Below are 60,948 nucleotides of genomic sequence, written 5' to 3'. Positions count from 1 at the left end.
CACCAGAGAGAGGCAGGGAGACACGCAGCGCGAGAACCGGTCCTGCCTTCATCTATTTTTACCTCCTCTGTCAGGCAAAGAGCCTCTGCACCCCATCATCATCCCTCCGTCCATCTCCTCCTTTTTAATTAACCCTCCTCTTCCTCTCCCCATCTCCCTTCTGAGTCATCTCCCTCCCCTCCTCCCTCTGACACACACTCGCACATATATATCACCCCCTCCTTCTCTCCTCTTCTCTTCCTCCTCCCCTCCTGTTTCTCTCTCTCTCATCGCTCTGCCTCTCCAGTATTTTCTCAGTCGCCGTAAAAGGCAGAACTCACTCACTCACACACACACACACACACACACACCGGCATCAGGTAAAGGCAGGAAATCCTCTCTTCCTCTTTGCATCTTTGTGTTCCTGCATCATTGTAATTGCGTGTCTTTTCTGTGTGCTGCATAGCGGATACAGAAGGTTGTGCACGAGAATGAAATGCTTCAGTTTTAGGTCTTACTGCATGTGTGTGTGAGAGGTCGTAGTCCAACTGTGTATGTGTGTGTGTGTGTAAGACCGGAAGTCATGCATGTGTGTGCATGTACTGAAAGATGTGTGTAAGCGTCAGTTTTAGATGTGTGTCTAAATGTTGCATTGTTGTGGCTTTCAAAAATGTGTGTGTGCGTATACAGGAGGAAGGAAATGATGTGTATTTGTCTGTGTGTGTTTTGGCAACATGCACATAATCTGTGTGAACAACCTCTTGCAAGAACGCATTGGTTTGATGTCTTGTGGCAGCTTGTGTGTGTGTGTGTGTGTGAGAGAGCTGCAGTTTTAGATACTAATTTGTGGTTTATTTATGTGTGTCATGGCTTTTTGTGTGTGTGAGCTGGTTTGTGAGAGGGGGAGGAGGGTTAAAGCTTTCAACTGTCATTATGAAGTGTAAGTGTGTGTGTGTGTGTGTTTGCTAGATGTGTTATGACAAACTATCTAACAGAAAATGTGTGTGTTTGTTTGCTGCCTGCATTTCCTTTGGTTTCTTGTAAAATGGCTGTCAAGTGTATTGCGTGTGTATTTGGTCATGTGAGTCTTGGCTGTAGGAATGCTATGTGTGTGTGTGTGTGTGTGTGTGTGTGTGTGTTTGTGTGTGTGTGTTTGTGTGTGTGTGTATGATCCTGCAGTCAATTACGTTTGAGTCCTCGGTACATCAACCGTGTATGTGTTTGATTGAGAGGCACAAATAGGTGTGTGTGTGTGTGTGTGTGTGTGTGTGTGTGTGTGTGTGTGTGTGTGTGTGTGTGTTAGTGCTTTTGCAGCAGGTACATTTATGAGTGGGGGTTGACAGAAGCAACAAATATTAATCAATAAATAAAGTACAGCAGTGAAAATTGATATGACATGAGATACAATGAGATGGTATTAAAACAACAATATTTCATAACTTGTCCTACATTCAGCTTTTACAGCAGGAATCATTATTTAATCATTCCAGGAACGCGTCCTCAAGGGAAAAGTAACAAACAATAACTGAAAAAAGGAAAGTTAAGGGTTTTGAAAGTCTTTACAGACTAGTGAAATGAATATGGGCGACCTGGTGGTGCATGCTGGCTTAAATGGCCTTAGGTGTGGATGTGAGGTGTCCGTGTGTGATGGACTGGTGATCTGGGTGTGTCTCACCTCTTACTGCATGAAAGCTGGGATAAGTTCCAGCTACGCTTTGTCAGTAAACTACAGAAATGGATGGATGAAGTATATATGATTAAAAAAATAGTGAGATATAGATTTTAATTGATTTGAAGCAGCGATAGATGTTTATTTTTTGCTGTTTGCATGTCACATTTCAAGCAAAAAGGATGAATGCATCATGCATTTGTCTTACTTTGTGGCTAGCTTCTCTCTTTATTGCAGCTGGTTTGTTGTTTTTCATCCTTTAACCAGCGAACATCTCAGAATGAAAGAAGCTCTATCTCGTGCATTTGAGCTTCCAGCATGAGCACCGTCCTGATGAGTTTATGGTCCCATCTTAAGTCGATAGTTTTAAGGCTGATTGAATACAACATGAGGCCTGTTTTGTATATTTCAGTAACAATTAGAGCCAAGGAGGACTGAGGGTAAGCTTTACTGTGTGACCGACTAGTTGCTAGCCTACGCAGTGTCCATCGATTTCACAGTCAGCTCCATGACAGCTAGTTTTAAAAAGCTGACATGGCTCAGCTTCGGGCTTCACAGCGGGACTTCAGAAACCAGTGGGAGATGCCATGGTTGCTTTGGAAATCTTATATTTACTGTATGTACATATAATGGCTTCGAGGCCTTTGTGGGATTGCACTTTGAAGTCTGTGACTTCCTGAGTTGAGTCTCCAGGTTCAGAGGTTTATGATTCTTGAGCATGTCACACTGGGAAATAGCCACTATGACGTTCTGCCAGTTTTACTTATATATCCAATAAGATCACAGGTCAAGTGAGAAGTAGCGTCATTTCCTCAGACTTCTATAGAGCCAGACATCTTTTTTTGAAACCACAGGATTTACCGCCTTCTGTGCTGACTCCACTTTCCAGAAAGAAAAGCTACGTCAGTCTTTGTCTACAGTCTAAGCACCATCAGCTGTTCCTCTCAAAGAGCCAAGGGTTAGGAGTAGCACATCAGTCAGTTTATCAATTTGGCACATTTACAAAAATGTTGTTTAATATGTTTTGTAATTTTAGACTGAATGAATAAAAGTGCATCCATCTATCTCAAAGGTATAGCATCTGTTTACACACTATAGTGACTCAACTTCCCTTGAGGGAGAAGAGGCATGATTCTGTAACATGAATCATTAACACTTCGTTTGCTTATGGTCGGAGTGGATCTGAGATTGTGAATCGAAGTCATATTGCACGATGATCTTTGTGTCTCAGGAAGACTATTTGTTACTGAAAATTTTAATCAGAATCAGCATACTTTATTAATCCCGAAGGAAATTAGGGAGTGTATCTCAAATTTCAGGATGGATGGATTCTTTATCATTGCACATATACAGCTGTATGAATAAATATTAAAGAGACTTTTATTTTTGTTTTTAAAAAATATGTTGAATCAATCTGAATGCAAGAATCCGTCTCCAGCTTTCCTTGGTGGGGTGATTTCCTGCTAAAATGTGTTTGTGTGATTCTACAGTCAATCTTTACTGTGTGTGTTTTCTGTCTGATGCTTTTTAATATGGCAGCACTGAAAAAACCCCAACATGTCTCTGATTTCTTGGAAAATGGCTGTACAGAGCGTGTGTGTGTTGGCAGCAGGAGTCAAATGCGTGTGCGTTTGTGTTTGATCCGACGCTTGATTGTGTTGTGGTCTGGTGTAACAGCAGCGCGTGTTCGGTTTCTGCATCTCCGGCTGCCTGCTGTGACGCGTGGGCGGACGTTAAGTGTGCGCGAGTACCTGCGACAATCGCCAGCTGAAGCTACATGTGTGTAAACGTCGACACATTATCAGCATTACATACAGTATGTGTGAGACTGCTTCACTTCCCAAGTGTGTGCCATAATCAGCCTTCTGTTCCCTGCCTTCCTCCTCCTCCTCCCCTTCATCCCTCCATCTCCCCTCTGTTCTCCAGCCAAACACAGTCATTTAATTATTTATCTTTCCCTCTTTTCTCCTCTTTTTATCTCTCTCTATCGCTCTCTCGCCCTCCCTCATTTCCACTCACTCTCCATTTTGTCCTTCATCACTCCCTCCCTCTCTCCTTCCTCCTGGCCATTCCCTATGTCTCTCTCTCTTTCAGTTTGCATATATTTAAAGCCACATTTTAGCACTTGTTCCTCTGTCTTTGCCTTTTTCTCTCCTTCTACGGCTGCTTTCATTTGTTTTGTTTACGTGTTATTTATGAAAATAAATGAACTGAAAGTGTTAAAAATAGACTGTAAATAATCAGGGCTTTCACTCACAGGAATAAATACTGACCTTTGCATCTGTTTGCTCTTTGCTGTATATAAAAGATGGCAGCATGAATTGCATCACCCAGTAATTTGTGCACTCCTGTTTGAAGCTTTTAGTTGGACATTTTGTCGCCTTGTGTTTTGGTGCCAGAATGAGTGATCCTAATTGGTTGAGAGCTACATAATTAGCTAATGCTAGCTAGCTTGGTTTGCAACCATAGACTATACATAAAAAAGATGTCTTGAAGTTCATTTAGAAATATGTTTACTATTAGTCCAGAAGGGAGATGAACCAGGGGATGTTTTCAGTGTGACTGACAAGGCATTAACCAGTAGGTGAGCAGCATGCACAGCCAGATGTTGTCCAGTTCCAAACCAGCTGAGACTTCATAGTGGGACTTCTTTAGTTACTGGGTGATGTCATGGTCACTACATTCATCTATTTATATAAAGTCTATGCCCGCGGTCCCCAACCATTTTTTGCACCACAGACAATATTTTCACAGACCGGCCTTTAAGGTGTCGCAGATAAATACAGCAAAATAAAATAAAATGACCAAGACAAAAACTGTGGTATTTTGTAAATATAATAATAAACATGAATTGACCGTGTAATTGTGTAACTTTATTAGCAGCGTCCTTAACATCCTCCTCTCTGCCCCTTAATGCTCTCTGGTCGCTATGGTAAAAACCCTGGAAACCATAAATTTCAAACCCGAGCCTCAACTCTCGCTGCCCGGTATAGACTCAACCGGTACCAGTCCGTGGCCCGGATGTTGGGCACCGCTGGTCTGTGCCATGAGTCAGTTCATGAGTCATATAAAACAGCTAGAGACCAAAATCATTGTAAACATGTTTATTTCTGCTGTAGAGATGAACAAGTTGAACACTGTAACATTGGAGTCCATGGGGAATGTCTCTGTTTGGAACCAGCCTCCAGTGGTCATCAGGGGACCTGCAGTTTTTGGCACTTAAGCGTTGCCTTTATTTCTCAGCCTTGATGGGTGCCATTTGATTAAAGTACAGTCTACACGGGCACATAGAGTAGGAGGGAAGGAAACAGATGGTAACGTTTGCCACATTAGCCATGCACCGTGCAATAACTAATGCTCCTGCGAAGTGGGAAAAGCCATCAAAGTCCTCAGCTCCTCAGCTGCTAGCAGTGCAGGAAGAACATTAGTTACGTTAGGTTTTGGATTGTGGAGCATTTTGAGCACCATTAAATTAGATCATTGTTCATTTATGCAGTCTGAGGGCTTTCAAATGGGAATTTGTTTCTTTTAGTGCTTCAAAATGTGGAATATCTTAGGTACAGAAAGTGGTTGTTTTAAATATTTTGTGAGTTTATGAAGAATTTGAGGGTAAAATGGGTAGGTGGTGTTATTTTTATAGGCTGTATTCTTCCTCTCGCTCATTTCTCTCCTTCTCTTCTGATGATTTTCATCACATCTGTCTTGCTCTTTTTCCTTTGATCCTTTTGTCCCTCCAGCCACATGCAGAGACACACAGAGTTGATGTTTTTCTATTTCTTTCCTTTCCTTGTGTGCCCTCATCTCACTCTCCCTTCTCCTCGTTCACTTCCTCTCTGGCACGCCCTCTTTTGGTGCTGGTACATTTTCTGCTGAGCTCTGCAGTCTCTGGTAGGTGTGGTGTGTTCATGGGTTCCATCCCTCTCTGCTGCTGCTGCTGCTGCTGCTGCTGTAGAGCTTACGTAATACACAGCAACGTGCCCAAACAGCACCGGGCGAGATGGAGAGAGAACAAGAGCGAGGAGAGAAAAGAGGGATGGAAATGAGGGTAATGAGATAATCCCATTAAGGTAGTGACAGATCAGGAAGCAAGAACATGTGTGTGGATATGAGATTGCTGCATGCAGTTAGTAGTGATATTAATGCACAACTTACATTCAAATGTCTTTATATTAAAAGAATGCATCGCCTCAGACTATGAAACATAAACATAATTAGGTTTCTCGATGCATTAAGACACAAGTCTCTTTTCATTTGCAGGCTGTAGGAGGCACTGAAATATTTTTTCTCTGCATAAATGAGTGAAACCATGACTGGGAGGCCACACAGCAGATGACGCAAGACCTATATATCTGCAAGGCCCTTGAACAGTCCTGACACAATAATGCTATAATTAAATCTCCAGGCAGTCACTCGGTCGCCTTAGGAAAGCAAGTTTTACCTCGTGAAACTAAAACAGTTTAGATGAAAACTGGGGATTGTGGGGTTTCTGAGGAGGTATCTCATGCGCTGCTGCTCCAGCCCAGGGAGGAACTGTTTGGAAAAGTCTGCAGTACGGCAGGGTGGGGCTCCAAACAGCACCAAAACTTTAAAAAAATAAATAATTAAACCACCCACACATCCAGAGTGAGCTGACGCTTCAGTATGCTGGTGGCACCTTACAGTATCTGCTTTCTCTTCTGCTGAGCACCATTTATACACTTTACTCATTATGCTGACACTTTTATCTCCTGTGACTTACGAGTGTAAGAACTGAATAAGCATAAATTTTCATAAATGCCACAATAAACCAATGGTGAGGGGAAAATGGGTGGAAATAATGTCCCTGAGCTGCGCAGAGGAATCGTGATAGAGCAGTGCTGAGCGAAGGAGTCAGAGGACAAGAGGAGTGATGTGACTTTGCATTGGGTTAAAAGGAACACACAAGGGAAATGGTGTACCTGGTGGAAGAGAAAGAAGGTGACACCTGGAATTAAAAAAAGAAACAAACGCTGCCTGATGTTTGCAGGAAAGATTCACATAAGCAAAAAGGGTTTGCATTCAGGATGTGAGTCAGATAAATACCGGGGGAAATAACAGAGGAAGAAGAAAGATAGCACAAGGACATAAATTATATAGAGAAATAGAAAAAAGTGACAGAAATCACTTTTTAAAATGTGCTCCCACAGGAACACCGGCAGGTTAACTCGACAATAAAACGAATGAAGATAGGCCAAGGAGACCGTCTTTATTGATTTCACCTGGCTCGTTTTTCTGTTTATGTTTCTACAGTTGGGAGATTTGGTCTCATATTACATGTTAAGTATATTAAATCTCAGACTTTAGTTTATAACCTGTTAAAAAAAGTTAACCAATGAGTTCAGAGCATGTTGTGTAGATGAACTCATAATTAAAACAATCATTAGTTGCCACCATCATTTCATACAATTATTTTCCACCATGCTTAACAGCAGGACTCTGTTTCTTTGGTTGTTTGGAATCCTTAACATCAGCATTTTAAACACCTCCATGTTTTTCTTCTGGAACCAGCAGTGACCGTAGTTGGACTAAAGGGTGACCTGCTAACTGATCAACTAAGTCTAATTACATCCAAGTACCAGTCCTATAAAACACAACAATCAGACACATGTGGAGCACAAACCTTTTCAGACAGGATTCATCCGCAGTTAGAGGCTGCCTGTGTTTGCGCTGGTCGATGAAAGTGGCCGTGATCCTAACAGTGATGGCTTTAAAAGCATTTATCGTACTAGGCTCTAATCATATTATTTTTCATGTCTGCGCATGTCTGTTTGACAGGTTGCTGTAGTTTTACAATTTCACTGGCAGCTGGAAGCCGGTAAGCTACTGTAAACCTTTTACAGTAAAGCTCCTGTGAAGACTGCAAATTTCATTGTCTTTGCATCATTTCCAGTGACGTTACTCTAAATGGCATTTACAGAAAAACCTTCCCTTGCTGTAAATGTAATGGAATTGGAGTAGTGAAGACTTACTTTAATGAGACAATATTTTCCCACAATTCTTTGCCATTTATGATTTACATTCAAATTACTGCCTGTAGCTATGGCAGTGTCATAGTATTCAATCAGCAGAAATGAGCTACAGTGAGACTTTTGGAGCCAACTTTTTGGGGAAGTACAATTTTTTTAATTTGCATTTTTCAACCCCAACTTTTTTGAAAAGTACTCTCATCCCAGATCATACTCTCTGAAACATATTTAAATCTTAATATGACCACAATTTACACAACAATCATCACATTGTGTTAAATAAGACTGTGATATGAGTGTGATATGAGATACAGGGTGACTCAAGATTTCCAGAGAAAGTTGCTCTCTGCTGGTCTTTAGGTCTGGAAGCTTCTTCCATATTTCAGAGATAGAAAATTAAAGTGACATACCCTCTGTTGTGCATTCATACAACGTGGAGCTGACTTATCATTATTGGGATTCAATTGAACTTCTAAAACAATGTTGCCACATCTTATCTATACGTCTGTAACCAAAAAAGATGTATTGTACAGAGATATGAGGATGAGCTCTTCCTCCGAGCCTCCATATTTCTGTCAGTGCATCTGAAGAGGACAGCCTCGGCGCCAGGTTTCTGCAAGCTAGCTGGGAGCCAGATTTAGCTCACAGATCAATAAAGTATTCATACAGTATGGAGGGATGAGGACGGCATAAAAAGCCCCTTTTTGATGTATCACTGCAGTTACAACGCTGAGTGCCTGGACTGTCAATGAGAAGGAAGAGGGGAAACACCACCGCAGGAGAATAGAATTAATGAAAGCTTCAAATGCTCTTGAGGTTATGGCAATAATGTCACAGTGGTACAGAAATTAAAAATTCAACATCAAAGTGATGGAATACATTTTTAATCTTGTGCTGTGGAGTTCAGTCTCTCTGGCTGAGAAACAGAATTTGAAAGCTTTAAGTTAGTTAAGGGTACACGAGAGATTGAAAGGCCAGTGAAAGAGGCTCTCTTGGTTCTTCGTGAGCCATCTTTGACTTTTGTGTTTTTAAAAGCTGATATTTAAATCATCTTAATCGTATTCTAACGTTTGCTCGACTAAAGGAAACCTCCTTCCCTCATGGTTTGCACAAAAAGTCACAAAACTCTCGCCTCCATCTAGATCAGAGTGCAGCAGCTCGGCTTCTTTCTGGTTTTAGCAGATGGTATCACATCACCACAATCCTGGCTTCTCTCCACTGGCTCGAAAATGGGTTTGAAAATTGAAAAGATGGAATTAACATAAAAAACAAAGCGAACCATGAGGTGTAAAAGTAATACTGACAGCTGATAAAGGAGGGTTAATGCTTCCTTTATTAGCTCATTTAGCAGAGGATACACTAGACCATCCTTTATGAAAGGAAAGGAGATAATGTCACCCCGCAGTCGATGGTTACAGAAGTATAAATAACTTAATCACACCAAACAACATGAATGACAAGCAGTGCACATCATGTAAATGTTAATTATAAGTGTGCTTGCCATTGTCTGCCATAAGCTGCTGATATGTTTTGAACCTCAACAACAGGCTGTTAAACCCACAGCTGATCTCTGAGCATCACAGTGTGGTGATAAAATCTGCTTTTCTATTTAGTGTTACTTTAGTTGTTGCTTCATTGCCAGATTTTTAAACATCATGACAACAAGCATCAATCATCAGTGTGAAGGTTGACCTCTAAATTCAGATTCAAGTAAAAGCACTAAAAAAGCAAATAAACAAACCAACAAAACAAACATTTCAACCTATTAAAAGTTAAATACCAAGAGAGTTTGTGTCTTGTTGCACATAGCATCTGTACCAGTATAACATACTGTATAGGCACATTCTGAGCGATAGTCCAGTCACTGCTTCTGTATCTAATGCACATAACCACTTTTAACATGCATGGATTTAGAAACAGCATTAGCGTTCACGTGCTTTTTTTCTTCATGTTTTAATTCTTGCATTTAAACAGAACAAAGGTCCAGAAACAACCAGAAGAAAAGTGTTGGCTGCAGTGGCCTATTTCGAAGAATACCATGTAGTCAAGCTGTGTTTTTTCTTTAAGTGTCAGGTTGCCCACAGAGGAGCATCCTTCCTGCATTAGCACTGAAAGATTTTCCGAGATCTCTCTCCTGGGATACAAGAAGCAGCAGTAAACAGCAGCGGTAGAAGCCTAAAAAAGCTTTGCCAAGGTCAGACTGATGGCTAAAACCCCTGCTCAAAACCTTTTCTCTAGTTTCTTTATTGAAAGAGATCAAAGTTTTCAAAGTATATTAACTTAAATAGATCAGTGATCGGAAGGGCTACGAAGGCAACATCATTTTTACTTCGATCTCTTTTATGTATTAATGTATACATGTGTTTAATTGTTGGGGGTCTTACTGTCTGAACTGCATTTATACAAACACAGTCATTAAGTATTCATTATATATCATGATGCAGAAAAATACACAAACTCAAAGATTACTGTAATAAAGGAAAGAAGTAATACCGTACGCAGTCGCACCAGTGTTCGTTTGATTACATTTTCCACTTTATATATTTTTCTTGGACTCTAATAAATTAGCTTTGCATGATTCCTCGATCAAAATAATCCTTTTTGATTTAAAGTGGACCTCAGTGCATCCTTTAATTTCATTCCAGTTTAGCTCCTCACCTTTAAACAAGCTCTCCTCTGATTGGCTGCCCCTCATAAACAGAAAGTTTGAACAGACTGTGGGTGGCGCTTCTCTGCTTAAGCTACATGACAAATATATCACCTTCTAATGTAACATCTGCCATAAATTCATGATGTGAGGAATAAACTGATACTAAAACATTTCAAACAGGATCAAGCCCAGTGATTATAGCACCTATTCTCAGAGTTGTACTATTTAGCAAATGTTTTGAAAGGCATGTTGCATTTGTTGGGAGCTTTCTCTGTAGTAAATTAACAGATTGTTGGTGCCGTGGAGAATATTCCTGGCTGCAGGAGGCTGTGTGCAGGAGTAAAATAACAGAGCTTTCAAAGTAACAAAGGAAACTGTGAGCCAGTGAAACAGAGAGGGAGAAATCGGCGTGAAGAAAGAAAAAATAAGATCTATCAGGCTTTGATTCACAGTACTTGTTTGTATGATCAATGCCTCGCTAGTTTTGTTGACAATGAGAAAAATATAGCACATCACCACGAAACCAGAATAAATCAGCAGATTCCAGTCTGGATAAAAGCAGCGACGAACTGATGCATTATTTAAAACTCCTCTCTCTCCTACTGAAGTTTTTCTTTTTGCTGCTTCCAGAAACAGAAAAGTAACTGCAGTGTGTGTGTGTGTGTGTGTGTGTGTGTGTGTGTGTGTGTGTGAGAGAGAGAGAGAGAGAGAGACAATGCACTCCTCTGTAGTGAGCTTTGATTTCTGCATTGATGTTGCTCGCCGTCTCCCCTGGCAGGCTGCCGTGTGTTTGTGTTCACTGTAAAAATAGATCTTTTCATCCAGGAGCTGAAGTTCTCTGTGTTTCATCTCCTTGGTGCAGTTAAGGTGAAGTTATAAGTTAAAAACAGTTAACGGTGGGCTGTTTTTCTTGTCTGTGTCTTTCAGGATGTCGATCGTCAGCATAGTTGCCAGGGAGATCTTGGACTCCCGTGGAAACCCCACTGTTGAAGTGGACCTCCGCACAGAAAAAGGTGACCGCTAAAGAGCCTGTCTGAAAATGTCACAGGAAGAAAATAACACAATCTTTACCACCAGGAAAGCAGCTCACACTTACCATGCCAGAAAGCTAAAAAATAAAAATAAAAATGCAGAGCTTGGTAGTTTGAAGCAGCTGTTTGGGACATCAAATCCCCTTCAGCTGGCCTGTAAAATGAAGCTGAGCAACTGCAGGGATTATTAAGAAATGACACAAGGCATAGGGAAAGCAGTCTGAGATGAAGACTTGTCTAATCTCTATCATATCAAAACCTTAATTCTTTCTCTCTTAATTCGTTTTCCAGGTCTGTTCAGGGCTGCGGTGCCCAGCGGAGCATCCACGGGGATCTATGAGGCTCTGGAGCTCCGAGATGGAGACAAGAGCCGCTACAAGGGCAAAGGTATGAAGATGCATCAGCTGAGCTTGCACAGACCGTTACATTCGATGAGAACTTAAAGCTGCATTCAGTATTTATGACCACAAGAGGGCGAACAATGAAGAGATCACTGACTAACAGAAACAGAGTGCTGTTTTCAGTGACTAGTGCTGCATTTATATGATACCAACACACTTCACATTTTATAAAAACCCTACAAAACAAAATAAAAACATAATAGACATAATATAGATTTTTATAAAAGCTTTATATACCCAACAAAAGTAAAAATACTTAAGAAGAAATAAGCCAGATGTGTTGACAATGACAAAAATATAGAACATTCAGAGACCTTTAAAGTATAAATTACAGTTTTCTAGAAGCTTTCTTTAATTCAGTGTTTGTGACGCTGTTAAAACCTTTGTCCTGTCGACGTATTCCTCTCACAAATAGTTTTGCAGTGTAGATGTTTGGACATCTTATTTTTATTCATAATATGACGCTAAAATGCCACAAAAGTCTTGATAAAGTCCAGCATTTTAAATTTGTCTAACAAATCATTTTTACTGCTGGCGAACACTGAAAGACACTTCAGTGACTATAAAACAGCCATTAAGGCTGCGGTGCTCACCTAACCCTCAAACAAATGAATCCACAGTAAATCTCACCCTAGAGTTGCTGCAAAAGCAATCAGTGCTGATATGAAAATATTTCCAAGTAATTTGGAAGAACACTAATAGATAAAACTGTGCTCTGTTTTCACTACAATTTAACATTATTTGTTATTGATAATTCACGTGTTCACCTCACGTTTTTGTGATGCTGTGCGTCTGATTTCCTTCTTTGTCACTTTAGGTGTTTTGAAGGCAGTTGGGCACATCAACGATACTCTGGCTCCAGCCCTTTTAGCCTCTGTAAGTCCTCACATCACTTATTATACTATAGAGGATTAACGTCAATCTTAAACCTATTTTTTGTTATGTACTCAGTTTAATATAGTACTTTCTTAATCGAACTGACCGCTCAAAATAATTTTCAGCTACAAGCACTCTGTGATTCCTGTGAGCTGAAACAACAGCTGCAAACATCTGCATTAAAGCAAGGATTTCTGCTTTTTTCCCATTATGATGGGAGTGAAAGGGGATATCTTTCATATGGTCATCTCACACACAGATGCCCCACCCACATCCTGTTCTGAGCAGCAGCCAATCAGACAAAAGTTGGCTTAAAAGAAGGAAGAAAATAGCCAAAACATCCAAAACAGCTTGATTATCATGATTATTGTGACCTTTTGATCACACTAAGCTGCTTTAGTTGGAAATAATGGAGCTGGAAATAAATATAATAGGTTCCCTTTAAAGGGAAATTTAATTACCATTATGAATGTCTTCTAATTAATCATTGTGTTGGGAGCTGTGCATTAAAAACTGCACACGTGTTTGTGTGTCTCCACATTTTATAGCCTTAATTAATTAGCTGTTTGAGTTATTGAGGCTGAAAATGTTAAGACTTAAAATGTGAATAATTGTCTTGGAACAAACAATTGTCATCAGACGACAGCTGATGGATTACCATACTGACTATTTAGTAACTCCAGAAGTGGATTTTATATGTGGTAAATGTTCCCAATATGTCATACTGGTGGGATGTTACACTTTTTAAATAACAAAGCATGGTAGTTTAGCCTACATAATGAGTGTTTGTCTTATTATGGAAAAACGATCTCATGTCTTTTACATTTACTGCAACTAAATGTATGTATGTAACACGTATGACTGTAGACTATATGTGAATATCACCACTTATTGTTCTGCTTTTGTCTGCAGGGCATCAGCGTGGTGGAGCAGGAGCAGCTGGACAACATGATGATCGAGATGGACGGCACAGAAAACAAATGTGAGTTGAAACCCGACAGGAGCAAATCAAGATGACTAACAGCACATCATCAGAGTCTAGCAGCCAGCTGGAAATCTCCCCGTTTCTGCAGCTCAGCATCCATTCGTGTGAAGTCACACACATTTTGAAAAATGCTTTGCGCAGAGCGCTTTGCAGAGCGACGAGGGGCATAAATACAGATTGAGCAAAGAGATTTGTGTTCCAAACAAGCTTTGGCACGATCAATGCAAACTCACATCTTTAATAAATAAATGCAGTGCTCATTTATTATAATTTAAAATCATGTTCAGGCAGCAGTGTAATCAGCCCTCAAAGTAATGTCGTTTGGGAGAAATTAATCTCCGCCAGCATGGAAACCTGTCAGACTGAACTGCAGCTGAATGTATCGGCTTTCAACGACAAACATGCTTATACCCAAAGAGCCGTGGCATTTCACTTTGCTTTAGTTTTTACAGCTACACAAATTTAAACTCATTTTTTAAATCTATGGTTAAAAAATAGTGAGATAATCTTTTTAAATTAAAGCAAAAGATAAAAGAATTTAAAGCAACAACATATCGAGGAATAAATTGTGTTTTTCAAAAGAATAACAAAATGTAAGGTAGCATGAAAAAAATGTCAGTAAATAGAATCTGATTTGAATTATGGAATCTATATCAGAAATGCTAAAGTTTGAGTTTAAAGGTTTAACTTTTAACTCTTTAAAAATCATGTAAATTTGAATGGATCCAATACTCACTACAAAATGTTGCAGCTACAGTTGTAAGGTGACAGATACTTCTGGATGTAGGCTTAATCCAGGAAAAATCCAGGAAAATGGCTGTAAATGGAATCCTACCTGCCAAACTTGGTCATGCCAAATACGATCTACATTTAACATTATTTATTTAAAGTTTACTGAAGAAAACAGCATTAATCATCATAAAACCCCCACATCTACCTGTGTGTCAAAGAGGCCACGCTCCTATAATGTAGCCAGGTTGTAAACATGCTTTTTCTGCTATAAAATTGGACCTTTAACAGGAACCGACTCCTTAAAATAGTTTTTCAGGGTAAGTGAACTGAGACACTAGACACTGTGGATGCTAACACCCATCACTTTCTCTCTTATGACCTTTCAAACAGCCACGTTTGGGGCCAACGCCATCCTGGGAGTGTCTCTAGCCATCTGTAAGGCTGGCGCAGCAGAGAAAGAAGTCCCCCTGTACCGCCACATAGCCGACCTGGCTGGAAACACAGAGCTGGTGCTGCCGGTTCCTGTAAGCATTTAAATCACTGTAGAACACCTACAGTGCTGTGGAAACATTCACACGGCACCTTGTTGTTCAGTATGTCACTGAAGGATTATTAGAACTCCATGTAATGTAACATTTCATATATTTAATGCTTCTGTTTACACCACATTTAAATACTTCTGCACACTGGCAAGACGTTTCTACTAAAAGTCTTTTTGATTAGCTGCTATAGAAACACAGAAAGTGATGAATTCGAGGACCTTTAATCGTTTTTAAAGCCTTCTTTCTGCCTTTTTGTTTCCTTTCCTCTTCTTTTCTCTTCTCTTCAGGCCTTTAATGTGATAAACGGAGGATCTCATGCAGGAAACAAACTGGCCATGCAGGAGTTCATGGTGCTGCCAGTTGGGGCTGAATCTTTCAAGTAGGAATTCACCTTTAAAAGCATTGACTGTTCATAAAAGTCTGATTTCTCAGCTGCTAGATTTATTTGATTTAATGCATTTCTCGTTAAATCATCCTGCTTTGTTGTTTTTGAAACCACAGCTGGTGTTGCTCCTTGCCTCCTTGTTCTTGCATCCTGTCACAGTCATTAACAGGTATCTCTTCTGTCTCTCAGGGAGGCGCTAAGGATAGGATCAGAGCTCTACCACACACTGAAAGGAGTCATTCAGGAGAAATACGGCCAAGACGCCATCAACGTTGGAGACGAGGGAGGATTTGCTCCCAACATCCTGGAGAACAGTGAGGGTGAGGAACAGATATTTGAATAATTAACAATATGTTTGGGTCTGTTTGCAGCAGCTTTTAAGCCACCTTCTTTAACTGGAGTGGGAATCAGTAGATAGATCTGGGAAAGCTTTGATTATGGAAAATTTCTGTAAACATGATCTTTACTTGACTTCCATTGGTAAACAAAACAAAATCTAAAATGGAATATTTACTGACATGTAAGTTTAATATTACTTAATAGGTTCAGTCATCAGAAATGCTTTAGATGTTTTCCACCTCTCAGTACTGCCTGTCTGCAGCCTGAGAAGCTAACTCATACAGAAGACACGTTTGAGCCTAATCTGGCCTACTTTCAGCACTTACAGCTCAGTTATAGTACTCACACAGTTGTGGCCAAATATGGACCAAACATACCTGAGATGTGGCCCATATATAAATTGGACCTGAGTCAACGCTGTCAGTCAAAGCTAAATGTGGCCCTTCCACGTGGACCACATTTGGGGCAAACATGCCTGCCTACCCGAGAAGCCTGGGGGCAAAAGATTCACTCCATTCCTTATTTTATATCCCCCCCCTTGTCTCTTTCTTTGTTCTTCAGCTCTGGATCTGCTGCAGACAGCCATTGAGAAGGCTGGCTTCACAGAAAAGGTAGTAGTCGGGATGGACGTTGCCGCCTCGGAGTTTTACCGTGAGGGGAAGTACGACCTGGACTTCAAATCCCCACCAGATCCAGAGCGACACATCACTGCAGAGGAACTGGCTGACATCTACCAGGGCTTCGTCAACAGCTACCCAGGTTTGCTTATTTAAATTTGTACAAAACGCAACCAGTGTTTGGTTCAATGCAGTTCAGTCAATGTCAAATGGTTAAAAAAGTAGTTCTTTATCTAGTGATAAAATAAGTTAATGTGACATAAAGGTGAAATGCTTATTTCTTCAGTAGGTTGCTGGACTGCAGAAACACGACATGCTTTTAAATCCAAGGTTGCTGACTCTATGAAACCCAAAGAAAAACGGCTTGGCCTTTTAGCTAGCTGACATTTTCAGCTGACTTAATGATTTGAACACAGGACTTCAGGGCCAAATGCTTTTATCTCCACCCTTGTTTACGCATTGGGACGGTGAAAATTCAGCATTTTCTCCATTAGTGGATTACTCTCAGGCTCAGTAAAATTTCTGGGGTTTTTTCGGGGTACTTTTAGGTGGATATTTCTGCTTTATTATTTTCCCTAAAATAATACAGAAGAGATACAGAAACCCTTCAACAATAATAAAGACAATAATAAGGCCAACTGGATTTGGAGGATTTACAAGTATTACAGGTGATATGAAGTTTGTAGAGAAGTCACTTGGAGGGGTGACTACTATCAATGTCAAACTGGATTAAACTCTGTTGCATTAGTCCTTCTCCAGATGAGGCTGACTTTTTTCTGCTGCTGTTCTCTGCAATAACATTTAATGTCCCCTCTATGACCCATTATATTTTTCCCCATTTAAGTATGTAAGTAAAGATTTATTTATTTCACAGACAGGCAGTCACAAAGGGCTGTGCACAAAGATAAAAATAAACAGAACGTTAAGTAACAAAGTAGACAATATACACAATATAAATACAATAAATACAAATGTAAAAATAAAATCTATCATATATAAACAGCTTCAGTGGTAGAAGCTCAAATGAAACACTGTAAGACTTTTAAATGGTAAAATCAGTGAGTGTAGAAGTAATCCCTGTGAGCCGAGCTCTGTATGATGTCATTGAGAGAGGACATGTAATCAGATCCATTCATCCATCTTCTTCTACGAATCCGAACTCTCATGGGGCGAGAAGAGAGATAAATAAGGGTTGTTTTGATTCCAAGAATAGCTCTGTGTAACCAGTTGTGCCATGTGTCTCACTTCCTGTAGGGATCTTTTTACTCTGTAACACTCATCTGATCTGGCCTGAAAAGACCTGTGAGTTGTCTGCTATGTGATATACTTTGAAAAGTCTAAAAACGGAGTTCAGGGCAGCTGAAAGAGTTCCCTTTATACCACTTAAATGATGATATCTTGAAATTGTCCAATAATTTCAAGGACTTGTGTTGTGTTATCTGAAAAATTACATTATTGGTTATTATTATTGTTAAATCACTAGTTAGCACTAGCAGTCCCTCTATTGATGAGTAACAGACCTCTCCTTTTTCACTTCCAGTGGTGTCCATCGAGGACCCGTTTGACCAGGATGACTGGGAGGCCTGGTCGCGCCTGACGGCCCAGGTGGGGATCCAGGTTGTTGGGGATGACCTGACGGTGACCAACCCCAAGAGAATAGAGAAAGCTGCTGAGGAGCGAGCCTGCAACTGCCTGCTGCTCAAAGTGAACCAGATCGGCTCTGTCACCGAGGCCATACAGGCGTACGTCTGCTTAGTCCACAGTTCAATGAGAAATTTCAGTGTGGACACGATTCACATTGTGGAAATAAAAACAAGGCCATTTAATAAATGAAAGAAGTTACAAATTCTTACATATTGGGTATTTAAAGATGCATAAATTCAATTTGTCACTGACACAGTGTTGTCCTGGAGCTACAGAGTAACCCTCCACCCCCTCAGGCAGGTCCGTGACCTCGAAGCCTCGGATTGGCCGAACAGCGCTTTCAATCTTTGCTGAGGTGACAGAGAGAGGCACAGCTGTCCAGCTGTCAGTCAAAGATGTGGAAATATAGACACACACATACCCAGTGGATGTCGCTATAGTGTCAGTCACATCGGTCATTACCTGTCAGCCATGTTGGCCTTGTTCCATTTATGGCGGATAAATGAAGGACAGGAAGTGACAGAAGATGTTTAGGATAAGGTTCAGCTATCGGTCAGACATACTGCTGACGTGGGTTGGCACTGCTGCGTATGTTTCTGTACACTTGATGATAAATTTGTGAAGAGTGTGTTTGCTCCAGTCTTGGATGTGTGTATCATCTATAACAGACTTACCAAACTGTCACTCAGGGTTATGAAGCCATCAGTCACAACAGTGTAGCTGGATTAGAGCAGGAGGGGAGGAGGGAGATTAAATGATAGACACAGAGCTGATGACAGTAAAGGTGATGTATTACATCCATCACATGAAAAGCTTCCTGCATCGTGAATCTGATACATTAGCTACTTTTTTTTATAGCTCACGCGAACCCCGAGGGGGCAATACACTTTATGTCTTAATCTTCATGTTGTTAGCAGGTTAACATGCGAGATGAGCCGCAGTTACAAATGAATTATATCAGATTAATTAACTTGTCCAATTAGCACAGCGCAGTTAATATATGCAGCACAGTGTGGCATCAGTGTGTAGAGGGAAGGTGAACTATGTGCTCCCACGACCTTCAGTGCTGCCTCGTACTGTGCTACAGTGGTTAGCATCCAACCCTCTTCAGTAGTCCACCTAAATAAAAAGTGACTCTTAGTGGTCGCTTTTAGGGATTTATGTCATTGTTGGATTTTAGGGTTGAAAGAAAGCAGAGTTTAGCCTTTCTTGTAGGCATAGCTAAAATTATGTTGTCTCTTGGCTTTTTATGTTCTTGTCCCACAGTGTCAAACGTTACCCAGTGAACATTTCAACACCGGGAAACCGCTGTCTGACTGTCTTTTGTAGCTGTCTAGTTTTGGTTAGAGAAAATTTAAGTTATGACGGCTTTGGAGATGTAACTTTGCTATCAGGTAGAGATCTTTCTTAGCAAAGGGAGGTTTGTCTATGGGAACAGTTTTATTATCAATTATTATCCTTTTATCAATTGGAAGAAAATGAAAATGACTAACAGAGTGCTTTGAAACAAACTTTGTCCTTCAGGTGTAAGCTGGCTCAGGCAAATGGTTGGGGTGTGATGGTCAGCCATCGCTCAGGAGAAACAGAGGACACCTTCATTGCTGACCTGGTGGTGGGACTCTGCACTGGACAGGTAAGTTTAGAAGCTGACTCCAACGTTCAAGTCTCTCCTCCAAACCAAAGTCAATGTTATGGCTGATGTAGATATAGGTTTCAGGTTTTTGTCCTTGTAAGGATGTAAGAATCCACAATCGTTTAGCTATTGTTTTTTTTCTTGTTGCCTTTAAAATGTCAGTAAACTAAACTTACAGTGAATATTAAGTTTTGTAAGTTTGTTTTAAATATATAAAATAAATTGTGAAGTAAACTGAACAAGATAAAATAAAGATATTAGTGCATTTCTTCATGAGAAATTTAACTTCAGCCTTATATTGTTTTGTATTATTCTTTAGACTAACTGACTATAAGTGAATGGAACTAAATGTCTAAAATAATTATCAATTCTCTTGGCTTCTAAACACAGAAACACACATTTTATTTTATCTTTTGCTAATACAGTAACAATAAGCAATTTAAATAATTTTCTCTTATGACCTTAATTCTTTAGTATGACCTTTAGCCCATAAAATATTAGCATTGTGCTAATGCATGCTGATAATTACACAGCTGAAGTGCAGGTACACCACAATACAAACTTCCATATTTGTACAAAGAAGCTGGTTAGGGTGGCTGAATGATGCTATCCTCTAGCTAAACTTCTCGTTCACCTCACTAAATTTACATTTTTGGGCTACAGCTCCACAACTGTCCAGCTTCATTCTGAACTATCATTCAAGTGTTTCCCTGTGAAGCCAGAAGTCCAGAGAGTTCTTGGTGTTATATTTTAATATTCTGTTGGTCACCTGCAGGATAATGTTTATCTTACTGTTGCAGATTAAGACTGGCGCCCCCTGCAGATCTGAGCGGCTGGCCAAGTACAACCAGCTCATGAGGTCAGTGTGCTGCAGACAGAGAGGTCTCTCTCTCTCTCTCTCTCTCTATATATATATGTATATATATATGTATGTATTTAATGTGAAAACATTTTGAATCTAGAATTAAAATAACTCCAAAAACAGTCCTTTTCTTCAGTATTTACTCATGAATTCCTAATTGGTCCTCTGGCCTGTTGAATGTTTAGTAGCCCCTTTTTTTAGCTCCAGATCAGGCGGCAGCATTACAGTGCAGCTCCTCAGGTGCCTGCTCTGTCCTAGTGCTTACCATCAGAGAGCTAATTGACATGACAGGCGACAGGAGCGCTGGTGTCACCCCATGTGCCCAAGCCAGTCAGTGGCAGGGGGAGGTGGGAGGAGGAGACAGGAGGGAGGGAGATTGGATCGGCTCAGCGGTGTAATCCCATTGGACTGCTGAGGACCTGTTAAGGGTGCAGAGACTTAACGGGGGCATTAACGAGCAATAAATGCTAATCAGCGCAATCGAGCGTGAACACACACACGTGAGAATCTGTTGTGCAGCAGGTAGATGCTGTAACATGAGCTTTTTAACAATGGAAAAACTGAGTTGTGATTTGCATTTTCACATACATCCTGTTTTATTTTTTATATGACCAATGATCTTCTAAAGTTGATTATTTTGCTTTTATCTAGGGATATAAATGGATTATTTTGCCTGCAGCTGTGGTGCAGTGACGTGGCAGCTTGTCAGATTTTTGTTGATTTGTTGAAGTTTTTATGCAAAGCAGATTATAAGTAAGAAGGCTGTGCTGGACATGCAGATATTATTTTCAATATATATGATCACATGTCGCCAGTGCAAAGAATATAAACTCTTCCTGGTTACAGGCTGACCTTATGAAGAAGAACAGAAATTATTTCCTTCAAAAACAATTAAAAAATGTTGTTTTTGTTTCTGTCTTCCTGCCACTGTAGGATTGAGGAAGAGTTGGGCGACCAGGCTCGCTTTGCAGGCCATAACTTCAGGAACCCCAGCGCTCTGTGAAACTGACTGACGAATGACTTGCAATGACACACACACACACACACACACACATACACACACACACACACACACACACAAGGAACGAGCCATGTATAAGGACAGATTACAGATAAGCAAAAGAAAATAGCTAAAAATAACTAAATAAATAAATTATGCACTGAACTTAAAGGTAGGGAGATGAAACTGTATGCACACACACACACACACACTCACACACACACACAGTGAGCAGATGCAACACGTGTAACGCACATGCAGGGGAATAACATAAAATCTGAATATTTATAAGCCAGACATGCACTGTTACTGTAGTTTTAAAGGAGTAGTTTATGTACAGCCAGAGGACAGACCTGCAAAAATAAAGATTAACATTGTAAACACAGAGAAAATAATGAGTAAAGATATCAGAAAACCATGAAGACTAATGCTCGCAACTGACAGAGAACGATGCATTTGTAAGGAAAGCAGCAGTTTCAGGGATGGAGTGAGGCTAATAACTACACACTGTAAACACCTGAACACTTACACACTCTGCTATGTCACACTCTTACCTGGACACTCGAGTACCTGCACTCCTCCCACTTCTGTCCTCTTCTTTCTCTCTATTTTCGTCTCCTTGTTCTTCTTGTCGTGTCTGTCTCTCGGTTCCAGTTGCTCCCTTTTCTTCTCGCCCAGACGTGATTCTGATTATTTGTCCTTTGTCCATGCTTGAGATCCTGCCTCTTTCTCAGAGAAAAAGAAGATAGAATATATGAACCCCGAGTCCCTTTGTTCCTTCGGTTCCTCCTGAATGTCTTTAGAATAGCTGTGATCAAAAAAAGAAGAAAGAAAAAAAAACACTTAAAGAGAACGCTTGTCATTGAAAATAATGTGAAAATATGTGAAATAAAAAAGATGGTAATTTACAATTTCAAACACAGCTGAAGGAGTTTTGTCGTTTTGTGTCTGAATCTTTTTTTCAGTGAAATGTCAGAATATGAGCATGTGGAGGTTTTTTTGTATTTTTTACAACTTGTTCAGCTCAACAGCCAACGAGCTCTGCCAGGGTGAGGCATCTGTTTTCCCTCAGTCCGCAATTCACACAATTCACCGCTTATTTTACAGTAAGCATGTGAGCAATGCAGTCAAACCTGCACACATTGATCACTAACGGGTCATCACTCAAACTGTGAAGATCAAGATCACATTTGGTGATATACTCGCAAAAGCTGTGAATTGTGATGAATATGAGCTCCTACTGATCTTCTGGTTTTTAGGTCCCAGTTTAGTTCAGTAAGTTATGTATTTTGCTATTTGATGTGATAATATTTAAAACTGCAAACTGGCTTAAAACTATAGCATCTGCTTGGGGAACTTATAATCAATATACCTTCGACAATACAGGAGACTTTTTTCCATGAAATTAAAATTGTACCATTAACATGTGACTGAAGGACCAACGGTGTTCAGCCATTATTTTGTTGCTCCAGTCCGTCCACGTTTCTTCTGAGAGCTCAGCTTTATCCTCTGGTGACGACTGCTATCATGGAGTCATGAAGGGAGCTCCTGGAGGGCAGTGCCTCCATTCAGAGGAATCACTGAGAGGATGGAAACAATGTCACCTGATGGAACAGCTACGATCTCTGGCCATTTCATTAGGTACATCAGTTCAGCTGCGTGTTAACACAAATATCTAATGAGCAAATCACATGGCAGCAACTTATTGCATGTTGACATGTTCAGGATGACCTGCTGAGCTCAATCTGAGCAGACGGGGGGAAAAATTTTATTTAAGTGAACTGAAGCTATTTACCAGATTAAAACAGTTTTTTACATTTTCTAAAACATGTATTAAATCAAGAGGATTTATGAAGAAAACCAGTTTTAAATGATTAAAAACAGCCTGGGCAGCAATACATGTGACTAAACAGACTCAATCAACTTGTCAACCAACACATGTATTTGATCAGATATGACATCGGTCAGCACAGACCCAGAAAGCAGAGCGATTTCCTGTGATGATAACGGAGCCAGCTCTGTTGTGAACTCGTGATAGAGCCAACAGTGAAAACGTTTGTGTCTGACATGATGAGTTAAAAAAGAAGAACAAAAACGCAATATGACCCTTCAAAAAAACCTTTTATGAAGTACTAGTTTCAAGGATTCTATACTAATCAAATATTATTCTAAAAAAATATAAATGCAAAGGAAAAATGCTTTAACTTGTTTTAACTGCTCATAAGTCACATTTAGGTTTCTTTAAAAGCATTTGAAAAGGACAGTAAACCACAAAATAAAATACACTTTTTCCACATTTATTTATTTTGTCTTTTTACTTCTTGCATCATTTATTTCCCTGATTTCTTCAGTCAGTGTTAAACCACAACTCCTCACAGCTCAGTACCTGCAGACATCTTTGTTTTATCATTTCAAGTAAATTCTGTCTGAAACTTTATTTGTTAAAGACCTAAAGTATCAGTTAGTGCAGTTAGGTGAGACACATAAAGTCAAACACATGAAGCAGCCTGGGCTGACCGATCCCCTGATTCTCTAAGTTCACCTCAGTTTAGCAGCAAATAAAGAATTTAAAAGGAAACTTTACATGGATCACATGAATCACATGCCTCAGTGGATTTCCAGTTTTTAATCTTAATTATCTAAAGTTTCCTTATTTATTGAAGTCAGGAAAATAAAGAATGGAGTGAAAAACATCTTTTCTTAAAGGTATTTAGTAGTTTAAATATTCAACATGCGGTTTGTTTTATGAATGCAAACCTCCTCTGGTTTAACTGGATCAGTCAGCCCAGTTTGCAGAAACAAGGTGATACACGGTGCAGATCTAAAGGGCAGGGTGTTTTCCATCGATCCTGCTGTAGTAGTTGTGCATTTGTTATGCACGTGCGTTGACGATGTCGACAAACTCTGGCTTCAGAGAGGCCCCGCCCACCAGGAAGCCATCCACATCGCCCTGAGACGCCAGCTCTCTGCAGTTTGCTCCTGTGACCGAACCTGGAGAGAGTGGCAAAATTAAACCGACCTGTGACGTCTGCAGAGGTTGTACATGTTAATAACACCATTATTTCATGTATATGAAATTGTTGCACCATCATTGAACCTAACACAATCCTACTGTAAAGTTTGCTTTAGTTATGCTCACTGACCTCCGTAGATGATGCGTACAGAGTCGGCCACATCATCGGAGACATTTGCTCTGAGCCACGCCCTCAGCTTCTCGTGGACCTCCTGAGCCTGCATGCATTGATTAAAATGAGACCTATGCATAAATGAATGCTCCAAACCTCAATGAATTGAAGCGATGCACAATAACATGAGAGACTGATGAAGTCATACAGAAAATACTTCATACCCTGTGTAAACTCTCTTTTTCACATGTGACTGCAAAACTAAAAAGACTAGAAAAAAATGAGTTTGTGTTCATGAACAGAATCATTAAACAGTCACATCTTCAAAATCAACTCCCAGGATTCATTTCCACGGAGCACAGACTTAAATCATATAACAATTATGTTATGTGTGCAGCCGATTTGCCCGTGTGTGCAGTTATGTAAAACTAGATATTAAAACATGACAAAGATAAAAATTGGAAATAGGGCTAAACATCCCACTGGACTGGATGTAATGTGAGAAGTTATGATTATTTATGTGCTCACTTATGGGCCTTGTAGTTATGTGGCTGCGGTATTACCTGCTCAGGTGTGGCTGTCTTTCCTGTGCCGATGGCCCAAACAGGTTCATATGCCAGCACGACATTCCCCCAGTCTTTTACATTCTCTGCAACCAAACATCATTCAGGCATAAACACCGATAAGTAACGGTGTGATCGCAGACCCGCATCTACAATCCATTCTCAAGGTGCTTTATCAGCTGCCACCTGCAGCCAGTCATTTGGGCTGCAGCAATATCATGTTAAAGACCTGCAAAGTCTGTATAAAGAATATGGAAGGATAATGGTGGAAAAGACAACAGTTTATCAGCCGAGAGGCCACATTTCACATACATCACGATGCCATAAAACAGGATTATGCCTGACCTCTACCTTAATAATTAACATGGTTATCATTTCTTCAAAAACAAATCTGTCTGGTGTGTTTCTTCTTTAAAAGGTTTTCCTACCTTTCAGAAAGAATAAGCAAACCTTAGTATGCAAACTCAAAAGGTCCTTTCTGATCAGGCAACATCCTAAAAGCAGACCACGGCTGCAAGCTGCCATCAGTTCTCCACCTTTGTTGGCTTTAAAGCTGCAAAGCCTGCTTTAACAGAGGCAGCTGTGTCTGTTGAAGGCAGAGACCACTGACCTATTTACATTTTAAATCAGTACGTGGCCTACTTTCAGTACAGAAGCAGAATACAGGAGGCCAAGATGGAACCAGGGAAAAGATCATCAATCAGGTCTTGTAAAGCCTCAGTGCAGACAGAACAAATCCAGAAGCAAAAGGAACTCGTTTTTCTATCTTTATGCACAGAATAAAAACAGAGTAGAATCCAGCAGTTCACTTTTATGTTTCTGTAACAGTTTTTTTGTCATTATTCATAATCAGAGAAACATTTGAACCATTAAATAACCAAACTTTTGATCTAAAGAACATAATAGTACAAAAAAGGTGTAAATACATCCGATTTATTTCAAACTGCTCGTTTTCCTTCAAAATATTATGTAATGAATCTCGTTATTAGTTATTACAACTTTGTTTAAATGAAATATTTGAGTAAATAACCAATTATTTTAATTTTACATGTATATGTAGAAAAAGTACAAACATAATAGCGCAACAATAATCATGAATAATAATAATAATAAAGTAATAAAACATTAGAATAAGAAACTTGAGAAATGAATGACTTATTTTTTTTCCTGTAAAGGTAAAAACAAAGTTTTAGCCATAAAAAAAGATGCAAAAATAATATAAAGCAGAAAAGCTAAAATAAAACTTAAAAAAAAAAAACAGATCATGAAAGCCTACAATAAAAAAAAAAAAAAACATAGAAAAAATGTTAATATTTCTCTTGTATTTACCTGCAATGACCTGCGTCTGAGCATAGACGACTTCTTCGGTGGTTCCTGCCTCTCGCTCCTCCAGCTTCTCACCAATGCAGGCGATCACACCCAGATCGTTCTCCAGAGCATGAGCCACCTGAAACGGCAACAAAGTCAGAGTCTACCTGCGCGAACAAGCTGCCATCACTGTGGTGGCATCAGATGAACATATGAACCTGTTTTATGCTGATACAAAATTCTGTTGTGCAAACTCTTACAAAGAAATGTGCCCTTGAAATCCAGATAATTGGAAAGTTCTGTGATTCTCACCTTCTGGCCAATCAGCTCGTCACTTTCCCCAAACACATGACGGCGCTCCGAGTGTCCCAGGATCACCCAGTCTGCCCCGCAGTCCCTGATCATGGCTGGGCTGGAGGGAGAGGAAACATGTAGGACAGCCCATGTCAACTCTACGTATATTGACGTGAAAAAATTTAATGCAATTTGGCTCTTGAAGTTCCTTTTTTTGTTAGGGATGGTTTGTTTTTTGTTGAGTACAATGTTAAAATAAGTTCTTTAAAGAGCAAAAAATTATTTAATATGAAGGCAATGTGAGCAGAGAGTCCAAACATGTTGAAGGATTAGCTGTGTTAGTTCAGTGAAAGAGTTAACACTAGCAGTCAAAAATAAAGAACAAATTATTTCCTTTCATATGTGCAAAATGTGCACAAACTTGCTGAAGTCAACAATTTAATTTGTTTTCCAGTGAGTGTCTCATAGAGCAACTGGTTTAAATTATGCTCAGCAAGCAAAACAAAAAGGTGGAGGAAGGAGAAAAATCAGAAGCAAGAACAGGACTTTGTATGTGAGAGAGAGACTTTAAAAGCTGCTCCACTGGAACTGATTGTTGAATAAGAAACTCTATTAATGAGTGTGTTTGTTATGCAGTGATCCATCCCGTCAGTTTGTGAGGACCTGTGGCTGATGGGATTCTCTCTTTTGCCCCATGTTTATGGACATTACAGCTGTCTTTCTTGATGTTATGAGTCTATAGCACAAGCTTAAATAATAACCTCTGGCTGTGGTGGCTGTCCGTGGTGCTGATCAAAAACTGTAATGGTTCTATTGATATTATCTTTACACAAATTTTGTGTGTGCATGTTTGTGTATGTGTAAGAGAGACAGCAAATGGGAGATGCTGTGTTTGCACCTGTACAACATAACAGCTATCCCTGGGGGCAGGGATACCTCAGTAGGTAAAGTGGTCGCCCCATGATCGGAAGGTCGGCGGTTCGAATCCACTTAACGGCTACCCTGACGTACCCCTGAGCAAGGTACCGTCCCTACACACTGCTCCCCGGGCGCCTGCTTAGTGGGCTGCCCACTGCTTCACTGAGTGAATGGGTCAAATGCAGAGAAAAACAAGTAATTTCCCCATGGGGATCAATAAAGTATCCATTATTATTATTATTAAATAATATCCGCCCCAAGGCCGATCACAGAGTGGGTATGCCTGTGAGCACAGCATTATATATAAAGTATTTGAGTTAGGAGAGATACCTGATCTCTCCAGTAAACGCTCCCTTGGCCACCTTGTAGCAGTTCTGTGCTGCGACGGAGATCCTGGGATCCAGATTGGATCGGGCAAAGTCCAGGTAGATGGAGGGAGCGGCACAAACCACCTCTGAAATCAGACAGAATGACTGGTGTTTGCTGTGATGATTGTCTGAGTTTTACTTTTATTCATTAGTTAAACCAGTGTAAAAGCTCTAAGAGCATTATTGTTGATGTAAATGCTTCTTTGCTCTGATCGTTTTCAACTGTTATACCTGAATAAATGAAAGGAAAACCTGAATTCTGCATTTACAAACACCTACTGCATTTGAAACAATCCGGAGACCCTGAGAGGCAGTTAAATGGACATAGAGCTAAACTGTGATTCTGGCTGGAGACTGAAATGATTTCATCTAACTGAAGATTACGATTGCTTTCATCACCAACCGCCTCCAGCAGCCTGCCTCATTTTAAAGACATTAAGAAACAGTCATGAAGACACTGTAAGAGAAAATAAATTAATGCAGAGCTGCTTAAATATAGCAAAGAGAATCGGTTACTTTGGTCAATAATTATTTAACACAGAGAAACTGTGTGTTTTAATCATCATTTCATGCATATGTATCTGTTCTGTTCTGGACTGCGTGAAAGCAAAAGAAAAGAATTCATTTTTAAAAAGTGCTTTATCTCAATTGTCTGGTTTTAAAAACTCCTTGAATAAAATTTGAGTAGTTGCACACTCCTATGTACAAGCCCTTATCATAAGCATATGTTGTTGTTCAGTGATGCAGCAGGCTTGTTCTTCAGTAATTGAGCCTACATGAGCATGAATGAGTGTGTGAAGACAGGCTAAAGACTTTGTTTTTGCAACAAAAAAACAACAACAACAAAAAACATCAGTGTGTAAAAAGTAAATAAACTGCTGGATCACACAGTTTTATGTCAGAGTACAGCATATTAGTACAAAAAAAATCCTTGATTCAAAGATTTGGTGTTCAGTATTTGGTTCTTTGTCTACTTTAAGTCAGGCGCTCTAAAACGACCAAACTGAAAACACAAATGAGCCTCAAAAATGTCTGACTGGTGGAGGGAACCCAAGCTGTGAACTGTGTGAAGACACAGGGACTGTTCACAGACTCAGTGGACTAACCTCAGCTGTCAAGCACAGCAATAAAAACCATGATTTAGGTTCCATTTGATGGGGAAAAGTACGAAGAGGCAGAAAATTAATTCCTCAAAGTGAAGTGAGAGAATGAGGCCTTCATGTGACGCCTCCTGATCACGTGACTTTCAATGTCACTGTGTCACCTGTGAAGCATCAGCAGCATCCCCCCCCCTCCTCCTCTGTCAGCCCCTCCCACGTCACCAATCACAATCGCTTTTATTGATCCCCTCTAACCGCCACACACAGTCAGTCAGCGGTCCCGGCAATAATCTGGGGCTGTTACCGGTCTCGTCGTGCAGGCTGGCGGTGTTCAGGGTGCTGATGAGCTCTCCAAGACTCTCTTTGTTCCCGTTCATCTTCCAGTTTCCACCCACGAAGAACTTGCGAAGCGCCATGGCCGGCGAATATTAGCTGGTAGCCGGTGAGGAGAGGAGCTGGAGGTCGATCTGGAGTCCGGCCGGTGTGCAGGTCAGGTGATGCCAGAAATATCAGCTCCAAACACCGGCAAACGTCCTTCTTCTTCTGCGTGGGATTATGAAGGCAGTCGCAGAGCTTCACGGGACGTTACCTCCACCTGCTGTACAGAAGTTGTCCTTCCCACCATGGATGCAAAAGTATAAAGTACACGTACATTCACGGGGTATTCTCATGGAAACCGCTCAGAAATGTTAAGATTTTGCATTAAGCTTCTCGTGGCATTTTTTGTTCGTTGTTTCTGTTCTCTGGTTGTCTCTACTTTCAGTTTTATTTTTTCCAATAAAAAGAGACAAAAGACACAAAGTCAAACATGAGTGTTGACAATATAACAATTTTATTGTTATTTATATTTTCAGTAATATTGTTATTGTGAATCACTTTGGGCATGATGATCATGTAAAATAAACCGTTTACACAGGATTTAAATGGATGGAACTTGGAATAATCAGACCTCCTTTAAAGTTATCAATATTTTACTTTGGTCAGTAATATTTAATTGATTCAGTTCACAGTAATTATAATACCTTGAAAATATATTTTCCAAATTTACAATCATAATATGTAAAAATTGGATGTTTTTATTGTGAAAATCATGCCAAAAATACCATAAAATCACAAGCAAGTCATTACTGTAACATTATATTCTGTCTAAATTATACATTTTGCTAAATTGTACCTTTATGTACCAAACTTTTGACTATTCAGAAAACTCGTACCTTACATGACGTTTATGTTTGTTAAATAACTTAAATCCATCCATTCTCTTCTGCTTGTCCAATTCAGGGAGAGGCGGGATACACCCCGGACAGGTCGCCAGTCTGTGGCAGGGCTAACACATAGAGACAGACAACCATTCACACTCACATTCCCACCTATGGGCAATTTAGAATGACCAGTTAGCCTAATCCCACTAATAGTCTTTGGTCTATGGGAGGAAGTCAGAGTACTCAGAGAGTTCCCACACAAACTTCACACTGAAAGACCCTGGCCTGATGGCGAGTTGGACTCAGGACCTTCTTAGTAATGTGAGCAGTGGTCTTTTTGTGAGCTTTTTAAACTTTTTGAATGATATATATATATTTTTTAATTTAGCTTCTCTTCATTGATTTTCTGAAAGAGAATGGAGGTTTTCTGGAACAACTTCAATGACGCCCAAAGTGCATAGAGAAGAACAAGGGTCTGAAGCTCCAGCAACACTTATAGTATAAAGAACAGCTTTATTATTTGACCAAGGCTGTTTCGGCCTGTGGCCTTCATCATGGTCATCCATCCATCAGGTCGTTGTCTTCATTGGTTGACTGTACATTTTAGAATTTACTTTAAAGTTTTAGTTTTTCCTTTTAGGGTCCTTGTTAGGTTTATATTGTTGATTGTCATTTATGCTTAGAAATATTTAACCATATATGCTTAGAGGTGTATAATCGATTGTGTAGTGATAGGATGTGTGATCCTTAATAGTCTGCAAAGGCTTTGTGTGCATTCCAGAGTGCTCTGGCTTTCACACCCACATCCTGGGAGCATGGGAGAGGTCGTACCTTCTCTTATTGTTTTATGGTAGGATAAACGTATATGTCAGTTTTAGTCTAAGTGCCTTTTGTTTAGATGAACTGCTGGACTTCCAGACCAGCAGGTTTAGGGAAGTCTTTATGGGGTCACACACTGACCCCCCCCCACACACACACACACACACTTACACAACGCACAGGCAAGGTACTCTTTGTGTGTATGTATACATCGTATGCTAATGCACCTATGCATATTCATGTAACCTCAATAAAAGAGCAGTGTTACGGGGGAGCAGATGAGAGCAACTGGGGTCAAGCGAAGGGACGGCGTTTGTTCACTTCTCTCCCGTGCATGAGAAACATAAAGAACTTTGCCTACTCGTGTCTTGCTTTGCTGTGTAATTAAATTGTCCTTAACGTTCCAGCGAATAGGTTTATGCTACAAACCTATCAGTCCTACATGGTCAAACTCCCTCGGTATGTCTGTCACCGTGAGGAACCTCATTGAGCTTACAGGTCATCAGGTCAAAAGTCGCCGTTGGCTTCACTGTCAAAGTTGAGAAATTGTCTTTGTGCTGTAGAGACTCCACTGACTCTTTTACAAGCTTGTAATTAATTTGATGTTTTATGTTATGAATCTACTTGTGTTTTTCTTGTGTTTTTGTGAAGCACTTTGCAGTTTTTATCAGTGAAAAGTTCTGTTTAAATCAGTGTTACATACTTTAACTTATTTTCTGATTCCAGTACATGTGATGCAGAACATCAGCACTTTGTCTGGAGACAATTCAAACCTCCTCGTTCACTGTAGAGCTTCATTTCTGCACCAGCATCTCTGTGTCTACCCTGCTGCTGTTTGCAGGTATGACTCACATTACTGAGGTGTGCTGACCTCTAATGAGATTCCGCTCCAGGCATTTTTGCCCTCTGATGATGAGAGCAACAGCTGCAGGGACCAGTCTAGATTCTGGAGGACTGTATGTGCATGTTAATGTAAGAAATTAAAACTAACCCTCATAACTAAAGGTCAGACCTTGTCATTGAAACAAAAAGACTCTGACATAGTCTTAATGCAGAATTCTATGTTTATTAGAAAGATTTCCAACAGAAATCTTGTATTTTTTTGTACAGAGGAACTGCTCAAGTTTAAAAGTACAACAAAATGCAGCTGAAGCCAGAGGAGTAAAGAAAGCTTACAGGAGTGTTTTACAGCCACTCTCACAGCCAGGTTCCACCTTCAAACCATCATCCACGAGCCCATCAGTGTTTTTTTTACCTGTGAAGTGGGGAAAGCAGCCATCTTGGATCAAAGTCAGCTGGTGGTAATATGGGACCCGAGAAAGCAGCTCAACCATACAAATACACACTCAGAATATGTGCAGCCAAAAAAGCAAACAGATCAGATACAACAAAGAGACTCTGTACATAGACATTTCTAATGTGTTAATCTATAAAATATAAATAAATATACATGTCAGTCTTTTTCTTCTAGATGATTGCAGTGCTCTTTTAAAAGGTCAAAGACCTCGAAGACAATAAAAATAAATCTGTAGCTCTATCTTCATGTTTTCATTATTTACTGTTCTTTATTCAGTTATTTTCAGAAAATCTAGAGATTTTTATCATTTTCAATAAGAGCTTATTTTCCGCTCCGTTTTGATTAATAATCTATTTTTTTTAAGATTTACTTTTTTCAGCAAATAAATCCACAGTAAAGCTTTCTTGTACATGCAGTGGGATGCATCGTGCATTGTTTAACTGATGCCATTTGCACAATATGACTCATTCGCAACCTTTTAAAATTTGCATACATGTATGAGGAAGAAGCAGAGCGGGAAAAAGAAAGAGAGGAAGGTCAAATATCTGCACCAAATCTCCAGCCTCACTTCTCTGCCACTATTTTCCTCTCCTCTCATCCTGCTCCGTTTCTTCTTCGTCTCCTGGCGTTATTCTCTGCAGGGACGCCTCAGTTCCACAGTTTGAGGAAGCTGTCCCAGGATCCTGTGCAGACGCCCATACCGTCATCAGGGACGCCGGTGCAGCTCACCCTGTTGTCATGACCGGAGAGCACGCCTGGTGTTGTACAACAAGATAAAAGACATGAAAGAGTGCAGAAGGAGTGAAGGAAAAGTAAGAGGTCATGGTTGTAAGCAATGGAGATGAGTGAATAAAAGTAATTATGACAGAGAAATTAAAAGGAGAGTAAAGAAAAGGAAAAAAGATGCTCAGAAGGCACAAGATGAGTCAATGAAAAACAAAAAGAGTGGAAAGTACAAACAGAGGAGAAAGTGTGGAACAAAAATAAGACATCACAAGAACAAAGTATATGAGGAAAGCAAAGAAGAGCAAATGGCCAAAAAAAATCAGGGAGGGGAAAAAAATCATATGAAAGTGACGAAAGAAAAAGAAGAAATTCAAGGAGAGGACATGGAAAAGAAAAGAGTGGGAAGCAGACAAGAAAAGAGGGGAAGTAAAGGAAAAAGATGAGCGAGTGAAGCACATAAAGGAAGGAGAATTAAAGACGAGAAGAAAGAACATTGGGGAAAAAAGGGAATAACATGAAGTGACTGTAGAAAGTAGAGTGGAGTGTAAGCAAACAGCAAAATGGAACAACATGTCAGAACAACACCAAAAATAGAAAAATAGAAAAAGAATGGCAGAGAAGAAAGGGAACAAGGAGAAAGAGCAAAGGGAAAATGGTGGAAATGATTAATTAAAGGAAAGGAAAAGAAAAAAGAGGGGAAAACAGCATCGGGAAGAGAGGAAGCAAGGGAAGGAAAAAAATGACGGCAAGGAAAGAGAGTAAATGAAAAAATTTAGGAGACGAATTGGAAACAGCAAAGGAAATAAATGTATTTTCTTTTTTTAAGAAATAAAATATTCATTTTTGAAAAAAAATTAATGAACTGTTCCGTTGGAAGCAAAGAGATCATAAAAATAGTGCATCAGCACCATCTACAGGTGACATGTGGAAGAGCACCAACGTTAATGAAAACGTCACTCCCTATGCTCCCTTTTAAAAGTCTATAAATTAAGATATCCATCCATCCACAAGATATACATATTTAAATTTAAGTAATTTTGAATAAACTCTGCTCACCGACTTTCTCTCCCTTCAGTGAGTCCCAGATGTGGCAGTTGAAGTCATCGTAACCTGCAAAGATAAGGCGGCCTGAGCTGGAGAGAGCCAGAGATGTGACCCCGGCGTTCAGGCTGGTGTCCTGGTAGCAAATCACCTCCTGGTCGGCGCGCAGGTCGTACATCTTGCATTGGCAGTCATCGGAGCCTGTGATGATGGCATTACCACTTTGGAAGAACTACAAGTGGGACGAGAAGAAGCATTTGAGTTTTAAACCAAGAGGAAATAGTTTTGCTAAGGCAGCCTTCAGACCACAACTGTCCCCCTATAGACTAGAAATAGTGTGATTTGTGTGTGTGTGTCGTGAGTTTCTGGGATATCCTCACAGAAATGGCGTTAATGTCGCTGGTGTGTCCGGAGAAAGTCTGCTTGCAGGCGCCTTCCCTCAGATCCCACAGCTTGGCCAGAGAGTCACAGGCTCCAGAGATGAAGGTGTTCATGTCGGGGGAGAGAGCCAGCGACATGCAGTCCCCAATGTGGTTGGTGAAGTTGACCTTCTGCTTGCCGGTCTCCAGGTCCCACAGACAGCTGAAGATGAGAGGAAGAAGACAGAGACACAAATCAGAGGTTTTTAGACCAGACGGCGTTCTGATTAACTGTCTCAGGTCTTTTTAGCTTACCTCAAATCTAATTTCTTGATGACAGCTCTAAGTTCGTTTGTATCTTTGTTAATATGAATGAACAAATAACATTAATTTATTTGTTAATTCATATTTTCAAGCAATGATCTGAGATTAATGTTATCTCCATCTTAACTGTTTAGAGACATCTGCCTGATAAAATACACGGCATGCACACAGGTAGCTACGGTGGCCGAGCCCTGTAGGACACCGTGTGCACATGTCCATTTTTCTCTGAACCATACAACATGTTCTAGTCAATAAACACACTGCGAGAGTTTCATGGGATCATAATGAAGTGACAACTACAGTCGTTTTCTTATAGACTTTTATAAAATATGACTTATTTTTAATTTAATTTAACTTAATTTAATTTATATAGCACCAAATCACAACAGTCACCTCGAGGTGCTTTGTAGCGTAAGGCAAAGACCCTACAATAATGCAGAGAAAGCCCCAACAATTAGACGACACCCTATGTACAAACACTTGGCAACAGTGGGAAGGAAAAACAGGACAAAACCAGGCTACGTGAGGGCCAGCAATTTGCAGCGACTGGCTCCGCCCCCCACTGGTCATTAGAAAGAGTGCAGGTTTAAGGCACTTCCCCTTTACATTTTAGAAATATTGCCTATAGTATGTGGTAATATGAAGACACCATAGAGCACATGATTGGTGAACAAGTGTCATGGTTTTTTTAATACCTTCAGGCTAATGGGAGAATGCACAGCCTTGATACTGATTTAAAAGCTGCTCTTTTTCCCTTGTTCACTACTGTAGGTGGGTTGATAGAAATGACTGACATCAAACACTAAGAAACACAAACTTTAAACTCACCAGGTGGTGTCACCGGAGGCTGTCAAGATCTCAGTATCGCTAAGGAAACGGCAGCAAGACAGGTAACCTGGGCGAGAGAGAGTTTTGCGAGCGTCTCAGGTTGGCTGTGCATGCATTCATTGGTTTTGATGCTGTGAAGTAAGTTGAAGGCATTTAAAGGAAGCTCCCTCCTCACCTGTGTGTGCGTCCAGCTCTCTGAGGGTTTTGGGGCTGGCCGCCTTGATGTTGTAAACTGTGCAGATGTTGTCCAGACCACCGCTGGCCACCAGGTTACCAGAAGGGGCGAAGGCGACACTCATCACCCAAGCAGACTTCAGTGGAACAGCAACCAACTGGGAAGAGGGAATTCAGTTTAAACAACCAGGAGGTTGCAGCTCTGCAGTTTAACAAGCATGGACAGCGTTTGAAGGCTGGAGAGACGATGTTCCTGTTGGCTGTCTGTGCTTCCACTCAGGTCTAAAGGCCTGCGAGGAACCACTGCAACAGCAACAACAAGCTTATCGTGACACTATTAATCTTTGTTTACTGCTTTAGAAATAGGTTCACTGAGTCACCGCAGGAAAGCAGATGAACAGTCAAAGTAGAGTCAAAACACACAAAATGCTAAATGTAAATGAAGAGATTTTCACAAATGTTTGTGAAGATTCATCACAACAGACCAGTTGTTTCTGGACTCCTGTAAAGCACTGACCCTCAAACAGGGGTGCTTTGAAGGGTGCTCAGAAATGAATTTAAACTGTGAAGCTTGCTCATCCATTGGCTAATTAGCTCACTGCTGAAATCTGCTCACTGGGTAATCTAATTATGTTGGGATGTACTAAATAAATACTGAGCTCCAAGCTCAGATTGAACATTTTCTCCTTGTTCTTCTCTTCTTTTGTTTTTAACACTTGTTCTCAGTTTCTGTTATTATCCATTTGTGTTAGTCATTGTTGATATATCTAAAAGAACATGAACTAAAAACTACTAACTTACTAAATGAAATTAGCAGTTGATGACTGATTGTTTCATTGAGTAAATATGCAGTTTTTGTCTTATTTTGCAGGTTGTGTGTGGTTCGTTTTACTTGGTCTATTATATATTGCACTCCACAAATAACATGCCTGCACATTCAGATTAATTATGACATATCCCATGCAGTCCTACCTTGTTCCCTGTGAAACAGTCCCAGACGAGCAGCTTTCCATCCTGTGATGCACTGACCATCTGCCTGTGAGAGAAAGGAAGTGTCACTGTGTTTGAAGAGCACTTCAATCTTCATTAAATTAAAGATTTAAAAAACATCTCAGTGAGATAATGTCTCACTAATGATGAATATTTCTGTGGCTGTTAGAAAAGAGATGTCTTGTAGCAGTAACTATTGTGCCTTTTAAATTCACATGGATTGACTGTATGCTGGAGTTTATCTCGTTTCTGCATCTAAAGTTTGTTCACATGCGAAATAGTTTGGCTGTTATCACAACTAATGTTTGCATCCTGCAAATTCTGATGTCAAAGTCACAAACATATTAAAAACACACACACATTAATATGGATAAAAATCAGCAGTTTATAATCTTCAAGACACACATTCATTTTCATTACAGCACATACAAATAAATCAGGTAATTTCAGTATTTCTTTAATATTACAAGTGTTTTCTTCAAACTGTCAAACAGGCGATGTTATATTTACATATTACGTTTTTTAAGCATTAAATAGAGGTTTTTAAAAAGTAAAGGGATGAAACGAGTATTCATATACAACCTATTGTTGAATTTGATTACAGAGCTGCTCTTTTCTTACACAAACGTGCCACCCTTTCATCCTCACCTGGAGTCAGCTGACCAGTGCATGGCATAGATTTTAGCCAGGTGACCCTTGAGTGTCTTCCTGAGCTTCAGCTGGACCCGACCCACTGAGGCCACCCCTGATGCTGCTGCAGACATGCTGCCGTCATTCACAGCTTTGCGGGCCGCCTATTGGTCACACAGAGAATTACAGGTTTGGAAAAAGAAAAACTGTGTAGTCGGTGTTTTTCCTCACTCCTTTCCTCTGTGATGGCATCACAGCAATTCTAGCATTAGGAAAAAGGAAGGAGGTCCACTAAGTCCTCCACTAAGGCGAATTAACCTCCACAAATTATAAAGGAAAAACTAAGAGTAAGTAAGATCTGCAATCAAAAGAAACCTCTTCACAAGGGTAATATAAGCACCATGGGTCCATCGTCTATAATTATTAGTTTTTACCTGTCTAGTGAAACATGTTTAAATAAATATGATTATTAAGGCCATCCTGAACATTTTCCTGTTGTTTTGAACTTACAGTGACTCAGACAGACAGATATGTATGTATATACACATGTGTCTATGTGTTAACAGACCTCTCTGCATTGAATCATATCTGTTATTAACCTCTGTCTCTCTTCCACAGCATGTCTTTATCCTGTCTTCCTTCTCTCATCCCAATCAGTCGTAGCAGATGGCCCCGCCCCTCCCTGAGCTGAGTTTCTTCCTGTTAAAAGGAAGTTTTTCCTTCCCACTGTTGCCAAAGTGCTGCTCATAGGGGGTCAAATGGTTGTTGGGTTTTTCTCTGTATCTACTGTACAATATAAAGTGCCTCGAGGCGACTGCTGTTGTGATTTGGCGCTATATAAATAAAACTGAATTGAATTGAATATCAAAAGATTACATGCATATCTGTCACGTGACGGATGGAGAAAGACTGATTACTTGAGGTTAGTGTTAAATAAATACAATAACATTAATATACACGCTAGATAATATGAAAAATATGGTGTCACGGGGGTGAAATCAGGATTGTTTTTATGGTGTTGAAGATAAAAACACCTGGAACTTCCTCCCACAAGAAACGCTCACCTCAATCTGTGCACGGAGGCCATCACACTCCTTTTTCAGTGCATCCATTTCAGCCTTCTCAGCTGCCATGGTGAGAGTTGTTTGTTGATGTTACTGATGAAAAACCAAGCGACACTGAGAGGAATAGGAAATGGGGAAAAACACAAAAAAAAATATAATTATTTACTTGGAAAATATTCTGAAGTCCACGTGTGGACTAGACATATTTGCACAGACAGCAATGTTTGGATGTTTGTTGCAGCTCATTGTGAAAGATGTTAATGCTGTTAGTGGAATGACTCCCAGCCAAACGTATCCTCACGTTTGACCCTGCTGTGAAATAAAGTAGGTACCACGCAGTGACCCTGATTCCTGAACTGGAACGCTTCGATTCTTGTTGCACCACCAAGTCTACAGAAACAATTAGACACTCAGGTGTCAGCTGTCCCTGAACAAAGAGAGGAAGGGAACCGTTTAGAAGTATTAAAGAAGACGGCACAGAATCAACAATGGGTAAAAGAGGACAAGAGGAATGAAGGATAGATGTGTAGGACTTAGGAAAGAAGGAAGCAATTACATTACTCTAAAGGTCTAAAGGGCACTTAGTACATTTATTTTTGCGTGATTTAGAGGATAAAATACACGTCTTTAGTTTTTACTGACTCCTTTTATTCTTTATGGTTTTAAAGAGTTGGATCAGTGTTGAATCTTCCTTGTAAGGAATTTATGGTTGCCTTAACTTCAGTGTCCATTTTGACCTCACCAACACCCTTCCAGTGTAAAACTTTAAACCCTCAGGTTACATCATGTTACATCACCAACATCAAGGTCAAACAGCTAAAAGTTAACGGTCAGAAGCTGAAAAAACAAACAACAATAAAAGAAAAGCTGTTATTTCCAATCAGTGTCATCGTTTTTCTTGGTTTGTTCTTTTACTTTGAAACTTAGTGTTTACAATAAGTGTTCGGCTAATACTCTGTAACAGGATGCTGATGACTGACTAACTGAACACCGATTAACTGTGTGCACGTTTCTGCACATCATCAAACTATCGAGCTAAAAGCCTGAACCCCCATGAGTGAGGTAAAAATTACTGCTAATGCAAAACACAGAGATTCCAGTGAGGAATATTAAAACTTCCAGAGTTGTGCTACAGTTTTAACCTTGCCTGACTTGTTAGTCACAAACCATAAGTAGAGCTTGCACAGTAGTCACACAGGAACATGCAGGAGCTTTTACAGAAGACGGAGACATGATTAAGAATAAACGTCCACTGATTAGTACAAGTGATCGGTTGCATCAGTCTATGTGCAGGTAGCAGCTGCACATAGACTATGGAAGGTCGAGGATATGGTGGGGGCAGAGGTGAGGGGAGTTTGGGATGGGTTTCTACAGGACTTTAAATCCCTGCAGGAGAGCTTAAGAGAAGCTTTAGCGGTCAAATCTCCTGTCATCTGATTGCTGACTGCTCTTTACCCTGAGATCAGAGTGAGAGGGAGGGACTGCGGCGTGGACAATAGAAGAAATGGAGCTTCTGTTAGAGTCAAGACCAAAAACTGCTCCTCCTCTACTGTCCTGTTTATTCATTTGAGGTGCACTTATTGTTCATGTGAATGAAACACATGCGGCCATTTTCCAGAGCTTAAAGCCAGTGAAAATCTGAAACCTTATTACACCACTCTCCACCACTATAAGGACAACTTAACACCCCAACCTCCTGTCAGTGTGTTATTCTTGCACGCACACTTTAATGTGCAGACTGGAGGAGTCATGAGTTGACTCATTACACTCATGGATTGAGCCATCTGATTAGCAGACCACCTGCTACCACCAAAGATTTCCACAAACAAAGTGAGCTGGATGAGGTTTAGCTCTTTGTGACCGACCAGGCTGCAGCTTACTGCTGCTCCACCTGAAGCTCCAATCCTCTTTGGCAGAGTTGCTACAATCCAAAGATCACCTTCAGAGGGTTTAAGGATGCAGTGACAAGTTATTCTGTTGTTTGAAAGAAATTGATGACTTAACTCAAGTTGCATTGGTCAAATATCCTGAATTTGATCAAATCATGTGTCAGAAAATACAGAAAATCCCCAAAGTTGCTGATCACTTTTTGCTTTGGTAGCACAGCACTGCAAAAGTTCACTTCCTGTTCTTCCAAATAATAAAAAGCAGAACTCCACTTTTTTTCTTCAAACGGTGACAAAGAAAGATGATGAGTCCCCACAGCTGACTCAAAGCAGCTCCAACTGTTCCCCAGCAGCATTCCTTAACTTTAAACTGTCACAAAGAAGCACCAGAAATGCTGAAACTCACCTTTTCTCTTTTTCTGCACCTGTGCAGATCCCGATCGCAGACACCTGTGTTCCCCCTTTGAGCCGTTTCAGCTTCCACAGCTCTACAGGGTGCACAACCTGCTCGCTGGCTCCTCTGATGCTCTCCCACCGGCTGACTGCTAGTGGCTGTACTAGTGAAAAAGTCTGAGCCTTCCTCCACGGTGACGAACAGATGAGGATTGGAGGGGATGAAGGAGATAAGTGATGAAGGGATAAGGCTCAATGATGGAAATAGGGAAGGAGAGAGAGAGGAAAAAGGAAAGGGAGCATGGCGAGAGGAGGTAGGTAAAGCAATTGAAGGGAGAAAATCAGGTTATGAGGTCAAAAGATGAGAAGAGGTGAAGAAATCCAAGAACAAGACAAGAAGAGGAAGGGAACAGATGTCATAGCACAAGAGTAAACTAAAGGAAAGAAAGACAAACACAGAGATTTGTCTAAAGCAGGAAGATGGGAACTCTTCAGAGCACAAAGTTGGTTCCACGAACAGAGCAGTGGTTTCTTCTTGTGTTTAATTTATCCTATTAAAGGTTCAACAAAATATAAGGCAACGCCAGTTAAAAATGTTCATTTTAATTTCCACAGCTGTTTGTTCTTTTTTAACCCATCCACAAAGTAGTTTTATTCATTGGTGCATTGGTACGTATGCTTTGAATGCCCTGTGGTTGCAGAGAGGTGACATTGGTGCCTTGATTCCTGACATTGCACTGCATGTTTTTGGATGCGGGCGCAGGAATGGAGAGATGGACTGAGGCGGAGGTTTACAGGAGGGGTGAATTGGTTTGTCGGAGCTAATGAGCTGAGCCCAGTTAATCAGGGTCTAATAGGATATCCGGGGACGGGCAATCTCATTAGGGAATTAGAGCAGGTCAGGCTGAACGCGCGTCACACCTGACACACAGCAAAGGCACGGACGGAAAGTGGATCAAGAGTCAAAGGTTTTGTCTCAAAATTTAAAACTTTGATGCTGCATTTTTATTTCAAGACTGGAAGAGATTCAAGTTCCTTATAAAGATTCAATTCTTCAAATCAAGCAGTCTTTCTCCTTTACTATATGGGAAAAAATAAAATAAAATCAGCAGTAGACAGACGTGCAGGAGAGCAGGACATTAGATCTGTTTGGATGCAGACACTGAGAGAGAACATGGGAGAGGTTTTGGGTCGTGTCCTGCAGAGCAGGTACTCGTCTTCCACGTGAGCTGATCTTGGCTCCGCCCTCTTAGCATCTTTTAATTAGACTTGCAGCTTCAGGGCAAAGTTCCATGATTTTTATCCAAGAAAACTGGGGATAGAAAACTTCCTTTAGATCAGTCCCCTCATTCAATCCAGAAGAAGGTCAGAGGTCAGAGTGAGCACACGGGCTGTGCCCACGTTGGGATGCTAACATAGTCAACTAGTGCATCACCTGTAAACTGTATGAATGCAGTGCACAGATGCAGACAGCTGTGACACTGACACATGCAAATATAAAACAAGAACTAATCTCTTACTTCTTGTCCAGTTACAGCACAACGAGCCACATTATTTGTCAGATAATTAAAAACCCTCCAACAGCACTGATGCCACAAATGAGTGATTTGCTCTGCAAACAGCCAGGGTTAAAACTATCCTCAACAATTAAAATGTATAACTGTCTACAGACACCAAAACGTTTTGTTTATTTCTGCTACGGGGAGGCGTTGTATTCTGTAGTTTGTTTTTATGGTTTGTCTTGACTTGAAATAAGCCACTAAACTACTTATTTACCACATATGTTTTATTATCACGGGGCTTGATGTTCTGCAAATGAGTACTTCAATTATTCACTTTCCAAACTGACTTTTCCCTTGAAGTGATTTCATGTGAAATATTTTAAGCTTACGCCTGTTTTTATAAAACATTTAACAAGCATGTGTGTTGACAGACGGTCATTTGCACAGCAAACAGTGACTGAAGTTTGATCCTGTCATGACACTTTTAAGCTCAGCTGTTTCTTACTGACAGCGTTCCAGTGTCTGCTGAACATGTTTAAACACTTGGAAACTGTTTACAACTCTGCTCAGCAAATGTAGTCCAGTTACTTCACTCCAAGTTGCAACTCACATCCTATTGGTTAAATATCCAGGTAATCCATCCTCTATGGTCATAGGTGCGTGCTGAAATCAACAATGACGTTCGACGGCCTCCTCTAATGAGGACTTCTAGCTTAAGCTTCACCTCGGGCGGTGTCCTGTTTTAAGCAGTTGATGCAACAGGTTTAGGATCTGGTCTGATGATGTCACACAGCAACATCAGTGTTATGCAGCAGTGCTTGTTTTTTCTTAACAAGTCAAACAAAGTTTTAATGGCCTTTGTGAACCAACTATCAACACTAGGTGTCCTTAAGAAAGACAGGAAAGCCTTTCAGGAACAATATAATCAAGTATATTATATGCAATATGAAGAATACACTCGGCACTTAAGAAAATGTTTTTGTAAACTTTTTCAGATCTCTTTTAAATCCATTTAGACGTGACGCCTGAGACAAATCTACAGGGATGTGCTCACAGCTGGAGGTGAATTTGTAAATTGATTTGTAAATCTCCTTTTGTTCTTTCTCTGCCTGTGTAGAAAATAAAGTGTCAGTGTCTGATTTTTAATTCTCAGTTCTGAAGCCTGAATGTCATCACACTGACCATCTTATTTTGAGTCAAAACTACAAAATAATGCAGGGCTCAGTTATCAGAGGACATCAACATAGACGGTGCAGGTGCATTGCACAGAAACCTGCTAATTAGTGCAACATAACATAAAAATAACATTAAAATGAAATCTACAAATACAATAATCCATAAAAAATCCATAATATCTGTGAGCTCCTGAAGGCACCAACACCAGGGGTCCAGTCTAGTGAGTGTAAATAGGCCACACCCCCTAATAATGCAAACTTCCACACTCAATGAGTGAGTTATTAAAGAGGTAAATATAAAAAGTACAGTTGTTATGAATGGTGTGAGTAGTCATAGAGATGAAACAGACTGTAAATATGTTGATTCGTGCCGCTGAGTGTCGTGCAGTGAACTTGTGCTGAAAATATGTGTGGTGTTTGAAATTATACAACTTGTATATTTTTTTATATTAAATATTATCTAACTGAAATCTGTTCCCTTCATTATAAAGCAAACCACGAGCTAGAATAAAACCCCACCAAAAACACCTCTTGTTAATCTGTCATGTGATCTGTTTATGCTCCAACATACTCGCCACATTGTGACCTGAAAACGAGCTCTCAGCTGTAAAGTGGACGACAGCCATGACGCACCGTTACCTACTTATATAATCTTACTTCCTGAAAAATAAAAAATCTGACTTATACTAACTTATACTAATACGTTCATAAACAGAAAAATTATGACTGTCATAGTGTTCAGTTTGGATGACTGTAGATGCTATTTGAGCTCTTTGTATAATAATTTTCATCAGTGATCTCTTGAAATCTTCCTGGTGTGATTTGCTGGTTGAACATTATTATAACAGTGTCAGTAAGGAGTCAGCGTGTTCCTCCAACCCAAGCTAATGAATCATGACAGAAAAGGGCTAATTGACTTCCTGAAAACTCCATGTGGTAACAAGCTCAGGAGCTGGAGTACAAGCGCAGGGCTCAGCAAACACTCTTCATTCAGGGCCACTTTAACAGGAAGCAGACGAGATGAGGGAATGTGGGTCTTTCAGCTCGGCAAGGATGGAATGAGGCGTTTGAGGCTTGTTTTTTGTACATGTAAATAATAATGATAATAATAATAATAATAATAAAAGAGCTGATATAGTGAAGAAGAAGTGAAATAAAAATGAATTAGAATAGATAACTAGATTTCTTTTTCATCATGATCTTATATATCTAAATTATATTTATACTCATTTTGTTGACCAGATAGAAAATAATAAATCACAATGAATTACTTTTCCCTCAGGGAACGACTCTAAAACTGATTTAATCTAAAAACACAATTTAAAACATTCAAACTGTTTTTAATTTCAGCAACTTTACAGGAAATTATTTCCTAGCAGGAAGAAATTACACACATAAGTTATTTTAAGTGACTTATTTTAATTTATTGTAATTTTAGTCCACAGACCCTTCTGTTGTTAACATCTTGACAGGCTGATTGTGGTAGCAGCGCCACCTGCAGGGCAACAACAGCAGTGCAGGGAGGAGACGTTACAAACAAGCCATCATGTTTCATGAAGAGAACAGATAGATTCATCGTTAACAGACTGCTCATGTCTGCTGCTGGATAGGTGCACGTTTTCTATTCACATGGCAGATATGAGTGACAGCAACAGCTTACACCCATGGAGAAAATACAGTCGTTATTTACGCCACGGGACAACAAACATTTTTACTTCTCAAAGCACATCTTCAAAGAGGGGAATGTTACACATGTGGCTACATCACGTATAGATCAAACATGACGTGTATTTTATGTACAGTATATACACACAGACATCTGACACATAACATATCTGATTCCAAATATAAAACAGACATTTAAAAGCATTTATCTTGATTCAACTTGAATCCCTGATTTAAGTCTGAAAGTGAATCATATAAAAATATATAAAAATATTTCTGCAGTTTAAGGCACAGAAACACTGAATAGAAGCCAGCGACAGGTCCAGAGGAGGGCGGCTGTTATTCCTGTTAATGCCACTGAGCACAGAGAGCCCAGTGTACGCTACTCCACTATGCTTTGAATAAAACACATTTTTTTAACTTCATACAGTTTCTTTAGTTTTTGTTATTATTTACTGCAGATGTTAAAATAAAAGTCCAGGGATTTTTAATGCTGTGATGTTATAAAGCTTACATTTAGAGTGAGATACATGCAACTAATCAATAATCAGCAATTTTTTTATGTATATAGTTCTACATAATGATTGTTTTAATTTAAGTATAAATGAATGCTGAAGGTTTTGTATTATTACCAAAGTAGAGTTATAATGTTTTAGTTTCTCGCACCACTTTTCAAAACCTAAACCAAAACCAAAACTATTTCATACATGATTAAGCTTTTGCAGAGACCCAGTTTCCTTGTGTTACCGTCTGTATGAGGGCACAGAGATACGCACGAGTCTGAAAGATCAGGGCCTCATCTGGACATGAACCTGGTTGTCAGTCCCTACTGCAGTCCTGACTGCTACACGGTACTTCAGGGACTTGACAGCACTGTAAATGTATTTTGACACTCCATCTCTGTTGCGTTCATGCTTGTGGACAGAGCAAACTATCCACACACACGTCACAAATAATGAGCAGTGAGCACAAATGGCACATGTTAATTAAATGCAAAAAGGTAAATAAGTGTTGATGACCTGACTACACTGTGACAGATAACCCAAGCAGCCAGTACAAAATACTAACTGGTTTTCTTAGTGTGGTATGGCAGTACTCGCGCCGGGGCCCATCTCTTTCTCACAGATGAAGGGTAAGTACATGCTGCAGGGGGCGTCGTACCAGCTCCGGATCGCCACGCGCTCCATCACACGTGTTTTCACGATGTAGCCGCAGTCTTCATCGATGTGGTTGTTGGGCTCACCCTCCTCCCAGAAACTACAGTACGGAGAGAGAAAGGGAGCGAAACACATCGACATGTATAAAAACCTTTAACATACATTCATGTTCACCCTGGATCTGATGGTTCACGTTAAACATGTCAAGAAGAAGAGCTAGGGCAGTTTTATTCCTATAGTGCAGTGTACTTTACAAAACCACCACTTCTAACTATAATCCTAAGATTATTTTTCAAACTGGACAGTTTGCTTTCAGCATCCACTGACAGCTTCTGCTCATCTCTTAGATTTGAGCAACTTTGGTCTAAATTCATGTTTAGTCTATTTTTATGGCTGGTTACATTTTCCTCCCTCCTATTTTTGTTTCCCTGAACATGATCATCACACACGTGGAATTAAAATGCCACATTTTGAAGCTGGAGGTATCATCGTGCTGCTTACCCCAGAGATTATAGTTTGAATCCTTCAGGAAACTTTTTTTTCTTCATGGGCTCATAATTGTAATATTGTTAATTAAAAGGAAAGAAAGACTTGTTGGACCCTTTGTCCTGGTGTAGCAGAGCAGCTGTGTTGAATCAAGGACACATCTAAGACCTGCAGGACACCGGCCCCTGAGACCTGGAGTTGGACACCTCTGCTTTAGACAATTTTAAGTATAATGGTTGAATCTAACAATTGTTACTTCATCAGCTTAAATGCCTCCATCTAGATGAAATTCCACAGACACAGCAATCATATTTAAACATATCTAAGCTCTTATAGTTTTTTAACTAAAATTAACTTTCATTTTCAAGGTCAGCGGCAAATAAAAGTCTATGTACAAAATATCCTGTCAAATCGAATGAAAACCACCTACAAGTTTGCTTTGCACTCAAATAGACTGGAAGTTATATTTCTAGCAGTGGCTTCCTCTTATGATGTCTCTGGTGGTACCCAAGGGTATAACAGTGTGCAACATAGTTTATCGCTAGAATTGAACCACAATACTGCAGACTACACAGTTTAAGTTGCAACATTTATCGAAATAATGTATTTTATATTTTTGTCCATCTCAGAGAGTGATGTCATGATACTGAATGATGATATATCATTTATCATGAGCTGTTAGAATTTTAAACTCCCTGCTGCTCCTGTTATGCTCACTCAGCATAATCTGAGCTAGATGTCGAAATACCACAAAGAAAACTTTGATGACATCGTAACCATGAACGGATGAAACTGACAAAAGGATACGTGCAAGCAGGAATCGTGTGGTGACTTAAACGTGGCATCAGCTAAAAGGACCACCAAACCGCAGCACATGAAAATTGACAGCATTCTACATTAAACTGGCTATTAGGTTTAATTAATCCTCAACTGAAGATGCTGAAAGACTGTTCCAGATCTTTACTGTTCACATTAATCACTGGGTTTAGTAAAAACAATTAAAGATCACGTCCGTATGCAAACATAACTGCTTCTGCTTTTTTATAACCCTGTTTTCTTGGGTGCAAAGAATGCGAGTACCTGCTGAAGATAGTTACGCTTCAAAGTTGTGCTTCCTGTAACTACATTTAGCGCTATCTCTAGCAATTAAAAGGCGTGCTCTTTTGAGATCAGCTGACTGACTTGGCCATTGTAGAACGTCCCATTTCTTAGCCTCGAGAAGCTCTTGGGTCACTTTTGGCACATGCTTTGGGTCCTTTGTCTGAACCTGAGCAGAGACTGCAGCCCTGTACACTTTCATCCTACTATCAGCAGTCACGCCTCAATAATTACTAGAATTTGGTTCCAGTGGCAGCCATCTGTGGTCATGCAATAATGCTACTTCCACCATGTTTGACAGATGATGTGACATCATGAGTCGTTTCTCTTCTTATCCATACTTTTGTCCTTAAATCTTTCTGGTGCAAGCTCATCTTGGTTTCATCTGTCCAAAGATGTTTGTCCTTCTTCGCTTGCATGTCTGCACTTTAATTTAATTCAAAAATTTTTTATTCATACACCACCAAATCTCAATAACAGTTGTCTCGATGTGCTAATTGTTCAATCAATTGTTTTATTTTTAAACACTGTGGTAGTGTATAGTCATACTATACTACTAAAAGTGTGTCTTTGTGCAACAGAGTGTGGACCTAACTGCAGATTATTTTTCTTTGCATCTGTACTGAAATACAGTCTGGACAGTTTAAGGCAGAAACAATAAAACAAAACGTCAAATTATACAAAAATATCTTACATGAGTCAAAACGTCTACAGAAATAAAACCTAAAAAAATTTACCCTAAAGAGGAAGAAAAGGACAAAACAGGAATGTCAACAGGTTTGTCATCTACAAATAGAGGAAGAGAAATCAGGTGGCTCTTAGAAAATCTGTTGAGTTTGCACAAGTTGGGAAAATTTTACAGTGAGTCTGTGATGTGAAGCAGAAGTAACATCCAGAGCAAATGAAGCAACTCAGAGATATAATGCAACATTTTGCAATAACCAGGAGATGAAGAAAACCACACTTTGCATTTTCATGAAAAACAACCTTTGCTGCAAATCGGGCAGCCCTGACCTGCTCTCCCTCCAGCTGTTATCTGACATGTGGCGCTGCAGCACAACATTTAACTCTTTAGTGAGTCTGTCGCGCTTTTTGTTTCTCTATTGAACATCTTTACTTTCAATAAGCCAAAGGAACTCAGTCTAGAAAAAGGTCATGTCTAGTGACTTTGAGCACGAAGGCAAGACGAGGACAGCAGCAGTGCGTCACAGTGTGTCCAGTGTTCAGTGCATGCAGCGTTAGACTTGACCACTGGGATGTTGCTGGTCAGACTGGTAACCTCTGTCATATCAATGATAGAAATGATTCTGTCATTGTGCCCTTTAGTTTTCTTCTGTGGTCTTTCTGTGTTGCTGAGCCGACCACTACATTCATTCTTTTTAAGAATGTACCAGATTGTTGATTTGGCCACTCAGTCGTCAAATTAATCTTCAGTCTCTGAAATGTTAATGCTTTCGTTAAACCCTTAAAACTGAAACTGAAAGGCTGCATTTCCTGAAGTGTGATAAAACGAATCAAGTGAATATAAATTTGGTAAAAAGCAAAACATGAAGAAAAATCAAAGACAGAAAAGTTCTTAAGATTCCACCTGAATAGGGCCAAATTTTCACACTGATTCATGCAATAGTTTAGGGTTCATAAGACCACAAATTGCTAACTCTGAATATCATTTTGTCCATGTCCCTGTTTTTATCTGCTGCCTGCACCAAATTTCTTCATTTGTCTTTTAGTTTAAATAAGCTTGGGAGCCACCACTGTGCAGAGTAAAAATCATGCGTGTGTTAAAGGTCAGTGTTCAGCTGCATGTTTGTTTTTTAAGTACACACTGTCTATTTACTCTACAAGATAATCAGTCACTCTTTACAAACAAAGAGCTCCAGGTTTTTCTCCTATTGAAGTCGACATACAGAAAACTAGACGCATATTTCAGAGCATCAGTGTCAAATAAATCTGTTGGCCTTGAATGATTGAATACCAGTTGTTCTTAGACTGCGGGGGCAGAGACAATAATAATAATAATAATAATAATAATAATAATAATAATAATAATAATAATAATAATAATATATGTAAGTATAACCTTTTGTTAATGATTAATTAGTCACTAATTAATCATAAATCAGCATTCAAAATCAATCAATCACAAGTGAGGTTACAGGTAAAATCATACTTGGATTTAACCTATAATGTGATATTTAGACTCCCCACATCCTAAATGGTGCCAATACAAACAAAGACAGTGAGTTTTAAAGATAAAAGATATAAAAGTTTTATCTGAAGATGAGTTCAGAAGTCCTGATATAAGTAGCCTGATATTCAGAAGCCTTATACGGTGTATCATTGCCTTTAGGAGGTCAGAGGTGTGGCATGATATTTTAAATCTTTATATGGGATTGTGCGTATGTTGGCAATACACACGGCACTTGTAAGAATTATAGTTTCTAAGTTAGAAGACTTCTTTTTAATTTTTGACCGATGGATCATTGAGTTAACCTCTTGAAGACACGCCTGCAAAGTTTTATCAGAATGCATTCAAAACTTTTACACACTGTTGTGTTTATTGTCGCTATAGTTGCGTTATTGTCCAAAGCAGGACCAAAAAAAAGAAACTGAACCAAAGGAAAAATGAATCTGCCGAACTGCTTTGCAATATTGCCCAATAAGTGAAGGAACTCATTTGGCACCAAACTTGTTTTGCATTCACTGTTCTGTTAGGACATTGCATCGTGTTGTAAGGCAATGCTAACATGACCACGTGTTAAGTTTTAGTCCTGAACAGGTTGGGAAGAAGGTAAGCAGAGAAACAAACGACCTACCCTCCGATCAGCGGAGTGCCGTCGACCCATTTCCACTCATCTTCTGTTTTTTCATCAGTTATTCCAAACCAGTAGGAGTTCCAGTGTCCTCTGGGAAGAAGATTCCAAAGAAATGTCTGAAAGGAAACATACAGAGGAAGCATTCACATTCAAGAAAGCATTAATCAGTAATGACTTTATACAGTAAAGGGTGTTTATAGAGTCAGCTCTTTCCTTGCTCTGTTTACAGGAACTTTACATAAGAAAATTCCACAAAAGCCCAAATGAGGCAGAAGTAATGTTTTCTTGTTGTCAAAGAAAAAAAGCCAGAAATCAGTGTATCCCTCCTTGGCACCACATGCATACAGCATGACTGCATCTTTAGTGGAAAACACAATGAAATTTATCAAACTGTACCTGCTCCTCAGGTGTGTGGATGATGGCCAGGTGAGCGCCTTTGCTCTCACAGAATGACTTGCTCTCTGGCCAATCCCGCGAGTTCCTGGAGATTAAGTAACAGCTGTTGTTAAAGAGGTGCCAGTCGTTGGGGCAGACGATAGGAGCCGACGTCACCACAGCAGGAGCTGATGAGACAAGAAAGAAGGAAATTGGTGCAACCAAAGATATTTACTTAACGGCTGGTAAATAGCTGATTCACTATGCTTGTTAGATGGGTTACAAAAAATGTAATCTTAAATTAAATCAGACTAAAGTCTTATTGAAAGGATCCAGGCTGTATTTGACAGCTCATAGAGGAGACGATTCATTCTTGTGGCTTCACAAAGATGCATGAACGAAAACGATAAAGAAAAATGAGGAGTCTACCTTTAGTAGCCATCTTTGCAGCGAGCTTGGCCTGCAGCTCGTCCTTGTCTTTCTGCAGCTGTTGTTTCTCCTGCTGCAGCTTGGCGATGGACGCTGTCAGAGCTGACACATTTGCCTCCTGCGTCTGCTTCCCTAAGGATGCCTCACCACCACCCTGAGGTTTGTTTTTATCTGTTAGCAGTATGAAAGTAAGTTACATACAGTACTGTATGCTGAAGGATTACAATATACTGCCAAAAGTATTTGCTCATCTTCCTTTACACATGTATGAACTTGAGTGACATACCATTCTTAATCCATAGAGTTTAATATAACATGGGCCCAGAAAGCTTTCCACAAGGTTTAGGAGTGTTTATGGGAATTTTTGACCATTTTTCCAGAAGCACGTTTGTGAACTGAAGTTGGAGGCTTGGCTCCAGTGTCAGTGACTGACCATCCGTAAATGAATTAGAGACCCCGCTCTTACTCGTTGCAAAGTGTTCTATCGTGTTGAGGTCAAGACTCTCTGCAGGCCATTCATGTCTCATTCATGACTTTGTGGACCTTGTTTTGTGTTTAGTGTGCAGTGATGTTGGAACAGGAAGGAGCCATGGCCAAGCTGCTCCCCCAAAGTTGGGAGCATGTAATTGTCCTTAATGTTTTGGTATGCTGAAACATTAAGAGTTCACTTCACTGGAACTAAGGGGCCCGGCCAAATTCCTGAGAAACAACCCCACACCATAATCCCCACTGCTCTCAAATCCCAAACCCGAAATCTGTAGCTTCTGACTCTGCACCTCAGCATCCACTGATCGTGGCTGTAATCCACAATCACTTTCACTTTGTTGTAATAACACTAACAGCTGACTGTGAAATATTTAGTAGTGAATAAATTTCACAGCTGGACTTGTTGGTTCGAATCTGATCACAGTTTTAAGTCAGATAAATTTTCAGATCAGCAAAAAAAGAAAAGAAGACAAGAAAAATGTAACTCGTCATTTATTTATCTATGTATTTTTTTGGCCATTAAAAAACATTCAACTCAAGACTCATAAAAAACAAATTAAGGTGCAATATAGGGCAGTACGGGGCTTTGTATCTACCACTCCGCTGTGATATAATCAGCAGTAATTGTCACATAGCTTTATGTTGCCCTGCAGGTCCACCCATCTGTAGTTGGGCAACAGAAGATGCCTGGGACAGTTCAGCCATAACTTTGGACTTTTCCTACACATACATGCTCGGAACGATGTTGTCACTGAAGTGGACGCACGACAGGATTATGATAGCGTGGCTAAGCATGTTCATCATATGTTTAAACCCCTTGTTTTGCACAACGGAATACGGCCTTATGTCTGTAGCTAAACACCCCAAAAGCTTTTCTAACAGCTTTCACGGATCAACAGTGAGTCATTGCACCACTAATGCATCCTATGGTACGATGGAGGAGCTCCTGAGAGCGACCCATTCTTTCACAAATGTTGGCCAAGGAAGTGATCCAAATGATTCAATAGTTTGGATGGGTGAGTGAATACTTATACACCATATAGTGAATTTTCAGCCAACATACTGGAAAAATACCTGTTTGTGAGGCTGTACTACCAGCAATGCTAACATGGTTACAATGACATTATTAGCTTGGCGGTATAACGGATTCCATGTTCACCATGTAGAGTCTCAGCACGCTAGAATGTTGTGATTAGAAATAAAAACTCTTCCTGGAGTTATTTCTTTCACAGGAACTTAACAAAACACAATTTTGACCTGATGATTCCAGTAACTTAAAAATCAGTCGACCAAATCAGCCATGAGTCTGCATTCTTCCCACTGGCCAGCAGGGGATGACTCCTCCAGTTTCCAAAAATAAATTGGATGCATAAAAATCTAGAATAAAAAGCTACGTCTTTTTTGGTCTGTGACTTCAGAGCACAAACTCTACAATTTATGGTTTTAACCACGAGTTTCTACATGTGGTCAGAGGTTTACAAACACTCATCACAGGCATTCATTTTTCATTTTTTCATCGAATTTCTTTGAATGGTTGTTTTTCCAGTGATTGTACAACATACATCTTTAACGACTTAAAAAACAAGAATTGCGTGCAAAGGTTTTTCAGTATAGTTGTGTACTCACATTGTGCAGTGACAGCTATGATGGCGATCACGAGGACGGCGCACAGCGTTGCCAGGCAGATGGTGGCGAGGCGGTACAGCCTGGGACCACTGGGCCTGGGGAACATTTGCATCACAGGATGACCTGCAGGTGATGGGAAGAGAAAGACGGTTTATTAAAACCCCGCTTTAGCACAATTTAGAGAAGTTATTTTCACATATATGGATGATAGTTTCAGTTGATTCTGCAAGATTTAAAATAATCTTTAAACAGGAATTTATAGTAAGAACCTTTAAGAAAAAAAAAATATTTTTGTTCTGCAACACTGACAACAGTGACCTTTTTTTTAACCTGACATATAAAAGTATTCACACTTTTTGATGACTAAGTAGTGCGTGCAGTGGAGCGCTTTGTCCACAGAGGACTCTGCTCAGACTTGTAAATGTCAAACATGCTGGAACGCAATCCCGGCGATGCATTTGACATTTTTAATTATCTAACAAAGCATGATGCAGGTAGGAATTTATTATTTGTTTTTGAGTAAGTGAAAGACTTACAACTAATGTATATTCATCTATCTGAAAATTATAAATGTTAGTAAATAATAGATTTTAAACGTTCTACTTCATTATTTATCAATGATCACTTTTATATTAAAAATAAAAGCATTATGTCACCAGACAAAAAACACCATGTCCATAATATAAAAACACAAAAGCAAACAAAACCATCACAAAGGGCCTTAATATGCACACAAAAACATGAAAGCAAGCTAGTTACCAAAAACCAAACTACAAGGAACACGTTACAAGAATAAAAGCTCATCTGAAAAAAGGAAATCCACAAACTGAATTGAAAACAAACAAATAAACATGAGAGCTTTGATTGGGCCCTTTGACACACAGTCTGCTAGTGACTGAGCTTAGCCTGCTGCTGCCATGGCTGCATTTTGAACTCATAATCAGTTTCTGCATGTTATTTTAATTAATTAAATTAATAAATAAAACTATATTTTGACTTCATAGTTTTAGTCTTTTATTCTTATTGCAGACTGACTCCAGTGTGTATAAAAGTTGGATTTAGTATCTAAAAGCTCAGGGCTGGTTCAAAGAAAACCACTAATGTTCCCACGGAAGGAGGAGGCTCCGAGTATAAAACCCTATACTTGAGTACGTAAACCTTAAAGATTGAATTCACGTTTACACCATCATGTCTGTCTGTTATGTAACACAGAGTTTGGGACTTTGTAAAGCACTTTGATAATATATCTAAAAAATTTTCTGTTGATAAATGTTTTTTTCCTTTATCTTTTTATTATCCTTATAACATGATGCAAACAATTACCAGTGAAAGCCTGCAGAACTATGAAAATTAAATGACTGATACGAGAAAAACATCACTTTCATGTGAGAAGCTGCAAAGTGAATCCTGAAGATAAACATGTACAAAAGTTAAGGTAACAAATCTCAGTTTGACATTTTGCTGTCTCCATAGTGATAACACACCGTGTCTACAGGACAAAGTCAGTTATTTTAAAGCAAAGATAAACGAAACCGTCTGCATTCCTCCACAGAGGCACATCTGCAGGGTTAAAGTTTAACTGCTTACCACGGTGTTCCACATCTGGCCTGTGGGGTAAGTCGTCATGACAGGACTCGTCGTCTATTAGTTGGGAGTACATCCCCTCACAGTTCAGGGAGCTCCCGGTGGTCGACATTTCACCGCTGGAAGACAAATAGAATTAAAGAAAACTAAAGTTCTTGGTGGAGGGTGAGGCTCTGAGTCAAAGCTCCACCACAGCTGTGATTATAAACAGCTGTGATTAAACCAATGACTGTAGAAATGACAGCTTTCCACAATCATCGGGGGGGGGGGGGGGGGGGGGGGGATTCCGGTTATAACTTTCAAAATAAGACTTTTCGGTAACTCGAGTGATTACTGCTATGAAAATCCTTAAAAAGACGACAAAGAGACATCCAAACCCCCACAAAACAAAAAAATAACAATTATTATAACTACAAAAACCAAAAATCACAGAGGAACTAAAAAAAACCCTGCCCAAATAACCAGCAAACAGACTGATAATAAAGCAACAATATGTACACAAAGGCTACGTTCACACCGCAGGTCTTAATGCTCAATTCCGATTTTTTGATCAAATCCGATTTTTTTGTCTGCTCGTTCACACTACAAATAAAATGCGACAGCAAACGCGCTCTAGTGTGAACGCTCTATTGTTTGACTGATGGCCCTTAATATAAAGACTTCGGACTTCACGTTTCCCAATTTTTGCTTTAAGTTATTTTGTTATTTCCATAATAATGTAGATAACCTAATAATTATCCTTATTGCTGTTTTAGAGAAGAGCGGTGCTTGCTGGCTACGTTCACACTGCAGGCAAAAGCGCATGAAATCCGATTTTTTTGACCCTATGCGACCCATATCCGATCATGCTATGACAGTGTGAACGGAACAAATCCGATATTTTCAAATCCGATCTGGGTCACTTTCGTATGTGGTACTGAATCCAATACATATCCGATGTTTCAGAAAGCGACTGCTGTTTGAACGCTCATGTCGCATTAAATCCGTCTTTTACGTCACTGACACAAGACAGACGCCAATTATCAGCGCCAGAGAAGCGCCCGATAAGACATCGCGAACGCTTGCTGGCTATCCAGTGAAACTGCTGGGAAGACAACGTTGGAGAAACGTTAACATTTTATTTGTACTGCATAATCTGCAGATTCTGACAGAAATCTGCAATGGCCAGTCAGAGGTTAAATTCGACCTCAAAAACATGTAAACAAACAATTAAGTCCACGAAACAAGAAGTGAAATAACTGAGAAAGACTAAAAAACAAATGTTCTTTAAATGAACCAAATAAACACTCTAAAGTCAAGAATAGAGTCACGACTACATTGCAGGACATTTGAGTGTCACCCACCCGGTTGTTCACCAAACCCTATTATGGCCTTCACACTCTTATTTTATAGCATTAAATTTGCTGACTTTTCTTAAAGTGGCCTAAATACAGACTCAAAAAGGGCATCTGGCATAAATCCAAACCAAATGTGCTGGAAGCTAAGACGACCTTTCAAAATAGTCTTTTGTCTTCACAATACTGTTTTATAAAAAAGAAAAAGAAAAAAGGAGCACATCTATATATATTTTCAAACTAAAAGAACCAAAAACATTTTTAATTCAAAGCCTAAACTTCACTTTCCATTAAAATGCAGTCTTTTTATTTAAAACGAAACATTTGTCTTCCCGTGTTCCCATAGTTTACATTTTCTCTGGTGTAAAAATAATATAATTCTAACAATATTTGAGGATTTTTTTTAAGGAACCATTTGCATGCTATAGCGGATTTTTACGTGACAGAGGGAGAGAGAAAGAGAGCCAGAGGCAACAATCAGAGACAACATCATCACATTAGAAAGGTATAGTAATCATCCACAACTATTTTCAGTTGCGGATGATAAAGGATTCATAAAGTTTATCCATGTAGTGAATCCTATGTATACAATTCCCAGCAGGAAAACACTCTCCCAAATAATCATCCCAGGCCCATATGACAGAGAATGTGCATCCTCTTTTTGTTTTGCATATTTTAATTTATATTTTATTTTGTTGTGGTTTGCATTGTTTTGTGTTGTTTCACTTTAAATTTCTTTAAAAGGAAAAAGCTGAAAATTCAAATAGTTAAAAGTTGAAATATAAATAGTTGGTTTTTGTATTTTATAATTTATTTATAACATTTTATGTGGAGTGAATAAATAAAGCATATTCACGTGGCCCCTAAAACACAATAGAAGTGCTCCAGGATCCTAGTGGCTACAAGCCAGGAAGTATAACAGGATTTGGTGTGTGGTAGTAACAGGTAAATGAACATATTTTTAAATTTATTATATATATATGAGTGTTTGTGTATAAAAATGCAAACAATACACATATGCTTTCAATTGTGTCATGTAAGTAATCTAGGTAACTGTCACGGTCCGGGGCAGCGGCCGTGTGGAAAGTGGAAGGAGGACCCAAAATGCAGCACTTATTCAGATGTGAGGGTGATTTATTGTTAATAACAAACACAAAGTGGAGATGGCAAACAGAACTAAGGACGAAACTAAACTGGGATAACTACACAGAGGAGTGGCAAACCTGAACATGAAGGGAGAACAGCAGGGAGAACACGCAGAGGATTACACCAGGTAGGAACACAGACGACGCGACGAGGAGCAGAGGAAATCACACGCTATAAATACACAAAGAGACACTGGGAAATCACACACAGATGGGGGAAACAGCTGGACCTGATTAACCTGACGAGACAGGGGAACACTAACACCAGGGACCAACAGAGGGAGCACAAACCCAGAACCCAGTGTCTAAAATCCCAAACACAAACCATCCCAAAACAGCCATGAATAATAATGAAAGTAATAACAATAAGTACATAAACATAAAGTCACTGAGTCATGGTCGCAGGACCATGACAGTACCCCCCCCCCTCAAGGGCTGGCCCCCGACAGCCACAGAAACACACCACCAGATCCGGGCGGGCGGCAGGGGGCCCAGGATGGAGGGACCGGACCACGACCACGGACGGAGGCCCCAGAGTCCCAAAACAAAGATGAACACAAAACCCACAGGGGAGCAGAGTCCAAAGCACAGTTCAGGAGGCCGTCCACGAAGAAGGCAGCGGCGGCGCGTAAAGAGTTCAGGAGGCCGGCCGTGCGGAAGGCAACGGCGGCGCGTAAAGAGTTCAGGAGGCCGGCCGTGCGGAAGGCAGCGGCGGCCAACAGGCGATGGCGGTCCGGGGGCCGGCCGTGCGGAAGGCAACGGCGGCCAGTCAGGCGACGGCGCTCGGCCAGTAGCCTAGCCAGCGGTCCAGAAAACGGCCGTTTAGCTCCAGACCCAAACGAGGCTGGGCCAGGCGAGGCTGAGGGCACGGAAGCCGGGACCGCAGCAGGCGGAGATGATGATGCAGACACAAAGGCTGGACCAGACGAGGATGCAGACACGAAGGCTGGACCAGGCGAGGATGCAGACACGGAGGCTGGACCAGACGAAGATGAAGCTGAAGCTGGACCAGACGAAGATGAAGATGAAGCCGGACCAGACGAAGATGAAGATGAAGCCGGACCAGACGAAGATGAAGCCGGACCAGACGAAGATGAAGATGAAGCCGGACCAGGCGAAGATGAAACCGGGCCAGGCGAAGATGAAACCGGGCCAGGCGATGAAGAAGATGAAGCCGGACCAGACGAAGATGAAGAAGCTGCAGCTGAAGCTGGGCCAGGCGAAGCTGACGCTGTAGCTGAAGCTGGGCCAGGTGAGGATGAAGCTGGACCAGAATCAGGCGAGGATGAAGCCGGGCCAGGCGTGGATGAAGCCGGGCCAGGCGTGGATGAAGCTGTAGCTGAAGCTGGGCTAGGCGAAGCAGACGCTGAAGCTGAAGCTGGGCCAGGTGAGGATGAAGCTGGACCAGAACCAGGCGAGGCTGAAGCTTCAGGCTGAGGTGTGGCAGTAGCAGGTGGTAGCGCTGCAGGTGATGATACTGCAGGAGGCGGCGCTGCAGCCACAGGTGGAGAAGCAGCCACAGGTGGCTGGACGGGATCCTCGGGCCCCCCAGCAGGCGAAGCAGGAGGCTGGACGGGATCCTCGGGCCCCCCAGCAGGCGAAACAGGAGGCTGGACGGGCTCCTCGGGCCCCCCAGCAGGCGAAGCAGGAGGCTGGACGGGCTCCTCGGGCCCCCCAGCGAAAACAGCCGCAGAACCAGTGGGCACCGGGGCCCCCGGCACACATGAAACAAAGCCAGTAGGCACGTGGGCCTCTGGCACACGTGAAACAAAACCAGTAGGCACGTGGGCCTCTGGCACATGTGAAACAAAACCAGTAGGCACGTGGGCCTCTGGCACACATACGGAGGGCTGCAGCTGCGCAGAGCACTGACCCTGCTCAGGCAGTGACAGCCCGGTGCAGTTCACAGCTGGCATCTTGGCCACCAGGGGTCCAGAGTAAGCTGAGGGCAGCAACCCCGCCTCTGGGGAAGCCCCGGAGTGAGTAACAGTCACTAATGTTGCCAGCTGTTGAGGAACAGGTCCGTAATGTAACAGTTTGTCTCCCTGCTCAGAAACGGCGGTGGAAAAACAGTGTGAAAATTGTGGCTTAAGGGAGGCTAATGGTTGAGCTACAGACTGGGAAGCTTGTGGCTGGACACAGAACTGAGCCGGAGAATGGTGATAGAGTCCTGGCTCAGAAGGAGCGGCAGAGAAACAGTCTCTCGGTTTCACAGAGGGTCTGTACACGCCCACTTGCGAAGGGTCCGTTACCACGAAGGTGGGTAAGCGATCCGAACAGTCTCCCATCCCGCTCTGGATAGCCCCAGAAAACAGAGTCTCGGAATCTGGGGAAGCCAGAACATGTCGCTCGCTCACCGCCTCGGACTGCTCGGAAGTAAAAGCAGACGGGGGGTGAAGACCGAGGTCCAGAAGGAGGAACTCCCGCTCCCACGAACAAAGCGAGCCCAGAAGCCATGGGAGACCGGTCACCAGACGCTGTAGCCGCCTCTCTACAGCGCGCTGGGACGTGCCACCCGGGCTTTCCAGCCACAGGTCGATCAGCTCCTGTGTGGCATCGATGAGATTTTCCCGTAGTTCCCTGGATGGATTAAGCGCTGCTGGGTCCATGTTCTGGTCGCGTCGTACTGTCACGGTCCGGGGCAGCGGCCGTGTGGAAAGTGGAAGGAGGACCCAAAATGCAGCACTTATTCAGATGTGAGGGTGATTTATTGTTAATAACAAACACAAAGTGGAGATGGCAAACAGAACTAAGGACGAAACTAAACTGGGATAACTACACAGAGGAGTGGCAAACCTGAACATGAAGGGAGAACAGCAGGGAGAACACGCAGAGGATTACACCAGGTAGGAACACAGACGACGCGACGAGGAGCAGAGGAAATCACACGCTATAAATACACAAAGAGACACTGGGAAATCACACACAGATGGGGGAAACAGCTGGACCTGATTAACCTGACAAGACAGGGGAACACTAACACCAGGGACCAACAGAGGGAGCACAAACCCAGAACCCAGTGTCTAAAATCCCAAACACAAACCATCCCAAAACAGCCATGAATAATAATGAAAGTAATAACAATAAGTACATAAACATAAAGTCACTGAGTCATGGTCGCAGGACCATGACAGTAGCTCTGTACGTGCTTTGGAGTTTGTACTTGTTTCGGAGTTTGTATGTGCTTTGTCTCTAGGGGCCACCGTATATATTTTTGTATAAACATTTATAAATAAAACCACTTTTGTTTACATTAGTAATTCCTTTTGTGCATAATTTTATATTGTTGTTGATAATAAATTAATTAAAGTGACAAAACAACCTGAAGAGCC

The 60,948-nt window shown here is 40.6% G+C and overlaps 4 protein-coding genes across 4 annotated transcripts; 1 reads left to right on the top strand and 3 right to left on the bottom strand.

Annotated features, from left to right (window-relative positions):
• The first annotated feature begins 208 nt into the window (after positions 1-208).
• LOC146548610 (gamma-enolase) lies at positions 209-22,251 on the top strand. Its single transcript, XM_085261944.1, has 13 exons — positions 209-359; positions 11,210-11,295; positions 11,605-11,700; positions 12,532-12,590; positions 13,503-13,572; positions 14,698-14,831; positions 15,137-15,228; positions 15,424-15,554; positions 16,135-16,332; positions 17,731-17,932; positions 19,359-19,467; positions 20,268-20,326; positions 21,263-22,251. The coding sequence occupies exons 2-13, from the start codon at positions 11,211-11,213 to the stop codon at positions 21,330-21,332; spliced, it is 1,305 nt and encodes a 434-aa protein (XP_085118070.1). The 5' UTR covers positions 209-359; position 11,210; the 3' UTR covers positions 21,333-22,251.
• Positions 22,252-23,610: 1,359 nt separating this feature from the next.
• Positions 23,611-29,564, bottom strand: tpi1a (triosephosphate isomerase 1a). The gene is made up of 7 exons (XM_085261947.1): positions 29,310-29,564; positions 27,868-27,991; positions 26,638-26,737; positions 26,347-26,464; positions 25,018-25,103; positions 24,473-24,560; positions 23,611-24,320 (listed from the first exon to the last, which is right to left on the bottom strand). The coding sequence occupies exons 1-7, from the start codon at positions 29,419-29,421 to the stop codon at positions 24,202-24,204; spliced, it is 747 nt and encodes a 248-aa protein (XP_085118073.1). The 5' UTR covers positions 29,422-29,564; the 3' UTR covers positions 23,611-24,201.
• Positions 29,565-32,072: 2,508 nt separating this feature from the next.
• gnb3b (guanine nucleotide binding protein (G protein), beta polypeptide 3b) lies at positions 32,073-40,983 on the bottom strand. The gene is made up of 9 exons (XM_085261946.1): positions 40,752-40,983; positions 38,460-38,573; positions 37,414-37,559; positions 36,748-36,811; positions 35,777-35,933; positions 35,602-35,668; positions 34,471-34,672; positions 34,106-34,322; positions 32,073-33,078 (listed from the first exon to the last, which is right to left on the bottom strand). Exons 2-9 carry the CDS (start codon positions 38,526-38,528, stop codon positions 32,972-32,974), a joined length of 1,029 nt encoding a protein of 342 aa, XP_085118072.1. The 5' UTR covers positions 38,529-38,573; positions 40,752-40,983; the 3' UTR covers positions 32,073-32,971.
• A 3,794-nt stretch (positions 40,984-44,777) lies between these two features.
• LOC146548607 (uncharacterized) lies at positions 44,778-55,391 on the bottom strand. The gene is made up of 6 exons (XM_085263150.1): positions 55,141-55,391; positions 53,554-53,676; positions 51,442-51,612; positions 51,034-51,200; positions 50,638-50,753; positions 44,778-46,337 (listed from the first exon to the last, which is right to left on the bottom strand). The coding sequence occupies exons 1-6, from the start codon at positions 55,247-55,249 to the stop codon at positions 46,157-46,159; spliced, it is 867 nt and encodes a 288-aa protein (XP_085119276.1). The 5' UTR covers positions 55,250-55,391; the 3' UTR covers positions 44,778-46,156.
• Between the last annotated feature and the right edge of the window lie 5,557 nt (positions 55,392-60,948).

Source organism: Mchenga conophoros, linkage group LG22 (assembly GCF_057382185.1).
Source record: "Mchenga conophoros isolate Kocher_MC1m ecotype Shallow Benthic linkage group LG22, M_conophoros_male_GT1.1, whole genome shotgun sequence".
Taxonomy (NCBI): Eukaryota; Metazoa; Chordata; class Actinopteri; order Cichliformes; family Cichlidae; genus Mchenga; species Mchenga conophoros.
The sequence above is the reverse complement of the archived record's forward strand: the minus strand, read 5'-3'. Positions and strand labels throughout refer to the sequence as shown.

What these genes read in the sequence shown, in the direction of transcription:
- LOC146548610 (XM_085261944.1), top strand. Translation starts at nt 11,211, where the DNA reads ATGTCGATCGTCAGCATAGTTGCCAGGGAGATCTTGGACTCCCGTGGA. An exon ending in GGACGGCACAGAAAACAAAT is followed by an intron (nt 13,573 to 14,697) that starts GTGAGTTGAAAC and finishes CCTTTCAAACAG; the next exon opens with CCACGTTTGGGGCCAACGCC. An exon ending in TGGGACTCTGCACTGGACAG is followed by an intron (nt 19,468 to 20,267) that starts GTAAGTTTAGAA and finishes TTACTGTTGCAG; the next exon opens with ATTAAGACTGGCGCCCCCTG.
- tpi1a (XM_085261947.1), bottom strand. Translation starts at nt 29,421, where the DNA reads ATGGCGCTTCGCAAGTTCTTCGTGGGTGGAAACTGGAAGATGAACGGG. An exon ending in GCGTTTACTGGAGAGATCAG is followed by an intron (nt 26,738 to 27,867) that starts GTATCTCTCCTA and finishes CTCTCCCTCCAG; the next exon opens with CCCAGCCATGATCAGGGACT. An exon ending in TGTACGCATCATCTACGGAG is followed by an intron (nt 24,321 to 24,472) that starts GTCAGTGAGCAT and finishes CACTCTCTCCAG; the next exon opens with GTTCGGTCACAGGAGCAAAC.
- gnb3b (XM_085261946.1), bottom strand. Translation starts at nt 38,528, where the DNA reads ATGGCAGCTGAGAAGGCTGAAATGGATGCACTGAAAAAGGAGTGTGAT. An exon ending in GCGACATTAACGCCATTTCT is followed by an intron (nt 34,323 to 34,470) that starts GTGAGGATATCC and finishes TCCCACTTGTAG; the next exon opens with TTCTTCCAAAGTGGTAATGC. An exon ending in ACTGAAGGGAGAGAAAGTCG is followed by an intron (nt 33,079 to 34,105) that starts GTGAGCAGAGTT and finishes GTACAACACCAG; the next exon opens with GCGTGCTCTCCGGTCATGAC.
- LOC146548607 (XM_085263150.1), bottom strand. Translation starts at nt 55,249, where the DNA reads ATGTCGACCACCGGGAGCTCCCTGAACTGTGAGGGGATGTACTCCCAA. An exon ending in CATAGCTGTCACTGCACAAT is followed by an intron (nt 51,613 to 53,553) that starts GTGAGTACACAA and finishes TACTGCTAACAG; the next exon opens with ATAAAAACAAACCTCAGGGT. An exon ending in TCCACACACCTGAGGAGCAG is followed by an intron (nt 50,754 to 51,033) that starts GTACAGTTTGAT and finishes GTTTCCTTTCAG; the next exon opens with ACATTTCTTTGGAATCTTCT.